Source organism: Mauremys mutica, chromosome 2, assembly GCF_020497125.1.
Source record: "Mauremys mutica isolate MM-2020 ecotype Southern chromosome 2, ASM2049712v1, whole genome shotgun sequence".
Lineage (NCBI taxonomy): Eukaryota > Metazoa > Chordata > Testudines > Geoemydidae > Mauremys > Mauremys mutica.
In genome coordinates, this window is record NC_059073.1 from 124,135,852 (window position 1) to 124,196,799 (window position 60,948).

The 60,948-nt window shown below is 41.3% G+C and overlaps 2 protein-coding genes across 2 annotated transcripts; both read left to right on the plus strand.

Annotated features, from left to right (window-relative positions):
* The first annotated feature begins 171 nt into the window (after positions 1-171).
* On the plus strand, positions 172-1,274 carry LOC123364098 (translocon-associated protein subunit gamma-like). The gene has a single exon (XM_045005903.1). It carries the CDS (start codon positions 221-223, stop codon positions 782-784), a length of 564 nt encoding a protein of 187 aa, XP_044861838.1. The 5' UTR covers positions 172-220; the 3' UTR covers positions 785-1,274.
* An 11,970-nt stretch (positions 1,275-13,244) lies between these two features.
* Positions 13,245-58,038, plus strand: KDSR (3-ketodihydrosphingosine reductase). Its single transcript, XM_045004969.1, has 10 exons — positions 13,245-13,448; positions 18,929-19,018; positions 23,188-23,244; positions 33,782-33,847; positions 34,008-34,103; positions 38,500-38,691; positions 39,559-39,642; positions 50,530-50,613; positions 54,050-54,151; positions 54,471-58,038. Exons 1-10 carry the CDS (start codon positions 13,338-13,340, stop codon positions 54,588-54,590), a joined length of 1,002 nt encoding a protein of 333 aa, XP_044860904.1. The 5' UTR covers positions 13,245-13,337; the 3' UTR covers positions 54,591-58,038.
* The last annotated feature ends 2,910 nt before the right edge of the window (positions 58,039-60,948 follow it).

A 60,948-nucleotide genomic window follows, 5' to 3' on the forward strand; every position in this document is an offset into this window, starting at 1 on the left:
ACACGTGCATCCAAAACAAAGTTATACTAAATGGGAGTGACCATTTCACAAGGTCCTGGATTCCTGCATTGAGTGAGGCAGGGATCCTTTGGAAAAATAGTATGTGGTCATGTAATTTAAAGACTGTCTTATTATGCATATGCACCAGGGGTCTGAACTAAAGTTGCACAGGCAGGCAGGACCAGCGGTAGGTCGCTCGCTCGCTCAGCTGGTCTCGGCGATGGCTCCGAAAGGCGGTAGTGAGGCCCGGCAGCAGTCGGAGGAGGACCTGCTCCTGCAGGACTTCAGCCGCAACCTCTCGGCCAAGTCCTCGGCGCTCTTCTTCGGCAACGCCTTCATCGTGTCCGCCATCCCCATCTGGCTGTACTGGCGGATATGGCACATGGATCTTGTTCAGTCTGCAGTCCTATACAGTGTAATGACCCTTGTCAGTACATATCTGGTAGCCTTTGCATACAAGAACGTCAAGTTTGTTCTCAAACACAAAGTAGCCCAAAAGAGAGAAGATGCTGTTTCCAAAGAAGTTACTCGCAAACTTTCTGAGGCAGACAATAGGAAGATGTCTCGCAAAGAGAAGGATGAGAGAATTCTGTGGAAGAAAAATGAAGTTGCAGATTACGAAGCAACAACATTTTCTATCTTCTCCAACAACACCCTCTTTCTCGTCTTGGTCATCATTGCTTCATTTTTTCTGTTGAAGAATTTCAACCCCACCGTAAACTACATTCTGTCTATAAGCGCTTCATCTGGACTGATCGCCCTGCTGTCTACAGGCTCCAAATAGACAAAACAGTGGTCATCTATTCATAGTTGTGGGTGGATCCAATTTCATTAAAGACTTAAGGGTGGGAGATATAAACAGTCTGAAAACTTGAGCTTTTTTACAACAATAAATGTAAAGCAAATTTTGAATTTAGCTTTGGTTACTTGATAAGATATTGTTGAAATGAAACTGAATGAATCAAACATAAGTGGCGGAAGGAAGGAAATGTACCATATCAAAAGCTGTAATAAGCTTAACTCCTTGGAAGTACTTTGTAATCATAATAAGGATGATTTGTCAAATGTTTCTGTTGGAGTTTCCGTAAACTGTATTAGGCTATCACTCCAAAGCACAGAAAATAACCATACTCTGAACTCTGACAGACTTGCAAATATGATGGGTTTTTTTTATATGTATAAAAGAGCTTAACCCATTAGTTACAAAAGTGACAATCCATCTCTTAGTACTTATCATTTGAAATGTTTTAATAAAAAGTTCAAGAACAAAAAAACAAAAAAAAATTCCTGAGTGCTCGACTTCACTGTTACGTTCCAGATTTTTACATACATCATTTTAGACTATCTAATACATTGGACTACCTATTTACTGTATTGTTATAAAAACTAAAAAAAAAAAAGTTGTAAAAATCAGAGAAGGTTCTTGGGAATCCTAACAAACAGAGCCACCCGGGAGAGGGGGGGGGCAGGTGGGGCAATTTGCCCTGGGCTCCGCAGGGCCACCTGTTGGGGGGTGGGGAGTAAGTGGGGCAATTTGTGCCGGGCCTCGCAGGGGAACCCACAAGAATACAGTATTGCAATTTTTTTTATGGAAGGGGTCCCCAAAATTGCTTTGCCCCAGACCCCATGAATCCTTTGGGCAGCCCTGCTAACAAATTCACCTGTCATTAGTCTAGCTGGCTCAAATGTCTCAGTACAGCAACCTTGGCTGGATTAGGTCTTCTTAAGACAGGGGTTGGCAACCCTTCGGAAGTGGTGTGCCAAGTCTTCATTTATTCACTCCAATTTAAGGTTTCTCGTGCCAGTAATACATTTTAATGTTTTTAGAAGGTCTCTTTCTATGAGTCTATAATATATAACAACTATTTTTGTATGTAAAGTAAACAAGGTTTTTTAAATGTTTAAGAAGCTTCATTTAAAATTAAATTAAAATGCAGAGCCTCCCGGGACCAGTGGCCAGGACCCGGGCAGTGTGAGTGCCACTGAAAATCAGCTCATATGCTGCCTTTGGCACGCATGCCAGAGGTTGCCTATTCCTGTCTTAAGATGTTTGTAGAAAGATGGTTCCAGTTTTCACATTTTTGAGGAACCCTCGCAAGGCAAATATTTATAGCTCTGATTTTATTTTCTATTAACTCATCTTTTGCATCAATTTGTCATTGAATCCTAACTTCTAATAAGGAAAGCCAATGAGGATGCAGGGCTCCTAAATTCTGAGGCACATGTCTATCATTTGTTTTGAGGAAGAAACTGCTTCATTAAATTTACAAGTTAGTGTCTTGGAAACAATCAAATGTGTTTATAGAACAATTCTAAACTTGCAGCAACTGGTTTAAATTCCAGAAAATTTGTTTCACAGCCTGAACCTAGTAACACAGCTTGGAAGGCTTTCATCTATACATAGAATCATGTTCAGTGTCACCAAGCTCTGAATAGATATTGATAGCAACCTTTTTTTCCTGGCACAATAGTCTCTTTTCTGTGTTGCACAACTATCCTTCATTCAGGGCATTATGGGAAAATCTGTGCAATTTTCTTATACTATTTTAACTTTTAGTAGTCATAGCTAAGGATTTGTGGGTATCTTTTCCATGTGTAGAAATGCACTTTAGGGTGTCTGTCTGCAGAGAACAAGAATGCAAAATATCCAGCCAACCTAACTGCACAAGTATGATTCAGGTCATTTCCTCCACAGCAGAACCATGTTACATTCTAAAAGTTGCTTTACAATTGGCCTACTCACGAGCAACCTCCAAAAATGGTACACCCACATCTTTTACCAAGCACGCTAATTATGTTGTCTGTGGAGTAGAATCAAGTATGGTGTCATTCATAATTACAACCTTATTACAAAGTTATTTTAAATATTTGTGTGAGGTGCCATATACACAAGAAAAACTTCTAATGCCACAGCTAAAAGTGATCTACATAGGAGAAAGGGGGCACAACACTTTTCTCCCTTTGTCTAAGGTCTAAGAAGTCCTTAAACATACTTAAATGAAATTTGTTTTGCCATATAAACATCAGGAACTTCAAGCTCCCTCATGCCTGTTTCATTTCCTGGAGGACTCATTGGAAGACTTCTGAAGTGACTTGAAAGCTTTTTCAGCCCTTCACTGCAGGTTGGGCTTGTTTGAATCATCAAGAAATTTTCTTCCAGCTACTTATAGGATGCTTTGGTTGAAAGCAGTATTGTTAATAATCAACATACTTTTTTCAAGTATAAATAAGAATTCTGTTTCTTCTTAATCAGGTTTCATTTCAGAAGAAGAATTCTGTTTCTTCTTAATCTTAGGTATCATTTCATGATACCTAAGATGTTATCCAACTCTCTAGTTCTCCGGGGAACAGACAAATAAACAGTGAGGCAGACAAATAAACAGTGACAAGTTTTTAAAGTGCTTGTACACAAATACTAGACGTCTAAATAATAAGATGAGTGAACTAGAGTGCCTCATGTTAAAGGAGGATATTGATATAATAGGCATCACAGAAACCTGGTGGAGTGAGGACAATCAATGGGACACAATCATTCCGGGGTACAAAATATATCGGAAGGACAAAACAAGTGGGGCGGAGTGGAGGGGGAGTGGCACTATATGTGAAAGAAAATGTAGAATCAAACGAATTAAAAATCTTAAAGTGAATCCACATGTTCCAGGGGGAGGAGGGATAGCTCAGTGGTTTGAGCACTGGCCTGCTAAACCCAGGGTTGTAAGTTCAATCCTTAAGGGGGCCACTTAGGGATCTGAGGTAAAATCAGTACTTGGTCCTGCTAGTGAAGGCAGGGGGCTAGACTCAATGACCTTTCAAGGTCCTCTCCAGTTCTTGGAGATAGGGTATCTCCATTAATGTATTTATTTATAGAATCTCTATGGATAGTAATTCATGCTCTAATAAGGATATAACATTAGGGATCTATTATCGACCACCTGACCAGGACAGTGATAGTGACAATGAAATGCTAAGGGAGATTAGAGAGGCTATCAAAATAAAGAAGTCAATAATAGTGCAGGATTTCAATTATCCCCATATTGACTGGGAACATGTCACCTCAGGACAAAATTCAGAGACAAAATTTCTCAATACTTTAAATGACTGCTTCTTGGAACAGCTGGTACAGGAACCCACAAGGGGAGAGGAAATTCTCAATTTAGTCCTGAGTGGCATGCAGGAGCTGGTCCAAGAGGTAACTATAACAGGACCCCTTGGAAATAGTGACCATAATATAATAACTTTTAACATTCCTGTGGTGGGAAGAACACCTCAACAGCCCAACACTGTGGCATTTAACTTCAGAAAGGGGAACTATGCAAAAATGAGGGGGTTAGTTAAACAGAAATTAAAAGGTACAGTGACTAGAGTGAAATCCCTGCAAGCTACATGGACACTTTTCAAAGACACCATAATAGAGGCCCAACTTCAATGTATACCCCAAATTAAAAAACACAGTAAAAGAACTAAAAAAGAGCCAATGTGGCTTAACAACCATTTAAAAGAAGCAATGGGAGATAAAAAGGCATCTTTTAAAAAGTGAAAGTCAAATCCTAGTGAGGTAAATAGAAAGGAGCATAAACACTGCCAAATTAAGTGTAAAAATGTAATAAGAAAAGCCAAAAAGGAGTTTGAAGAACAGCTAGCCAAAAACTCTAAAGGTAATAACAAAATGTTTTTTAAGTACATCAGAAACAGGAAGCCTGCTAAACAACCAGTGGGGCCCCTGAATTATCAAGATACAAAAGGAGCACCTAAAGACGATAAAGTCATTGCGGATAAACTAAATTAATTCTTTGCTTCAGTCTTCACGGCTGAGGATGTTAGGGAGATTCCCAAACCTGAGCCGGCTTTTGTAGGTGACAAATCTGAGGAATTGTCAGAGATTGAGGTGTCACTCAAGGAGGTTTTGGAATTAATTGATAAACTCAACATTAACAAGTCACCGGAACTGGATGGCATTCACCCAAGAGTTCTGAAAGAACTCAAATGTGAAATTACGGAACTAATAACTATGGTTTGTAACCTGTCCTTTAAATAGGCTTCTGTACCCAATGAGTGGAAGATAGCTAATGTAACGCCAATATTTTAAAAGGGCTCTAGAGGTGATCCCGGCAAATTACAGACCGGTAAGTCTATCATCAGTGCAGGGTAAATTAGTTGAAACAATCATAAAGAATAAAATTGTCAGACACATAGAAGAACATAAATTGTTGGGCAAAAGTCAACATGGTTTCTTCAAACAGAAATCATGTTTTACTAATCTATTAGAGTTTTTTGAAGGGGTCAACAAACATGTGGTCAAGGGGGAATCCAGTGGACATAGTGTACTTAGATTTCCAGAAAGCCTTTGACAAGGTCCCTCACCAAAGGCTCTTACGTAAATTAAGTTGTCATGGGATAAGAGGGAAGGTCCTTTCATGGCTTGAGAACTGGTTAAAAGACAGGGAACAAAGGGTAGGAATAAATGGTAAATTTTCAGAATGGAGAGGGGTAACTAGTGGTGTACCCCAAGGGTCAGTCCTAGGACCAATCCTATTCAACTTATTCATAAATGATCTGGAGAAAGGGGTAAAAAGTGAGGTGGCAAAGTTTGCAGATGATACTAAACTGCTCAAGATAGTTAAGACCAAAGCAGACTGTGAAGCACTTCAAAAAGATCTCACAAAACTAAGTGATTGGGCAACAAAATGGCAAATGAAATTTAATGTGGATAAATGTAAAGTAATGCAGATAGGGAAAAATAACCTCAACTATACATACAATATGATGGGGGGTAATTTAGCAACAACTAATCAGGAAAACGATCTTGGAGTCATCGTGGATAGTTCTCTGAAGATGTCCATGCAGGTGCAGCAGCAGTCAAAAAAGCAAACAGAATGTTAGGAATCATTAAAAAGGAGATAGAGAATAAGACGGAGAATATCTTATTGCCCTTATATAAATTCATGGTACAGCCACATCTTGAATACTGCGTACAGATGTGGTTTCCTCATCTCAAAAAAGATATACTGGCACTAGAAAAGGTTCAGAGAAGGGCAACTAAAATGATTAGGAGTTTGGAACGGGTCCCATATGAGGAGAGATTAAAGAGGCTAGGACTTTTCAGCTTGGAAAAGAGGAGACTAAGGGGGGATATGATAGAGGTATATAAAATCATGAATGATGTGTAGAAAGTGAATAAGGAAAAGTTATTTACTTGTTCCCATAATATAAGAACTAGGGGCCACCACATGAAATTTATGGGTAACACGTTTAAAACAAAGAAAAGAAAGTTCTTCACACAGCGCACAATCAACTTGTGGAACTCCTTGCCTGAGAAGGTTGTGAAGGCTAGGACTGTAACAGGATTTAAAAGAGAACTGGATAAATTCATGGAGGTTAAGTGCATTAATTGCTATTAGCCAGGATGGGTAAGGAATGGTGTCCCTAGCCTGTGTTTGTCAGAGGGTGGTGATGGATGGCAGGAGAGAGATCACTTGATCATTATCTGTTAGGTTCACTCCCTCTGGGGCATCCCCCACACCCTTTTATTGATGGAGCACAAATTAGGCATGGTTTAAAATACCATTGCACTTGGTCATTTGGGGGTGGCAATTTACAGATGATCATCTTGGGGATCAAAATTGAATTATCATCCTACCACATACAGAAAAAAATTCAAGCCAAACTTTGGCTAGCAGAGTTCTCCCACCTCTCCCACTGTATTGTAAAAGAATTTCAGGAGTGTGCATATACCAAAGCTTTCCTTACAGATTTTTCCCTCCTGAAAAAGTATGGCGGAGTCTTAGGGCTTATCTACTCTACAACTTACATCGATGTAAGTTAGGTCGTTCACAGGTGTGAAAAAGCCACCGCCTGTCCACACTGCGCTACATCAGTGGGAGATGCTCTCCTGCCAACATAGCTTCCTCCTCTTGTTGAGGTGGAGTAATTATGCCAACAGGAGAGTGCTCTCCTGTCAGCATAGTGCATCTTCACCAGATGCACTACAGCAGCACAGTAGTGTAGACTGGTCCTTAGATATAGTTTGGGCTGCACATAATTGCTCTCCTGGTGCCCTACAGCTATATATAGTATGTATTTACAAAGCCCTCACCCAGCAGCTTCCTGCTGCCTTTTACCCTGTGATCACTTGATACAATCCAGGTATGCCTCCTCCAGTAATCAGGGCTGGCTTAGCCCCAGGGTCTCCACCCTGTTACAAGTCTACATTCCACAGGTATAGCATTCCTTTTAAGGAACATTTTTCCTACATCTACATTGTGCTAACTTCTATGAACCTCTAAGCTGTTGTATCATATGTATAAAATGGAGTAAAATCCCAGAAATCTTATTACACTGTGAGGGGTTGAATCAATATATTGCTCAACTCCAGTACAAGGAACTTCCATCCTCTAGGCTATCCTGACCTACATTTGGATTTTGGAGGCACCACCATGGACAAATGTCACTGTAGGTCATGAGGATGTACCTGTGTTTTGAGGCGAGGATATGATTTTATTTTCTTCTGTTCTCCCCTATCTGTCCAAGTGGCTTAGGGCACCAGATCACAGATTAGCAAGATTGGTTTCTGTCTGCTCCACCTCCTTCTGATGCCTCAGCCTCTTTAAATGGTGTGTTAGTCAAGGCAGGAACCTTACTTTCACACGTGTTTATAACACCACGTGATCTCTAAAGCATAAACAATAATTCCTTCTGACTCATTTGTTTTTATCATATCTGCCTCCATAAACAATAATTTCTTTTGACTCATTTGTTTTTGTCATATCTGCCTGCAACAGTATGACGGTCAGACGACAAGTGATAATTACCAAAATCTAGGGCTGAATAGCTTCTGCTCTTGTCTCTCAACTGTTTACACCCCATTTATTTTGTTCTCACCATGTTCCAGTGTGCACCATAACCATAACAGTAATTGGTTAGAAAAGAGAGGGAGGGAGCTCAGGAAAGGGAAAAAAGGAGTAAGAGCTTCAAATTACTCAAGTGGAAGAGTGGAGCATCTCTTAATAGATTGTCATCAAGGCCCATTGTTTTGGAGGTTTATTTTGTTTATATCCCCAGGAATTTATTGGTGTTTATTACAAAAATTAAACAGGTGAAAATTGGTACCCACTATTAACTTCATAATAGTGAACATTAAGATGATCTTCCTGAGCCATATGTGTCCAAAGTCCTGATTAAAAAAACAACAGAATTGTGCTGAGATTGAAAAAGAAATGCTGGCAATTGGCTTTGTGCAGTTTAATGAATACGCTTGTGGACAGAAATAGATCATGGTAGAAAAAAATATCATAAACCACTGGAAGTCAAATTACAGAAACCATTGTGTAAAATTTCCCACTAGATTTAAGAAAACAAATATGAAATTGTAAAAGTATTTGTTAAATGTGAAATACAGGCCTGACACAGAGATTCTTATAGTAAATATAGTTTAAAGACCACCTGTGTGTGGTTTAAAAAAAAAGTGTGGGGGGGGGGCAAAGAAAGGAGACAGAGGAACAGGCTGAAATAAATATAATTCAATAACACCCATTTCTGAAACAATATGTGACAAGCTCAAATGAGATGCCCATAATGACCCAAACTCACAATACTTGAGAAAGTAATTCTAGATGGATGGCCAGCAAAAGAAGCCCAGGCACCTTCAACTTGAAGCATAAAGACATATTGGAACTATAGAGATTAAATTTCTCCATTGGATGGGATTCTGTACCAAGGATTTTCTGTCATTATGCTATACAGCATGAGGTTGGAAATGCTAAACCTAATCCCCTGTGCCTCTGTGGATATTGAAAAGTGTAAGAGGAGAATACAAGTTGTCCTATTTTGGCCAGGCTTTAATGTTGCTATTGAAGACAAGGCAACCAAGTATAAAATCTGCAATAAATACAGGAAACAGAATGCAAAAGAAACCCACAAACCAACTGGGATTCCAGATCACCTTAATCCAATTTTGGTTTATGTCTATCTGAGTTAGAGGGGTAAGATTACCTCTTATTTGTAGACTGCTATTGTTTTTATTATTATTGAGCTCTTACATCACAGTTTTCTCATGGGATTCCAGATGAGTTAATAACAGATAATAATGTTCCACCATTCATAAGTAACTCATTTTCATTTTGGGAATTCCTTTTGGCAAATTTGTTCAAAATATGCCAAGCCCTTCCTATGATCAGTTATATGAGTTGGCAGAAGAGCTGGTGCTAACAGCAAAGAACTAGATGTAGTAAATAAGGCAAGCCCTGGAGGATTCAAGGATGCACATTTAACATTGCTGGAATATTGCAACAAGTCTCACAAAGATTTACTAGGATCTCCAGTTCAGAGATGTATGGCGCAAAGAACAAAAACCTTGGTTTCAACATCAATCAGGTTTCTTAAATCAAATACAATTAGCCCTAAAGTAGTTTCAAAAGTAGCTATATGCCAGGAAACTTGGCATGTGATGTAACCACTGTCTATCATGCTGACCAGTATCTTCTCACTGTTAACTTATGCTCCCCTCCCCCTCCGCATTCACCCCATCACAAGTGGAACACGATGTTCGCTTTTGGAAAACAAACTGTTAGCATCCTGCCATGATAATACCAAAGTCATGTCATAGCCATCCCTGATTGTCAGTCAAGTGGGAGAGACAGAAAATGCCTAAATAAAACCCGGGGAAGAAGTTTCTAGTCTTCATGGTTGAGAAGAAAAGCTTCTAGATGTAAAGGATCATAGACAAGAAGGAAAATAAAAAGAACCCAACATTTATTATCATTTTCTTTTTTAATCTTGTGATTTTTAAGCCGATTTTATGCTTTTTTGATGCCTGCCATATGAGTTTTGGACCATTAGGATTGACAGTTCTGCCCTGACCTCTATCCCAGATGTGTCTAGCTATGTGTTTTATTAATGGCAGCATTAATCTGTGTTGGTTGTTTCTGGTTGATATGATATCTGCTTACCTCCTGCAGCAGCCCTGACTGACTGTTCTTCCCTAGGAGGTGAAGGAACAGAAAAGGCAGAGAATCAGACTGGCTGGGCAGGCTGGAAGTTATCTGAAGGCTGGAGCTTTCCCCATCATTACAAGACTGGTTCCAGCAGAAGCCAAAATCCCAGAGTGGGCCTGGGACCCATGTCATGTAGCCTTGACACATTTCAAGTTACTGGAGCCAGGAAACAAAGGTCAGTCTCATACCAGCTCTCCTGTGTGTCACATCCTAGACATTATATTACAACAGAGGGGATGTTTGGAGGGAGGAAGGAAGTTCTTAGTTGCAGATCCTCAAAGGTATTGAGGCATCTAACTCCTATTGAAATCAGTGGGATTAGGTGCCTCAATACCTTTGAGGATCTGGGCCTTACTCTTTTGGAAAAATAGAACAAGAAATTGCTCTGTAGCAGCTGCAGCTGCTGGCCACCTCTGAGACCCAGAAAAAATGGCCACTGTCAGTCTGTCTATCCCTGTCCCACCAATAAAAAAGTTATAGTCTGCACTAGCACCTAATTGCTAGACTGTTTTAGAGAATCATTTCCCAAAAACCAACCCACAATATATGCACATCTTTTAACCTGCAGCAAGGCAGTACAAAAACCGGCCAAGTGGCAACGGTAGCTGATGTTTTCTTGCCCACAGTGGGACTTAGCTAGATCCAGGCCACACCAAGGACTTTCACCACAATGGTGCCCACTGGATGGGGAAGCGGAGCTATTGCTCCAGTTATCTGGTCCCTGTTTATTCTAATTTGCTGGTCAGCACCACATTGAGGAGTGGACAGAGACACTAGCACTGTTTCTAGAGTCTGCAACCTGCCTGTCTGCACTTTTAGTGATCTTTTCCTTCACCTGGAAGCATCTGAAATTGGGCAGATCTTCTCACAGGTACTGGTTGTACTTTGGGAATATTTTCTTACCAAGAAAGAGGTAAAAAGGACACTTTTTGTAGCAGGCATTTTGAGTAGTATCTTTAGGTTGACCGTGTTAGATACTGTCCAAGGATAAGAGAATGGATTTCTGTCCTCCAGTAGATCATCAATTCCATCCGTGTGGTTTCCAGACTATTTCCTGTCCTGAATACAGATTGCAAAGGGGCCTCATGTCATCTTTGGTTAGACAAGCTCAGACACAGCTTTTGGCTGGTGTCTATGTCTCCCACATTCTCCCCAAGTCTTGTCATGTCTTCTATATTTATTACTACCAATCATTATTTTCTTTCCATTCCTACTGATAAAACACTTGCCATCATGTTGGTAGTTTCTCAACTAATATAATTCTTCCTCTCTTGCTTCCTCATATTTCTCTCCCTGCTCCATTCTATTCAAAACATTTAAACTGAAATGCTCTCTCTTCTTTTCTCGCTCCATGCCAACTCCTTCTCAAATCTCTAAAGCTCTGCGCAGATACAAAATTTGAATCCTCATCTGATCTGCAAAAATGGTCCGTGGATATCTGCATCTGTGGATTTACAGGGCTCTACAAATCTCATCACTGGCTTCCCACATTTACTGTATCAAATTCAGGCTCCTTGCCCTCATCTTCAAAACTGCGCATGATTTCTGCATACATCTCAGTTCCAGTTTCCTCCCACTCTATACCTCTAATCTCCTACTAGTATTATTTTCATACCCTTCTTTTTTTTCTGTCTTGGTTAGTCTCTTTGGGGCTAGGACCTTGTTTTTTTTTTACTTCATAAATAGCTGTGTGCAATTTTAAGATGCTGTAGAACAACTATTATTAATAATATAATCTGTGGGTGTTTCTCATTCAGGGGATAATTATTATATCCTAGGCTGAGACAACTCAGAGGCCTATATATTTATAGCATATACATTCTTTGTAAAAGCAAAAATTGTGTAAGGCAAGCAAAAAAAACTGTATAAAGTTGTTTTAACCTTGTGTAAATAATGTGTAAATAAACTGGCATCTCTCAAATGTAAAAAAAAATATATCATAATAACCTATGTATAAACAAAATGCAGCTGTTGCTTATTATTGTCTAATACAGAAGTATAAATGTCTGTGTAATGCTATAACCAAATGCTCTGCTGTCCATAATAAACCCCCAGTATCTGTCCCTCCAGCTTAATCACAAATTGCGTAACGGGCCTGACAATTTGGGCTTGTCAGGCCCGAAGGGGGGGCTGTAAAAGCTACTGGTAACCCCCTCTTAACAACTAGCAGGCAGCCACTAGAAAAAAGCAAAAGCCTCACGTACACAGTAACCTAAACTTTTAAACTGTTTTTTCTCCTCTGCCTTAAAGCAGAGGGAGCGGGCGCCAAACCGGTTTTCACTAACCAAATAGCAAAAGTACGGGGTCTGGCAACCACCAATCAAGTGTTAACACAGCAAGGGTCTTTGTCTAAATGTGTATAAAAAATCTGTAAAACTTGTATAAGGCAAAGCCCTCTGTACCAAGGTGCAGGGGCTCTCCTTTTTTCTGCAGCATAAAGCAACCTTTCCTTATCCCTGTCTGGCTGTCACTGGCTCTCGGCTAGGCTGACCCAATATTTCGGTAACAGTTAAAGCGGAGGAGTTGTTTAATTCCGATTGCCCAGACAGTTTTGTGTTTTTAATTGCTGGTCCTGCAAACAATTTGCTCACGCTCTGTAGCCAGACCTACTAGCTCTCTGAAGCCCCCCCCCCCCCAATGCGCTTTCTTAGCCACGCAACAGCCGCTCAAAAGCGAGCGGCAGCACCTGCCGAGATCCAGCGACAGCTACGGGTGCTCAGCGGCACCGCTGCAAATCAGGTCCCCAAATTTCCTGCCAGGGAGGGGCAAGGGGGGGGCAGCTAGGCGCTCTGCGCTCCCGCCCCGTGCAATGCGCGGGCGCGAGCCCGGCCTGACCCCCCCCCCTGCGCCCCGGCAGCGGCGTCCCGTTCACCGCGCGCGCGTTCCCGACGATTGACCCCCCAGGGCCGGGGCCGGGGCCGGGGCATCGGCAAGGCCCGGCCAGGAGCAAACTCCCCTCTCGCACCCAGGGGGCGCTCGCGCAAGCCCCCTCCCCCCTTGCCTCTAACGAACGGCCTCCCTGAACCTCGCACCCACGGGGCACCTATCCGCGCGCGCCTTACGCCACGCTGGCCAATCCCCGGGCAGGGTCTCGTCCCACCGCGCTCTGACCCGCCCGGCTAGCCAATCCCCTCGCAGCTCACCCATCCCGCGGGCCAATCACGGAGCGGAGCCGCTGTCCGCCCTTTCCCGCCCCTTCCCGCCCCCCGTGACAGGGCGGCACTCTAGGGCCGGGGCCGGGACCGGGGCGGCGCAGAGCGGCCGCCGCTGCGGAGCGAGCTGGCCCCTGGCGCTGTCGGCCGCGGCCCCCGGAGCAGCCCGCGCGGCCCCGCCCGCCCGCTCCGAGCCATGTTGCTGCTGCTGGCGGCCGCCTGCGTCGTGGCCTTCGTGCTGCTGCTCTACATGGTGTCGCCGCTCATCAGCCCCAAGCCCCTCAAGCTGCCCGGCGCCCACGTCGTGGTGAGTGTGGGGGCGCCTCTTCGCCCGCCCCTCCGGCCCCAACGCCCTGCGGGTGGGCGGCCCCGGGGCCAGGCTGGTGTCGGGGCGAAGGTGCCGCCTTGCCCTGGTTTCCCGGTTGGGGGAGGGGGGGCTGCGGGTGACTCGAGATGGGGACCCCGCGAGGACATGGCTGTGTGCACACTGTACACGGCGGGTGGGGTGCGTACAGGGGAGTGTGTGTGGACGCATTGGTACGTGAGGTGGGGATGTAGTGCGCCTGTGTCTGTGTGTAGACACATCTATACACAGAGTGGGGGTGCAGCGGGGGGTGTGTGTGTATACTATGCATGTCTGTATATACACCTATAGTATATGGATGGAGTGTATGGGGTGTGTGTAAATAGGTTGTGTGTATGTATATATCCAAATGCATATTGTATGGAAGCGGTGGGGTGTATATAGGTGTGCGTATAGATACATTGTGTGTGTATCCACACACTATGTGCATTTATATATGCATGTGTGGGGTGTGTGTGTGTATATATATGCACATAGTGTGTGGATTGTGTGTATAACGTACACACACACATGCGCATATAGCGTGAGGTATGTGTGTGTGTATGTATATGTATTGTTTGCTCTAAAAGCAGCGAGCTTCCTTGACCCCTGCTTGGGCCCCTCCCCTCACAAGAAGACCTAGCAAAAGAAGTTTGTGTCAGCCTCGGCCCCTGGACTAAGTGGGATTGGAGGATCCGTTTAAAAACCACTCCTGTGATACAACAAGATGGTGGCGATGGTGATAACTGATTGCCCTGTTCACCAACATTCAGACATAATGTAACTTAAGTGGTGAGGAAGGGACATCACATTTCTAAACCCAGGGGATTTATATTTTTGTCCTCACTGTAGTAGCTGAGCACCTACCTATAGGTAGTTCTTAACTGTGGAGCCACTATCAGTGCCCTACATGTTTAAGATGGTATTGTGTGCACTGGGGATGTCTAAGCAATGAGAAATATGCAATGGTTCCCTAGAGAGAGAGACAGAGCATATCTCAGCTGGCAAAAGACATGCATCTGAATCACTGGGAATTCACTACCTTCAGTATTCTATATTGTCAGATTGAATGTATTAGTCTTTAATGACACTTATAACCCTAGATTTACTGGATACTTCATATTTATTGTTTCCAGTAGCATCTGCAGTGTGGTACAGATTTTATAAACACAAAAGAATTGGTAGTCCAAGGCTTACTTTCTTCAAGGTAATTCAGAGCATGGTGGAAAATGGGGACAATATACAAATAAAGTGGTCAGGTGGCATGTCCTTTTTTCAAATTTAAAAATACTCCTCATCTCCATAAGAAACTTATTGGTTGCCTGTTGGTATCATGGTTTTTAGAAGGTGTGAGGCGGGCATAGTGAAAGTGTATGTGCAGATAAATAGGGAATGAGGAAAAAAGATGGGCCTTTAAGGCAGGGACAAAAAGCCACACGTAATTAAACTATAAGCTCCCCATATGCATTTAAAGCAACATTTGCCAGGGCATCCATGACTCCATAGATTTCTATGGAAGTTGTGGGTGCTCTGCATTTCTTGAGGTCAGTCCTCTAAATACAAGTGGACCACCAGCACTGGGGGTTAATTTGTGTTGCACCTGTAAGAGGCACAGAATAGAACTCACAGGCCTAGGAGCTACCTTTGCATCCGCCCAAACTGGGCTATTCTGCAAACTTCAGTGGCCACCAGCATAACCTAGACAGCTCTGGAGACCTGCCTAAGTTACAGTAGCATCCCCAATATGGTGGGCTACAGTGTTACCTGGAATCTTCTCAGCACTGTGGCCCAGACCCACCCTCTGTCTTGGAAAAGCCCGTGTGTGCTAGGGCTTACAATAAGGTCATCCAAAGGCAAACTTTGCAGCTATTTCCACAGTGCTAGTACCAGGGAAAATTCTCCACCAGGTACAATCAGGGGTTTTAGGGCCCTTTATGCATCTCTGTCACTCTCACATAGCGTAAAGGGGCTAGAACAAGGGTGAGGATCTTGCCCTATTACTGTACTTGTGGTGTTTGACCTGCATATAACATTGAACAGGCAACCAGGGTGCTCTTAGTGTTGTGAATTTTATAAAGCCACTTATCATTTTGTATTGCTATTTCTCATACATACAGCACCTACATCCTTAGGTCTATCTGTTGCTGTCAACGTATTTACCTTTTCTAAAAACTACTCTGATGGCTCAGAATTCTTAAATGGGAAAAATCAAGGCCTTTTTAGAAAGAAAAAGCCCCACAAACTTTAAGCAATCCCATTTTACAGTTTTCTTCAACATGAATTTAGTCACGCTCATTCTCAAAACATTACTGTTTGGGATGACTGACTGAAATTTACAGCAAACCTTTCTAAGGTAGCTCAATTTTTAGGCATTTTAACTTTGATAATAGCCATTTAAATTTCACAAGTTTAGATTTCAGTGTTTACCTACTATGTGGTACATTAGGTAAAAAACCTTAGGTGATTGTGCCAAGAGGAGGAGGTTCTGGGGATCCTGTTTATATTACCATTCCCCATTCAGAGAGGATTAGAATTTATGTACTCTGTTATTACAGGAATTATATGACAAAAAGAGTTCATAAGATGTAATTGCATAATTAAAAATTCATTATTGAAGGAGAACATTTGCTCTACTGTGGTTTTTATGGGTTCTAAAAACTGTTCATGTAATATTTTTTTTACACGGTGTTTCATCACATAAAGTATTATTTTCACAGATACATTTGTAGACCTACCTGTGTTCAGGAAAATTTTTAGTTTAATGTTTTCATATAGAAACCTTTGGCTGTTCTGAACTGAGCATAGCTTTTAAATGTATAAAGTTGTTTGGGAATGCTGGTAATCCTGTAGCACTTAAATGCAATTTAATTTCAGTCATGTAAACTGTGCATTAATAGATCCATACCAGAGTTTCCTGTTTTCATATTTCACAGAGAAGTAAGGACTACTGTTGCAAATTAGACATTTTCAGATGTCTTAAATAAATTACCACCATTTGATGATAAATACAATTATTGTTTAGAATATCTCTCAGTAGATAAAACTGTTTTATTCTGGAGCATATTCAGAGGCTCTCTTTTTCCTGGTGGCGCACACAAAATATCTCAGGTATTACCTTACAGGAAGGACCTTGTAGGACTTAATGAAACTTTGAATAATATTTAGCCTAGTGGTTCTTTCTTTTAGTTTTTTTCAAACCAAGTAACAGAGATTGCTTCACACCCCTTCCTTCTCCACTCCCTCCCCAAAATAAAGCCACCACAACACCAGTCTTGTCAAATATCATGTCTAGTACATTTAGTTGTATGACTTACATCTAGATAATTAGCACTTTTTTGGCCATGGCCATCTTTGTGTGCAAATTTAAGTGTTATAAAAGAGGCAGAGCTGGGAACAGAACCCAGGAATTCTTACTCTTAATTCCCTCCTGCTTCTGAGGATGGAACACAAGTTAAGGATAGCCTTTTTATAGAATCATGGAATTATATGTAGTGGTAGAGACAGGTGCGGAGGCAGCATGGTTTAGTGGAGAGAGCACTGGATTCGGGATCAGGAGACCTAGTAGTTCTGCTGCTTTTGCTGACTCAGCTCTGCCTCAGTTTTGGAAAATATGTTGCTATTGAATGCAAGAAATGAGAACTTTTTATTTGTGTTTACTAACTAAATTATGTCTTAAATTGTTTAAAATAGGGATGTAATCTCCCCATCTGTAATATGGAGAATACCATCTCTTTCTCTTTGAAGTGTTTTGAGATCTCTGGATGAAAAGAATGATATAAGAGCCAGTTTTAATAATACTTAATTTTAAGTCTTTTTGAAGAGGAGTGTGATGGGGAAATGGTTTCTGCTTTAATTGTTAAAACAATCCCAAAGACATTTACCATAGTCCCTTTAAAGCAAAACAAAAGAACCACGAAAAGTAACTGATTCTAGCTATTTCGAAATGTCAAGTTTTTGTTAATTATATTTCCCAGTTGCGGGATTGAAAAGTTAAATAATATAGACATGGGAAGAGCTGAATTTTACTCAGTTTTACAGCTTATCGGTTTTCTTGTTTTACAGTGGGAGGAAAATTTGGGCAAAACACTAATTTAAAAAAAATGTGCAAAATACCCAAATGATCCTGATGTTAATTTTCAATATATCTGACCAATAAGAACAGCCATACATATTTTACAATTTGCATTGAATAGACTGAATTTTAGAAATAGTAAACACAAAAGAGAAATACCCAATGGCTATACTCAAACAATTAGGCAGTTCAACTAAATTATAAAATTAACAGCAAAGAAGGTATTTTGAATCGTAGGCTATAAATTTGAACTTTGGCTTTTTGTCAAGATTACATCTTCACTGAGCGAAGTTGAACTATGTTCTTTGTTGCACAACTGATTTCTATTGCTACTTCATATATACAGCGTTGGATTTGATCCAATAGTTAGTTAATAGTAATAGATTAAAGGGCTGGCCAGCCAGCATTCATTCTGATTTAAAGTTTGCTATGAACTGTCCTGTCTCCTTAGCGAAACCTTTGTATCAGTTGTTTTACAGAGTTCAGTCTGTTACAACTGAGTTTGACCAATAAAATGCTTGTGCAGTAGATAAGAGACAAGCCAGAAATCAGGCCAGATGGAAGTGAGGTCTAGGGTCAGGGCCACCCAGAGAGGGGTGCAAATGGGGCAATTTGCCCCGCGAGCCGCTCCGGGTTTTCGGCGGTACTTCCACGGCGGGCCCTTCATCGCTCCGGGTCTTTGGCAGCGGGTCCTTCAATGCAGCGGAAGACTCAGAGCGAGTAAAGGACCCGCCGCTGAAGTGCTGCCGATGCCTCGGAGCACTGCCCAGTGAGTATAAGTGCTGCAAGCGGCGGGGAAAAAACAAACAAACAAACAAAGCTGCGATCAACAGCACTTAGACTGCTCTACCGCCGCTGCTTCATTCTTTGGCGGCAATTCGGCAACGGGTCCTTCCTTCCGAGAGGGACCCGCCGCTGAATTACCGCCGAAGACCCAGCCCTGCCCCAGGCCCCCTGAATCCTCTGAGCGGCCCTGTCTAGGGTAGGGACTAAAGGTATGTTCAGATTAATGGTTGAAGTAGGACATTGCATATTAGTATCAAATTGTATATACAACTAATACTGAACTAAAAAAGAAAATTTGGAAAAACTCCTTGATGTAAGATAGCTCTGTTTGTTTTAGTTTTTTGTTTTGTGTTCTTTTTGGTTGGTGTGGGTTTTTTTTTGTTTTTTGTTTTTTTTGCATACTCACTTTTCTACAATGTATCGTTGATAGGCTAATTGTCACCTTTGATATATTTCAGAGAATGATTAAGAACTCTGAGAATGCAATTATGATTTGTAGGGCTGGGGAGATTAAAATAATGGATTGTTAGTAAAGCTGCTGTTCAAAGTAATAATTAAATTACCTAAATGATGTATCTTTTTTTAGGTAACTGGAGGTTCCAGTGGAATTGGAAAATGTGTTGCTATTGAATGCTATAAGCAGGGTGCATTTATAACTCTGATTGCAAGAAATGAGGTAACTTTTTATGTGTATGTTTACTAACTAAATAATGTGTTTAAGTGTTTAAAATAGAGGTCTAGTTTAAAATAGGGATGTGTTATAAAATATAGTTTAGCAGTAATTGTTCATACTGTGTTGCTGATGAATATTTTAATTGAAGTAACTAAAATCCCATGAGTTTTTTTTTCTCTGTCCAAGCAATGTGAGTGAGTCACTGGCTTGTTACTAAAACAGATTCTGAATGTGTCTTAGAAACGTTATTGACTGAAAAATTTATATTTACATAGGCTGTTTCCTATAACTGTTGCTTTCAAGAACATGTAACTTTCCTCCCTGGTAGTTCTTCTTTCATCTGGAAAAGATTCTTCTGTCTCTGTTTCTTATGGAACACAGTCCAACATTTCTGTTATCCTAGGTTGTTCTCCTTAGTAAGGCCCTACCAAATTCATGGCCATGAAAAGTGGGTTACGGACTATGAAATATGATCCGTTATGTAATTTTACACTTCGGGTGACCAGATGTTCAGATTTTATAGGGATGGTCCTGATTTTTGGCTCTTTTTCTTATATAGGCTCCTATTACCCCCCCACCCTCTGTCCCGATTATTCACATTTGCTTTCTGGTCACCCTGTTTACACTATATTTTAAAAGTACCTTATGCTATTGGGTAAAAGTATACAAGAGTTGACGGCGTTTCTCAAAGCAGGGATCCTGACCTAAAAGGTGGTTGCAAGGCTATTGTAGGGGATCATGGTATTGCTGTCCTTACTTCTGTGCTGTTGCTGGTGGCACTGCTGATTTCAGAGCTGGGTACCCATCCAGCAGCCACTGCTCTCTAGCTACTCAGCTCTGAAGGCAGCTCAGAAGTAAGAGTGGCAAAACTGTGACTCCCTACAATAGCCTTGTTGTTCCCTTTTGGGTCGGGACCCCCACTGTGAGAAACACTGAGTCTTAGGGGCTTTACATGTTTATATTTTGCTGTTTTCAAATGCATACTGATGTTTTGTTACAACACCGTGAATTTTAAGATTTAAATATCTGAAACCGTGAAATTCAAGATATTTAAAATTCTATGGCTGTGAAATTTACAAAATGGACTGTGAATTTGGTAGGACCCTACTCATCAGTGATTGTATGGGTACAGCCTGGGAAATAGCATTTATTGTACTCACTCTAACAGTCTACAGCAGGAGTTGGCAACCTTTCAGAAGTGGTGTGCCGAATCTTCTTTTATTCACTCTAATTTAAGGTTTCACGTGCCAGTAATACATTTTAATGTTTTTAGAAGGTCTCTTCCTATAAGTCTATAATATACAACTAAACTATTGTTGTATGTAAAGTAAATAAGGTTTTTAAAATGTTTAAGAAGTTTCATTTAAAATTAAAGTAAAATGCAGAGCCCCCAGACCAGTGGCTAGGACCCGGACAGTGTGAGTGCCACTGAAAACCAGCTAGTGTGCCGCCTTCAGCACCCGTGCCATAGGTTGCCTACCCCTGGTTCTACAGACTCGGTTTGTATTAGTCTAAAAGATAGGACCTTCAGAGCATCATATAATATAGCAGTGAATCATACTACTATACTGTATCCTATAATGCAGTTTTGTCTGTCCTATGCTGTTGCCTTTTAAATTCTTGTCAACAAGTGGTGGATTTGACAAATGAATACTTAGAATTCAGAGAACACTTTCTGTCAGGCCTCTAATAATTTAAAATAAAAAAAAACAATTTAAGCCTGAATTAATTAAATCTTTCCCTTGAATTGATTTATCTCTTGCTATTTGAGCTCATTTTTTTTATCCAAAAAAAAAAGGTTTTAACCAAAAGTAAAACTTTTTCAGAAAACATCTAACTTTTTCAGTGGAAAAACTGAACTGAAAAACTTTCCAGGTTTCAGATTTTTGTCAGTAAATAAGGGCTGGGGAAATCAGGAAACATATAGCATACTTTGAAATTAAACATAAAAATAACTGGCATTTTTTCAGTTACCTCTAGTTATGATGTTTGGTAACTTACATAGCAGAAAATGTCTTTTGCATAATCTTGACCAGTCTGATAAATTTAAAATTACCTTCATACTGCCACACACACACCCCGCCCCAAAAAGTGAAATTTCAAAATTTCCCTTATCTGTTCCGAGTTTTGGAATAAATGGTTGGTTTGTTATGCGGTTATTCCATGTGTTCTTCAGTATGATTTAAACAATCATATAAACAAACAGTAACCTGTAAAGCAATAACATACAAATTCCTAATCCCTTCATGTAATTAAATTAGGGCTGTCAGGCAATTAAACAGATTAATCGCACAATTAAACAATAATAGAATACCATTTATTTAAATACTTTTGGATGTTTTATATATTTTCAAATGATTTCAATTGCAACACAATACAAAGTGTACAATGGTTACTTTATATTTATTTTTATTACAAATATTTGTACTGTAAAAAACAAGAAATAGGTGAATTGAAAAATACTAAGTACTGTAGTACAATCTTTGTCATGAAAGTTGAACTTGCAAATGTAGAATTATGTACAAGAACATAACCGAATTCAAAAATAAAACCATATAAAACTTTACAGCCTACAAGTCTACTTAGCCCTACATCTTGTTCAGCCAATCACTAAGACAAACAAGTTTGTTTACATTTATGGGAGATAATGTTGCCCTCTTCTTGTTCACAGTGTCACCTGAAAGCGAGAACAGGCACTTACATGGCATTGTTTTAGCTGGTGTTGCAAGATATTTACATGCCAGATGTGCTAAATATTCATAAGTCCCTTCATGCTTCAACCACCATTCCAGAGGACACGTGTCCATGTTGACGATGGGTTCTGCTCGATGATAATCCGAAGCAGTGTAGAATGAAGCATGTTGATTTTCATCATCTGAGTCATATGCCACCAACAGAAGGTTGATTTTCTTTTTTGGTGATTCCGGTTCTGTAGTTTCTGCATAAGAGTGTTGCTCTTTTAAGACTTCTGAAAGCATGCTCCACACCTCATCCCTCTCAGATTTGGGAAGGCACTTCAGATTATTAAACCTTGTGTCGAGTGCTGTAGCTCTCTTTAAAAATCTCACATTGGTATCTTCTTTGCGTTTTTGTCAGATCTTCAGCGAAAGTGGTCTTAAAATGAACAACATATGCTGAGTCATCATCCGAGACTACTATAACGTGAAATATATGGCAGAATGTGGGTAAAACAGAACTGGAGATGTACAGTTCTCCCCCAAAGAGTTCAGTCAAAAATTTAATTGACGCATTATTCTTTTAACGAGCGTCATCAGCATAGAAACATGTCCTCTGGAATGGTGGTCGAAGCACGAATGGACATACGAATGTTTAGCATATCTGGCACGTAAATACATTGCAATGCCAGCACAAAAGTGCCATACGAATGCCTGTTCTCACTTTCTGGTGACGTAAATAAGATGTGGGCAGTATTATCCCCCGTAAATGTAAACAAACTTGTTTGTCTTGGCGATTGGCTGAACAAGAAGTAGGGCTAAGTAGACTTGTATTGTTTTGTTTTTGAGTGCAGTTATGTAACAAAAAAACACATTTGTAAGTTGCACTTTTATGATAAAGCGATTGCACTAAAGTACTTGTATGAGGTGAATTGAAAAATATCTCTTTTGTTACAAATATTTGCACTGTAAAAATGATTAATAAAAATATAAAAGTGAGCAATGTACACTTTGTATTGTGTTGTTGAAATCAATATATTGGAAAACTACAGAAAAACATTCAAAAATATTTAATAAATTTCAGTTGGTTTAACAGTCTAACAGTGCGATTTAAAACTGCAATTAATCACGATTAATTTTTTTTAGTTAATCGCCTGAGTTAACTGTGATTAATTGACAGCCCTAAATTAAATAAATAACTGAAGTGTTCAGTCTCAGTCTTAACATTATCATTGTAGAGGTTTTTTTCTGATGTTAACCTCAGGAATAGGGGAAAGGAAAGTGTTTCAAAACTGCAGCTTATGTTTTTTTAAAGATTAATGAAAATAGCAATTTTGAGCCTTAGGCAAGATCTCATACATTTACCAAATGCAAGGCTGTTTTTACAAAATTAAAATACCAGTCGTTAGTGTGCTGAAATGTTTTTAGCTTCAGTGAAATACCAGAAAAGAATTCTCATGATTGCAGTGCCTTAATCGTGCTTTATATTCATTTTAGAGCAAGCTGCTGCAGACAAAGAAAGAAATTGAAAAATACTCTGTTAACGATAAACAGGTAAGATCATTGCCTCCAGTGTGTACTGAATACCAAGCGGCTGTGCTACATAACAGTAAAAAAGAAAGGGGGGGAGCTCCCCCTCCTAATCCCACTACGTGGTTTCACTAGTCTCGCTTATATTAAAAATAATGCTTGTGTCCTGAAATATTGAAGTTTGAAAATTATTATTTGATACATTTTAACTTGAAAGGCATTTTACCTGTCTAGATGCAAATACAAGGTTCAGATTTCTCTACTGCTGTTGATATTGCTAACATCATATTTTGCCTGGCCCGTTCCAAATTGTGCGATCAATATCGGCAGAGTTTAGAATCGCTGGTCATAAAGCAGGATCTGATGTATCCATTTGTGGTGTGCAGTTTTTCTCTCTGCTGTTTCTGTCGTCATGTAAGTCTGATTCTTCTTTATCATTTCTCTCCTTTTCATGTAAACCAGATTTTTCTTTGTCATTACTCTCCTTTTCATGTGAGCCACATTCTTCTTCTTTTTCACTCTCCTTTACACCACCAGGAAAACTGGATGATTCTCCATCAGTTGCCTCACATTTTCATTCCTTATCTTCAGGTAAATCTGCTAATTCCTTAATAATGGGACTTCATCATTTTCTCTTCATGCCTCAATTTCTTCTGCATTGAGACAATCACTACTGCCTAAAACCCCATCTATGTTGTTCTGTTTCAGATATTTTCCCATCAAATTTGTCTCTTGCTGCACACTAGATTGTAATTGAGCTTCTTCTTTGAGTGATTGCTCATATGCATTCCAGTTAGGTGTGTGCGCGCCGCGTGCACATTCGTCGGAAGATTTTTACCCTAGCAACACTCAGTGGGTCGGCTGGGCGCCCCCTGGAGTGGCGCTGCTATGGCGCAGGATATATACCCCTGCCGACCCATCCGCCCCTCAGTTCCTTCTTACCGCCCGTGTCAGTCGTTGGAACAGTGGAGCGCGGCTTAGCTGACCTCCACTTCCCTAGCTACTCGTAGTTTCTCTCGTTAATTCTTGTATAGATAGTTCACTTTATTAGTTTGTAGTATAGTTTGTGTATATAGTCACAGGGGTTTGGGGCTTATTCCCTTCCCCGCACCCAGTGCCGGGTACTATGCCCGGTTCACAGGATTTCAAACTATGCTCGGCCGGCCATAAGCCGATGCCGACAAGAGATCCTCTCCTAAGTGCCTCGAGGAGTCTCACCTGACAGATAAGTGCCGCATTTGTAAGGCCTTTAAGCCGAGAACAATAGGGGAGCGAGACTTTCATCTCAAGTAGCTCCTGAGGGAGGCAGCTCTTACGCCTCTGCTCTCAGCACCGAGCGCTGGTAAGTCTTCAAGAAGCGCTCCCTCGGCACCGGATCGCCGGTACCACCAAGGCCTCCCGGCACAGGCCATCGCCGGCACCGACGTCCACTCGGCACGGATACCTCTCCTGGAGGATGCAGAGGCACAGGACTCCTGCTGCATCCGAGCCGTCTGCTCCGCAGCCCAAGCGCTATACTAAGTCGGACCGCCCGGCACGGATATCTGCCGTGGAACCGACAGTATCGGCACCATCGCCTCCGGCCACGCAGGAGCCGTCGAGTCCGGTGCCGGAAAGCTCCCCGGTACGAGCCGTGGTCGAGCTCACTATTAAGCTGCGTCAGAGCCCTGCTCCGCAGCCTGAGCGCTATACTAAGTCGGACCGCCCGGCTCCGATACCTGCCGTGGCACCGACAATACCGGCACCATCAACCCCGGCCACGCAAGAGCTGTCGAGTCCGGTGCCTGAAAGCTCCCCGGCGCGAGCTGTGGTCGAGCTCACTATTCCCTCCATGCCGGAGACAGTTTCCACGGCGAGGGAGCTGATTGCAATGACAGCGTCTGCGCTGCCTCAACCCCCGGCACCGCCGGTGCGGGTTACATAGTCGATCGGCAAGCCTGCCTTGATCAGACCACCCTCCGTCGGCACCGCAGTGCGGCACCGTTCATGATCGCGGTCCCGCAGACGTTCTCGGTCCCGTCCCCGATCGAGGTCCCGACGCCACTCACAGTCTCGGCACCGTTCTCTATTTCGGTACCAGTAGGACTCGCAGCACTGGTCAGCGTCCTGTTCGCCGGCCCGGTGCACTCAGCACCGATCCAGCTCCAGGCACCGGGACTCCCGTAGCCACTCCCGTACATCGAGCCTCGCGATCTCGGTCGACCGCCCGGCACCGCTCCGGTGGCAGGTCCTGTTCTCGGTACCGGTATGTCTCCCGGTACCGATCCCCGGTGCCGCGTCGAGCGACGTCAGTTAGAGAGGGAGACTCTACCAAGGGCTTTTCAGCTCCTCCAGGGCCATCCAGTCACGTATCAGTGTCGTCCCGTGCGGACACTTCATATGCGCAATACTCTGTTTTCCGATGTGCCCTCCAGAGTCTTCCAGGAGACCTATCAGTGGTCATTCTAGTCACCTTGGGCGTACTACCACGCCAGAGGCGTACCGGTGATCCCATCTCGCTCCGTTCCGTCGGAGCTCTGGGTGCCAGAGGCGACAATTAGCCGTCCCCTTCGACCGGTGCAGAGCAAGCCCCAGTTCAGCCACCGGGCTCCCAGATCCCACCGGATCAGGAGGTCGTCCAGGAGCGCGAGCCCACACAGGACCCGCTTGTCCCTGGCTTTTCTTCTTCCTCCTCCCCAGATGAGGCGGGAGCAGGAACATACTCCTCGGGCCCTCCTCTGATCGAAACGCAAGTACATGGTATCCTCCAGGGGGTACGAGTACCTATATGTACATCCCCCCCCCCCGCTCCCTTGTCGTCCAGTCCCTCAATGGGACGGAACGCCATGGCCAGCAGGCACCACCCCTAAATCCAAGGAGGCTAGGCGAATGGTCTTACTGGGCCGTAAGACGTACTCAGCGGGGGCCCTGCAACTTCGTGTAGCAAACTAGCAAGCCCTGCCTAGCCGCTACTATGGGTGGCGGTGAGCAAATTTACAGAGTCGGTTCTTCAGAACTCCCGTCAAGAGTTCGATGCCCTCCTGGAGCAAAGGAAGAAGCTGGCGAGAGCTTCCCTCCAGGCCTCGTTGGATGCAGCTGACTCCGCTGCCACAACTCTGGCCTCGGGTGTTGCCACGAGGCGCATTTCATGGCTCCAGTTATCGAGCCTTCCCTCGCAGCTGCTGCACACTATACAGGACTTGCCCTTCAATGGCAAAGGCCTGTTGGGTGGGGGGGGGGGGGGGGCGCCCCCCCCGAAACTGGCCCTAAGCTGCAAAGCCTAAAGGGCAGCAGGGTCACTCTGCGCTCTCTCTCGGCATGGACACGCCGGTGCTTCAGCGCCGACCTCTCCGTCCCCAGCCTCACCGCTCTTACCCTGCGCCTAGACAAAGACAGGACTTTGCCAGCGCGCGTGGCTTACGCGGTCGTAGGCGTCAATCAGGACCCCAAAGGAGCCGAAATTAGGGTCCTTCTAACCACCAATGGGGCAAAAGCCTATCCATCCTCGTCACTCTTAGGGACCCCTCTCACGAGCGATTCCTCTTGCAAGAGGTGCGAATGCTCCTCTTCATCGGAGCTATACAGGAGGTACCTAAGGGCGAAAGGGGCAAAGGGTTCTACTCCCACTAATTCCTAATCCCCTAGGTGAAGGGAGGTCTCAGACCTATCCTAGACCTGCGGGAACTCAACAAGTTCACGATACAGCTAAGTTCCGCATGGTACCCATGGGGACCATCATCCCATCCTTGGATCCCGGAGACTGGTATGCCGCCCTCGATATGAAGGGCGCGTATTTTCACGTCGCCATTTCTCCTCCACACAGAAGGTACCCCCGGTTTGGGGCCTACCGTCGTCATTTCCAGTATACGGCCCTCCCGGTTGGCCTCTATACAGCCCAAGTGTATTCAAAGTGCATGGCTGTAGTCGCCGCCTCTCTTCGCCACCGTCGGATACACGTTCTCCGTATCTAGACGATTGGCTCATTCGAGGGACCACCGGGCCCAAGTTACCAGTCATGTGGGCATCGACACGGACCTATTCCTGTGTCTCGGCCTGATGATCAATAGAAAAATCCACTCTAATTCCCACACAGGAAAAAGAATTCATTGGGGCCATCCTGGACTCCAGTCTCGCCAGAGCCTGCTTACCTCAGCCTCGGTTTCAGGCGATGGTAACAATTGTACAAGGTCTACGGACCTTCCCGACAACTTTGGTTCGCACTTGCCTAGGTTTCCTGAGTCACATGGCTGTCTGCACATTTGTAACCAAACATGCCAGGCTTCGCCTCCATCCACTTCAATCGTGGCTCACCTTGGTGTACCACCCGGGCAGAGATAGCATACTCATGGTCGTCTAGTTCCCCCCGAGCATCCTAGGCTCCCTCGACCGGGAGTCAGCGCCCTCCCTGGTGTATCCAGGGATGCTGTTCCATTCACCCCTCGGGGTCCCTCATGACAGACACCCCATCTCTCGGCTGGGTGCTCACCTGGGTCAGTTTCGCACTCACGGCCTTCGGTCCGCTCAGGAGCTGGCCTTACACATCAATGTCCGAGAGCTGAGAGCAGTCTGCCTTGTATACCAGGCGTTTCAGCTGGCGGATCGCCTCAGCAGATCCTTCCTGTCTCATAAGTGGTCGTTTCCTCCGCACATTATCCATTCTGTTTTCCGGAAGTGGGACTTTCCCCGCATAGCCCTCTTCGCTCTCGCGAGAACGAAAAGAGTGAGAAGTTCTCCTCATTCCAAGGCCTCTCCCCAGGCTCGGTCTTGGAGGTTTTTTCTGATGCCGTGGATGAGCCATCTGCTGTATGCTTTTCCACTGTTCCCGCTGGTTCACAGGGTCCTGCTAAAACTCCGCAGGGACAGAGCGCACCTGATCATGATCGCTCCAGCGTAACCCAGGCAGCACTGGTACACCACGTTGCTACACCTGTCGGTAGCCAACCCTATTTCCCTGCCTCTTTGCCCAGACCCCATGACGCGGGATCACGGCAAGCTTCACCACCCGGACTTGTAAGCCCTGCACCTCACAGCATGGCTGCTGCGTGGCTAAACCGATCCGAGTTACGTTGTTCTGCCTCGGTTCTACAGGATTCTCCTGGGTGGTAGGAAATCTTCCACTCGGTTAACGTATCTGGCCAGGTGGAAGCGTTTCTCCTGCTGCTTCGAAACACACAATGTTTCTCCCGCCGAGGTCCCGATCCATTCCATCTTGGACTACCTCTGGTCTCTCAAACAGCAGTGCCTGGCGCGATCATCATTAAGGGTACACTTGGCAGCCATCTCTACCTTCCACCCAGCGGAGAGTGGCCGCTCCGTATTCTTACACCTTGTGGTTTCTAGGTTCCTCAAGGGCTTGGAGCGTTTATACGCCCCCCAGTTGGGCCCCGCCAAAACCTGGGTCTTCAACCTGGTTCTAACCAGTTTTATGACTGCCCTATTCGAGCCACTGACAACATGCTCGTTGATATACCTGTCCTGGAAGACAGTTTTCCTTGTAGCCTTTCCATCGGCCAGATGAGTCTCCGAGCTTCAGGCTCTCACAATGGACCCACGGTATACTGTGTTCCTCAAGGACAAGGGCAGTTGTTACCATGTCTGACCTTCCTCCCTAAGGTGTTGTCGGCCTCTCATATCAACCAGGATATCTTCCTTCCGGTCTTCTTTCCGAAGCCACACTCATCGCAAGGAGAGCAACAATTGCCCTCCCTAGACGTCCGTAGGGCGTCCGCAATCTATATCGAGCCGACAAAGCCCTTTCGTAACACCCCCAAACCTTCGTCGTACGGGCATACCGGATGAAGGGCATACCTGTCTCCTCCTAGAGAATTTCATCTTCAATGACGTTGTGCATCCGCACCTCCTGTGTTTTGGCCCATGTTCCATGGAGCCACCTTACTGCACATTCCACCAGGGCTCAGGCTTCTCTGCTACCTTCCTGGCTCACATACCCTTTCAGGGGATGTGTCGTGCAACTACCTGGTCCTCGGTCCACACCTTTGCCTCATTGGTCCAAGAGTCCAGAGCTGATGCAGCCTTTGGCTCAGCAGTTTTGCATTCTGCAACATCTAACTCCGACCCCACCGCCTACGTAAGGCTTGGGAATCACCTAACTGGAATGCATATGAGCAATCACTCGAAGAAGAAAAGACGGTTACTCACCTTTGTAACTGTTGTTCTTCGAGATGTGTTGCTCATATCCATTCCAGACCCGCCCTCCTTCCCCACTGTCGGAGTAGCCGGCAAGAAGGAACTGAGGGGCGGATGGGTTGGCAGGGGTATATATCCTGCGCCATAGCGGCGCCACTCCAGGGGGCGCCCAGCCGACCCACCGAGTGTTGCTAGGGTAAAAATCTTCCGACGAACGTGCACACGGCGCGCACACACCTAACTGGAATGGGTATGAGCAACACATCTCGAAGAACAACAGTTACAACGGTGAGTAACCATCTTTTTTTGCTTCCTATACTGCGCTCCTGAAGGCTTCTTTGGGGGCAACTTTTATTTTCTATGGGGGAAAACAGACAGTATTAGGGAGAGCAAAAGTCTGTTCCTCAGTCTTAGAAAGTCATCAAACATGACGTGTTAAGCATGGCAAAAGAAGTAACAGTATTTCTTTTATATTGTTATGTAGATAGGGGTTCGATAGATATCTCTGGCATCTGATTAAATGTATCCTTTATTGGTCACTACTTACATTCTTCAAGTCTTAAAATACAAGTAGACTTTCACAATTACACAACAAAACAAGGTTCACAATATTGCAGCCGGGCTCTCACTTCACTTCAGTTCGTTCTTGTATCTCACTGACTGACTGGCGACCCCCTGCCCCTTATATACCTACAAGGGCATGGGTGACAGCATTCTTGGAGGTTTGTAGTTTTCAATTCCATGAGATTCTACAAAGGTCCCAAACATTCTAGGAGGTTAGTGGAAAAATGACTCCACATATGGAATACCTGAAATGTTTTACTTCAAACATTCTGTTTTTTCATGTCTCAAATAGCATCAAGCTCGGCACTCCAGCCAGTCGCCTGGGTCGCCTGCCCCTAAATCTGGCCCTGATCATAATGCGTATGTGCAAGAGGGCTGAATTAAGGTTGTACAGATTGACTGGTCCTGCAGTTGCATTCAGCTATTTACAAGTCGTTGTCTTTTTACAATTGCTTTTTTTCTTAAATTCGTATAAAAAAAGCATAAAATTGAATTAGCAGCTTTAAGAAAGCAAGATGGTGTAGAGCACAATAGTCCAAAGCCTTTCTTACTAATTTTTGGGTGGGCCTGCAAATAAATATTCAACCTCTTTTTATCCTCCCTAATATTATAACCAGTTTTTGTCCACCATGATCACACCACAAGGCCGGGTTTAGCAATACAACTTTTTGGGATGCATTTCAAACATAGTTAACTCACTTCATATAAAAAGTGTACTTGTGTATGTATCTTTATGTCCTCCTAAGAGCCTCTTGCAGCAGAAGTGGAGACTTGTTTGTGTGGGGGTAATTGCTAAAATTAATAATTAAAAATTAAAGTGTAATAATTGCTAAAATTTCAAAAAAAATCTTTCAGGAGACACTTGTCCACATATGTGTGGGGGCTTCTTACGGGGTATGGCACATTTTGTATGCAAACTAGTCAATTTTAGCACATATTTGGTGTTTTACAAACATAAACTGGCTCATCACCCAAGTCTTTGAGATAGTTAAGTATTATCCCCATTTTACAGATACAGAAACTAAGGTACAAAGTACAATTGTAAGTGTTCTGTAACCACGTAATCCATTCATCTGACTCATTTGTAAGAAACAGTGCCTTTTTTCCACAATGCACCTGTTTGTCACTCTTGTTTTTGTGTGCACACCTATCATCCCACCTAACTCTGTAGCAATGCTTTCTGGAGCTATCTGGGCATGTATTGTGTACTGCCTCACTAGGAAATAGAATGCACAGACGGGAAGTGTATAGTACCAACAGCAACTTGTGGTGCAGTGTGTCTCAGATGTCCTGCTGCACAGAATGCTGGGAGGAAAGACAATCCAACCTTACACACAGGAATGATTAGCAGGTTCTGTTTGCACAGAAAAATTAAACATTGCAATCTGGCCACAGGAAGACAAGCATATGCAATCTATACTGCTGGCCAACTGGACGCATGGTTAGCTTCCACAATTATGGTATGTTAACTTTGTGTGTCTGCATACATCATAACTAGAGCCAGCCATGATGTTAACTTGTTGAAAACCGTTTTAAAAACTCCTGGAGAGAGTTTGAGAAAGACCATTGGGTGACAATGAAAGCCACAGAGGGGGCCAGCATCAGAACTAGAATGCGGAAGTCCCTACTCGCAGTCCCATCCTTAAAATGTGAGAGGCAGAATGGTCTCAAGTTGTTGAACTAGAATGTCACTGGCAGTTCAGCAAAGGAGCTAGCGTTGCTGTAAGAAGCAGGCTGAGATTAAATTTCTGGTGGCTCTAGTGCTACAATTGGGAGCCTAAACAGCACTGCTGCCCTTCAACCAAGAGTTGCTCCCAAAATTGAAGACCTTCAACAACCCAGTGCCTACAAGGTGGAATGGGGTACCATGAAATACCGATTTTCCTGAGTTACTGGTTGACTAACTTTCAACCATAGCAATTGGTTTCTATCAATTTTATGTATTTACTGCTCTTTGCAAAAAAAAATCCTGACCCATGATTCTTATTTACATTTCTCAGTCTCCCAGATTAGGGTTGTGGACTTCATGGACCCCAAAGAAAAGTGCTAGCAAGGGTTATACAAATATAAAATTACATTATCAACTGCTGTTTCACACACCTTTCTATGGAGAACTGAGAAATTTATGTTGTTTTTTATGAAAAATGGGTTTGATGTTGTTTCTCCTCTGACCTTGTAATGTTACCTGCTAAACTGGGCAGGGGTAAACTTATGTCCTGGAACAGGACAACTAATGCATTTGCTGGGGGTAGTGAGGAATAGAGTCACCAAAAATGTGAATAAACAATCAGGAACTTACAAATATTGTGGGGGGAGGGGTGGTGAATTGCTACCCAAGTAAATAAATCTTCAGAGGTATCACTCCCTGGTGGAAGTTGTGTATATACTAGTTTTGACCAGGTTCAAGAGGTCCAGCAAACAAAGAACTAAGAACTTATGTAAAGTGACCAACTTGATGTAGGCTACATTTACGCTACAAGCTAGTGATTTCCCTGGTTGTTTATATGTACTTGCACTAGCTCTGATTGAGCTAATATGAGTAGAAATAAGTGTAGTCGTGGTAGCACAGGTAGCAGCAGTAGAGGCATGGCCGAGCCTGGTTCAAGGCTGGTTTGTACTCGGCCACTATCTGTGCTATCACAACCACGCTGCTATGTATCATCAAGCTGGTATGCATGTGTGCATGAGGAGGAAAATCACACTTCTAGCTTGTAGTTTATACATAGCTATAGAAGAAGGGTCACAGACACTGAAATGACACTGACCCAGAGGGACAGATGCTCCAGAAAGGGTTTTGAAGGGCTTTGAAATCTACCAGGGTCTCCATATGTAAGATGGTGATGCCTGGTAAGACAGGCATGCATATAAGCTGTTTGTCGTCTTTCAAGATATGTTTTCTCTGTAACACTTTCCTTCTAAATAAATACTTTGCTTTATGAAGGTTGGTTGGTTATTGGTTAAACCTGTTGTTGCCCCTACAGAAAACAGGATGACAGGTGCTGAAGTAAACTCAGACTTGCAAAGGTGATCAAAGTGAGCTGCAGGAGGAAATTGCACCTAAATCCCTAATCTGCAGGGAGAGAAACAGGTTCCCTTCCCAAGAAAGGCGATAGCTAGAGGCCTGAGAGAAGTGCCCTCAAGGAGGCCACATGAGACATTGTCACATCATAAATATTTGCCACAACTGTGTATGATTAACGAATTACTCATTGAAATGCTTTCCATGGAATCTGTTCCTGGCAACTGCCCCAATTAAGACATGTATGTCACCATACAGTTTAAAACAAAAAACAAAAAACTTGTTCTACAAGCTTAATATCCTGTTGATAAAACAACCTGTGGAAAAGAAAAGCATAGTTTCTAGCATTCAGAGATTGCATCATTAGCATGGAATTAAGTAAAACAATGCTGTTTTACTCTTTTGCTTTATATTGCATTTTTAAAATAGGTGTTAATCCTGAATTTCCAAAGAGCTCCACAGAACAAGCCAAGCACTTTTGTGACTTGCAAAAACTACTTGTTAAGTTTGCCTGCAGTTTTTAATATCAGTGAGCCATATTGATATCTGACCATCAATATTGACAAATGCTACAATTGAATTACAGGGTTTTAAACTATTAAACTTGATTGCTCTCTCTTAACTGGTTAACTTATAAGTGAATTTTCTCAGCCTAAATGATTAGACCTATAGTGTTGTTTGTAAGTAAAATTGAAATGTTAATACCCTGCACTTCAGTAACTTCTTATTGACTTCTCCAAAGCCATATTTTGATTTGCAGAAAAACATTTGACTCTTATGGCATTTTAAAGAGATAGGACTCTATTCTGTTTGTTCCATCATTGAACCTTTCATTCCTTTTTCCTTCATTAGGTTGTGCTTTGTATATCTGTTGATGTGTCTAAAGACTATGGACATGTGGAGAACGTCCTTAAACAAGTAAGAAAATAATTAATTTTCTATTTTTTGGAATTTTTTCCTTGTATGCTACATATTTATAGTAAATATATTTTCTTTTCATGATTTTGAACATTTAAGTTTCTGCAATGTACGAAAAATATTTTCACTGTTACCAGTATGCATACTAACTTTTGTATAGGCTCAAGAGAAGTTGGGTCCAGTTGACATGCTTATAAACTGTGCTGGAACATCAATTACAGGAAAATTTGAGGATCTTGAAGTGAGCTGTTTTGAAGTGAGTAGGCATTTTTTTCCCCCTCTTTAACAGATAATTGGGTATAATTTCGAAAGATTAGCTAATCCAACATTTATATCAAGTAAACTGTCTATTCTGAGGTCCTGGAAGCTGAAAATAAAATATATGTACTGAAGTCACAATTTGAAACTTTGAATGCTGTGACAGTTTTTTCTTTTTTATATATAGATATAGAGGAGACGGGTGGACACTTAGTGTGTGGTATTTTAAGTATCTTCCTCCCCAAAAAAATGAAAACATGCTTTAAAAAAAAAAAAAAAAAGGACAATCCCAGTGAACTCCATAAAGAGTCTGAAAATTGAAGATCATTAGCTCTAAACAAGAAACCGCTATGTTTTGTGAATGAAATAATTACAAGCAAATTCTTCACTTGACAAAAGAAATTTAAGGGATTTGAGAAACTTAGGACCGATTTATAAAGGCAGTTTATCAGTACACCTCTACCCCAATATAACGTGGTCCTCGTGAGATTTTTTTGTCTCCCCGCGTTATAGGTGAGACTGCGTTATATCAATCTTGCTTCCCCCCCTTCCTTGTTCCCTGACTACTCCGACCCCTATCCAGCCCTTCCTGTCCCCTGACGGGCACTCACCGGCGGCAGCAGCAGGAAGCGGAGCAGCCCGGCCCAGTCCACTCCACCTTGCCAGCTCCCAGCCATGGCACTCCTCTTCCTGCCATCGGTGAGTGCAGAGAGGTTGGGGAAAGGATGTCCCCCTGCACTCACCTGTGGTGGGAAGCGGAGCGCTGTGGCTGGGAGCTGGCGGAGGGGAACGGACTGGGGCCGGGCTGCTCCGCTTCTGCCACTGCTGGTGAGTGGGGGGGGGGGGATCCCTTCCCCCAAGCCCCCTTCCCCGAGCAACACGGCTGGGGCAGGGGCGAGGGAAGCAGAGCGGGCTGCTCCTGGCCCCCTACTAATCCCCCGGGCCACTCTGGGACTGCGGGGCCCCCAAAAGTGCCCTCCCACAGCTCCTGCCCCCCAGACCCTGGGGAGGGGGGGGGGGAGCCCCTGACCTTCCCCGAGACCCTCTGTCCCTTATCAAACCTCTCAGCCCTGGCCTGGCCCGACACCCTTAACACGCTGCTCAGAGAAGCATGTCAGAGCTTTAACGTGTTGTATGCGAACCCACATTCTATCAGGTCGCGTTGTATCTGGGTAGAGGTGTATATCAGTCATTGTTTGGGTATATAGTATCACTTAGTACCAAGAGGATACTATTAACTATTCTGTTCAGCTTGACAGTTTTGGGCTTGTCTGCATGGTGCATTACTCTGCACTAGAGAGGTGTAAATTATAGTGCTCACTAATGTGTTATGCACTAACTGTCCCATGTGGATCTGGCTGGTGCACAGTAGGGTACTTTTAGTGGAAACTAATGCATTGTGTAGACAAGCTCTATGTTTAGGTTTTATTCAGAATTGATACAAAAGTGATAAGCCTCCTCTGTGTTGCTGATAATTCAAGCCTTCATCTGTTAGCAGTCTTGCAGAATATCATATTTTAGACTTTCATACCCTTGAAGAGTCTTAAGCTATGTCTCTTCACTGCTGAGTTAACCTGAGTTGTTTACACTTGCATTAACTCCTTTAGAGTTAGACTATCACAGGTGAAAACAGCCACAAAATACTCCTCAAGCAGCACACAGGATCTTGCCTACCCTATAAGGCTTTGGCTAGTATTGCTATGATGGCAGATCCCCACATTGGAAGCTGGCAGAACTCCTTCTGCCGTCTTAGCTACACCACCTCCCTGAATGACATTAGCTATGCAGACAGAACTAGTCGTCTTCATAGTTGCCAGCATGGCTATGTCTGCTGAGGAGGGTGATCTCCTCTCAATTCCCCCCGCCCCATTGATATTGGCTGTGTTGGCAAAATTTTGTGTGGACGAGGCCAGAGTGATTGTGTGAGCAGCTGACAAGTCATGCTAGCTCAAGCAATAGCATATACCCCTTTGTGGGCCACCCAACTTCAGTTAAAAGCACATCCATTCTCAGGGGTTTGTGTATGTGGATGGACTCTGAGCATGGCACACAAGTTCTAACTTGAGTTAACTTTTTGTAGTGAAGACAAGCCATGAGCCAAGAAAATGACTGATCATCCTCACCCACAGTCAGCATTTCTCTGAGACTTAAAAAAAAATCTTTTTTTGGTGTAAAAGACTTCTGTGTTCATATGATTCATCACAAAGCATTCATTACTTTCCAGTTGAGATTACTGGTCTACAGATGAAAAACACCCTAAGGAGAGCATATGCTCTGATTACATTCTAAGAATGTATTTCATAAGGCTGTTTTGCCACATTAAGGACTTGAACAAGAGCCCACTGAATTCAGGGTGAGTCTTTCCCTTAACTTCAGTGGGCCTTGTGTTATGTTGTAAATACCCAAATTGACTCATGCAGCTTAAGTTAAAATTTGCAAAAGTATGTCTTGTAACTAAACTTCAGTCTGTTACTACCAGTTACCCAGGAAGAAATCTAGCTCATTAATCAAAGTAGTTGAAACCACGCTGCAATATCAGACACAACTTTTCATAGTGCCATGCAGGAAGCAGATCAGCAATTTTGAGTATAATTCAAGTACATTAATTTGCTATTTCAGCTTAGTTAAGGCAAATACTTGAAATCATGTAGCACAATAGCCACCACAGATAGTGGTTGTATTAAATTTATTATTGATGTCTTTCTCCTGTTTCTGCAGGGGACGGTTTCAGTTTATTTAGGAGCTGCTTTTTTATTTTTTGCAGGGCATTAGACTTGGGTTTATTTACTTAAGTTACTTAACTTTGGGTGTACATGTATGAGGACAAATTCTGTACTCTGTGGATAGCCTCAGGCATTGTCACTTGTGTGTTTCTGCTGTACTAAGTGGATGGAGAATTTTTTGGTCATGGAAAAGCTGTTCAAGTGTTGACCCTGGTCCTCTTGTGTGTTGGGAATTGTGGCTCTCTAGCATCTCTGAGTCACCATTATTGGGAGATGACATGCAAGAATGGCAGGAGCCTGGCCTGTGGATTCACTCTAAGCAAACACAGGCCAAAATGGGACTACAGCTATGATAGCAGCCCTTAAACTGCTGTAGCAGCTCTGGAGCTTGGTGGCTGTGGGAGGATTTCATTCTTAATCCCTGTGGAGGTCCTCCATGCAAAGCTTGCTTACTTGAACTTTGTTTAAGGGTCAGGATTTGGTCCTTACTTTGAATATTAGCCCTCTAGCAGGTCAGAATATTGAATTATCCTACAGCAGGGGTCGGCAACCTTTCAGAAGTGGTGTGCCAAGTCTTCATTTATTCACTCTAATTTAAGGTTTCGCATGCCGGTAATACATTTTAACGTTTTTAGAAGGTCTCTTTCTCCAAGTCTATAATATATATAACTAAACTATTGTATGTAAAGTAAATAAGGCTTTTAAAATGTTTAAGAAGCTTCATTTAAAATTAAATTAAAATGCAGAGTCCCCCCCGGACTGGTGGCCAGGACCAGGGCAGTGTGAGTGCCACTGAAAATCAGCTTGCGTGCCGACTTCGGCACCCGTGCCATAGGTTGCCTTCCCCTGTCCTACAGTTTAGTCTAATTGTGATCTGGTCACAAATTATCTGATCTTGTGAGAAATCTTTTCGTACTTGTGACTCTCAGAAAAGGTTGGCTAGTTTTTTTGTTTTGTTAACTGAAGTCAAGTTAACCCCTGTCTTTATGGTTTTGTTCCTCCATATATAGTCTATATTTGTCCTGTACTCTAAAGTGAAGCACTACAAAGATATTTAGGCATGAGTTGTAAAACAATATTTAACATATTAATTCAGTATCTTCCAGTCTCCTGTCAGTTAATTGCAATACCACTGTGTTGGAGGCACAAATCAACATGCTTCTCTCTCCCTTTGCTACTCTGCCAGTCATTGGACAATCTCCAAAATCTGTTGCTTATTTACACCAAACTATCTTCCTGCTACCTATCTTTAAAACAATGGCACTTCACAGTATTCTTTCATATGATTGAATATTTAAATGAATTGTTTCCTTGACAGGTGCAAAACGCCTTATCTAACTTCAGATCAGATTCCAGTAGTTGAAAGTTGCTAAGCATACTTTATTTTGAAGACCAGCATCTTGTCTGGGTGCATTATTAAATGCACTAAATGTCATTAGGCTATGTATATAAATATTAAAAAAAAATGTGTGTGGTCAAGATTCTCACTTCAAGCATGTATAATATTCTAAACTCGGGATATAACTACCCTTCCTATAATTAGTTCTGTTAGTTAGTATAAGTCTCTTATGATTGCTGTGCTATGACTGATGTAAATATGGATTGTTGAAATGTTCAACGCTAAGAATTTTGTATCTGTACAATTCAAATATGATCATAATATTTGCACAGAGGTTAATGGCAGTCAACTACTTTGGTAGTGTTTACGCAAGCCATGCCGTAATTGCTACCATGAAGGAACGAAGAATGGGAAGGATTGTGTTTGTATCATCTCAGGCTGGACAGGTGGGACTATTTGGTTACACAGCTTATTCTCCAACCAAGTTTGCTCTTCGAGGATTGGCTGAAGCTCTGCAAATGGAGGTATGATTATCCATTTCTCAGCTACTTGTAGCATAATTGGTAGATATTAAAAATGTTTTATCTCTTGCATCCTTATATATGTTTGACATACCATAGTACTAAAATGCCTCTGCACAACAAGCCCAATTAAGAACAAGATAGCAGCCTTTATGATTATTTAAATGACACTGACCCTTAAAATGGTTCTAACAGATTATGAACAGTCTTTTTTAAAAGTGAAGTTCTGATCTGAAAGTGACCAGTTAAAAACCATTGAGTAGCCATGTTTGTCAATTTCTGTATTAAATATATTTTGTTTACAAGTAAAAAAATTTCTAACTGCTAGGCCTACTGTTCTTCCAGTCAAGTTGTGTTCTTTCCATCTTGTGCATCATTGCCAATGACAAATAGTTAAATGCCACATTAAGCCCTCAGTGACAGCTGTGAAACCCCATTACTGTTTATAAAGTTGCACAGATATAACTGAATGAAGCTCAGTAAAGAATTCTGATGCATGAGAAAGGCATAGAATCAGTTTATTCTTAGTTATGTAGGCTCCTTCAGTTACAATAGAAGGAAAAAAACAATGAAAACCATTTTAAACTGAATTAGGATGCTATAATTCACACACACATACACACACACACACACACACACACTACCTGTTATGTAAAAATGCATCTTTTTTTCTCATTTGGTTCTAAGAGCAGAGCAGTACTTAAATAGTCTCACCATCATGATCATCTAGGTTGTAAGACTACACATGATTGCAGAATTTTAGCCTGTTTGAAACAACATCTCAACACAATAGAATGTCAGTAGAAATATATGAAACTTAACAAATATGTCCCTCATATTAAGAGATGCAATTGTTTTTCCAAAAAACAGGTAAAGCCTTATAACATCTATGTAACAGTTGCCTATCCTCCAGATACTGATACACCTGGCTTTGCAGAAGAAATCAAAACAAAGGTAACTTAATTCATAAAGAATTTTGCACACAAGTCCAGGATTTATCACTTCTGAAATTAAAATGCATTGTCCACTGTGTTCATTAACATCATGCTTTATATGTTTTAAAAAATATATACTCTAAATGTCATTAGATAATGCTACTGAACTTTAACTGTCAAATGTTTATCAACAGGAACATTCAAAATCAATTACCTTGTAAGAAAACATTTTATTCAGATCAGTGTATTCTTTACGAAGAAATTTATGTAAAAATCTACATAAATTTTCTTTACAAAGTCTTGCTGAAAATGTCATAAAGGGACCAGTGTTAACAATTGTAAACCAGTCTACCTTGCTTCAACACTGGTTTAACAGAAACAAAAGTCTGTCTTAACCGCTTAATGTTTAAAGTTTAAAAGTTATTTTATTAAGATGGGCCAAATTTTGCTGTCAGTTACACTCATGAACCTATGAACTAAGTTGTTTTCAGGGGTGTAACTCAGGGAGGATTTGGCCGTAATTAAGGATACGACTTTGTCACCAAAGTCACGTGACTTTAATGGAACTCCATGATTACTTCAGCGTCAAACCCCTGACCCTCCCCCACATACACACACCCAGACAGGTCACTGGCTTCCATGAATTTTTGTTTTATTGCCCGCAGCCTTTGCGTGACTTTGACTTTGAAAAATACCTATTACAAAATCTTAACCATAATGTAATATATTAAAGTACGATGGAAAGTATTTGTTTTTCTCTTGGTATTAGACACCTAAATGCAATTCTACCATATCTCTTTCCACCAGTGTGTCTGCCAACAAGAGGCTTTTATTTAAATAAATATTTTAAAAAATCCCTAAATATTCTAATACAGGATGAGTTCCTTCTGTTCTGGAAGGTCTAGTGAAGAGATCACCAAACAAAAGCGTAACTTTTTAAAGAGCTACGTAGCTAGGATACATGTTGAAGTTTAAACTGAACACTGAGAAGATGAGGCTCCTTTTATTACCACATAGAGTCATAGACTTTAAGGTCAGAAGGGACCAATGTGATCGTCTAGTCTGACCTCCTGCACAACTCAGGCTGCAGAAACTCATCCACCCACTCCCGCAACAAACCCCTAACCTATGTCTCAGCCACTGAAGTCCTCAAATCATGGTTTAAAGACTTCAAGGTGCAGAGAATCCTCCAGCAAGTGGCCCATGCCCCTCGCTGCAGAGGAAGGCAAAAAACCACCAGGGCCTCTGCCAATTCCTTCCCCACTCCAAATATGGCGATCAGCTAAACGTTGAGCATGTGGGCAAGACTCACCAGCCAGACACCCAGGCAAGAATTCTCTGTAGTAACCCCATCTAACATCCAATCACAAGCCATTGGGCATATTTACTGCTAATAGTCAAAGATCAATTAATTGCCAAAATTAGGCTATCCCATCCTACCATCCCCTCCATAAACTTACCAAGCTTAGTCTTGAAGCCAGATATGTCTTTTGCCCCCACTGCTCCCCTTGGAAGGCTGTTCCAGAACTTCACTCCTCTGATGGTTAGAAACCTTCGTCTAATTTCAAGTCTAAACTTCCTGATGGCCAGTTTATATCCATTTGTTCTTGTGTCCAGATTGGTACTGAGCTTAAGTAATTCCTATCCCTCCCTGGTATTTATCCCTCTGATGTATTTCTAGAGAGCTATCATATCTCCCCTCAGCCTTCTTTTGGTTAGGCTAAACAAGCTGAGCTCTTTGAGTCTCCTCTCGTAAGACAGGTTTTCCGTTCCTTGGATCATCCTAGTAGCCCCTCTCTGTACCTGTTCCAGTTTGAATTCATCCTTCTTAAACGTGGGAGACCAGAACTGCATACAGTATTCCAGATGAAGTCTCACCAGTGCTTTGTACAACGGTACTAACATCTCCTTATCTCTACTGGAAATACCTCGCCTGATGCATCCCAAGACCACATTAGCTTTTTTCACGGCCATGTTACATTGGCGGCTCATAGTCATCCTGTGATCAACCAATATTCCGAGGTCCTTCTCCTCCTCTGTTACTTCTAACAGATGAGTCCTCAGCTTATAACAAAAATTCTTGTTATTAATCCCTAAATGCATAACCTTGCACTTTTCACTATTAAATTTCATCCTATTACTATTACTCCAGTTTACAGGGTCATCCAGATATTCCTGTATGTTATCCCAGTCCTTCTCTGTATTGGCAATACTTCCCAGTTTTGTGTCATCTGCAAACTCTGTTAGCAAACACCCACTTTTTGTGCCAAGGTCAGTAATAAAAAGATTAAATAAGATTGGTCCCCAAATCAATCCCTGAGACACTCTACTAGTAACCTCCCTCGTAATCGAGTTGTGTGGTTCCCTCTTCTGGTGGCTTGAGCTGAAGGGCTGAGCTTAGGGCTGGAGGCTGTAGCTCCTGAATAATGAATTCAGAGAGAAGCGTCTAATGGTTTTTATTAAAAAAAAAAAATCAATCTCTGCTCTAACTTATACGTTCTTCTTCCAGTTAGCATCTTTTAAAGAAATACTAAATAAAGATGTTCCCTAACTTTGTGGTTTTTAAATCAAGGCCAAATGCTTAATGTAATCCTTGCTTATATACTGTTTTAGGTCTAGAAGACATGATGAGTGCCTGTTTTTTCTCCATTGTACATTGACTGTTCTTTGGTCGTAAGGCTGTCCAGAGTAATTGTAGGGTGTCTGAAAGTTAGAGGGAATAGTTAGATTTTTTTTTCCTCTCACATTTAATAAACAACCAGCAATTTATATTGCAGTAGTGCCCAACGGCCTTAGCTAGGTTTAGGGCCCCGTTGTGCTAGGTGCTGTGCAAATACCAAAAAAAGACAGTCCTTTCCTGGGCATTCTGAGCTTTTTTGGGAAAGATGATATTTTAAAAACTTAGCTGTTACAAATAACACTGCAGATAAATGATAGAGCTCTTTGCATTTCTTTTCACTGTGCTATCCTGCATATTTTGTTTCAACACCTAATGTTTCTGTCACTTAGCTAATTTTTGTAGCCCATTTCACTTCTCCTATAATGTTCAGTGTTTTGGTTGCAAATACTACAAGAAAATAACTTTATTTTATTTGTTTATTTTAATAAAAAAATCCCCCTATGGTTTATAATGGAATAGAAAAAGACACTGAAGTTTTTCTGGTGCATTTAGTATTGTAAATTATTGCATTTTTGGCATCTAAGATCTAAATTTTCAGTTACATCTTAAATATGCAACTTTGCATTATTCCGTATCTCATGCAGTTGGGATAGGTTTGCGTTAGGACTATCAATTAATCGAAGTTAACTCAAGCAATTAACACGCAAAAATAGTTATGATTGCAGTTTTTATCACACTGTAAAACAATAATAGAATACCAATTTAAATTTTAATAAATATTTTTGGAAGTTTTTCTACATTTTCAGATGTATTGATTTCAATTGCAATATAGAATACAAAATGTACAGTGCTCACTTTATATTATTTTTTATTTATTGCACTGTAAAAAACAAAACAAGTAGTATTTCAGTCCACCTCATACAAATACTGCAGTGCAGTCTTTTTCATGAAAGTGCAACTTACAAATATAGAAATTTTTTTTTACTTAACTGCACTAAAAAACAAAACAATCTAAAACTTTAGAGACTAGTACACACAGTCCTACTTCTTGTTTAGCCAGTTGTTAAGACAAACAAATTTGTTTACATTTACGGGAGATAATGCTACTCGCTTCTTATTTACAATTTCACCTGAAAGCGAGAACAGGCAGGTTCTGCTTGATAACAATCCAAAGCAGTGTGGGCCATTGCCCCTTCATTTTCATCATCTCTGTCAGATGCCACTAACAGAAGGTTGATTTTTTTTTCTATTTTGGTGGTTTGGGTTATGTAGTTTCCGCATTAGTATTGCTCTTTTAAGACTTCTGACAGCATGTTTCACACCTCATCCCTCTCAGATTTTGGAAGGCACTTCAGATTTTAAACCTGGGGTCAAGCACCAGTCTTATTGGTACCTTCTTTTGTTACCAGATTTACCTGTTATTTTGGGGTATGCTCATTTATTAGGGTTATTCTTTTGGAGTGGGGGATGTTCTGTAATTCTGTCAATGTACTGCTTGTGTCACTTGTGTTCTCATGCAGAGCTCTACTTCTCCCTGCTGCAAGTTCCCTCCCAATGGAGCTATTCTGCAGGACCTAGATTCCCCAGGGTTGGATTCTTCTAGCCCCAGAATCAGACGAACACACCCTAACAGAGCATGTCTGAGAGGACCGGGTTAATCAGTACTCTCAAGCTGGCCCTTCATATGTTCCTGGACTCAGTAGGCTGGGTCAAGCAGCATTTCCAGGGTGTCACCCTCATAGGCCCTTGGATTCAGCAGGCTGGGTTGAGCAGCACCTCCGAGCTGCCATCCTCATATGTCCCAGGTTCAACACGTCCCTATTCCCACTTTCACGTTTCAGTTGTTCCGGTAGTAACCCACTTGATGGGCAAACCCCATAGGATTTTTGGGTGCTGCAGGGATCTTTTTAGCTTAAGTACGAGGAGTGTTCCTGCAGAGCGAATGAGGAAGCCAAAAAAACACCCCCCCGGGGGTGAGGGGGGGATAGAGAAGCAACCAGCTTAACCATGAAAGTTCTTTATTGCCAGGTAATATCCATAGTACATTCACATACTTGAGCAGCACCATCAGCCAGGATGGTGGAACAAACCAGGACAAAATCAGTAAAGCGAGAAACACCTTCCAGAGCTTAAATACAGTCTGGAAATCATCATAAAAAACCCCCCACCAAAACCAAACTCAAGATGTATCAGAGCTGTGTACTTTCAACGCTACTTTATAGTGCAGAATGCTGAGGAATGAGATAGTATGACATGTCCAAACTGTCTTCATTCCATACAAACTGCCTCAGAAAAATCCTCCGTATCTTTTGGCCCAGAACAAACCAAGATCTATTGATACAGTGCAGCTAAGAGGATCTGAACACCATCATTGCCAGGAGGTATCGGAGATGGATCAGTCATGTGCTTCGGATGGAAACTGATTCCATTACCAGAGTAGCAATAAGATGGACATCTGAAGGCAAGCGAAAATAAGGCCACCCGAAAACAACACGGCGAAGAGCTGTGGAAGCTGAAAAACCAGAGGGACAGCTGAGGAACCATTGAAAGACTTGCCAGAAACAGACAGAAGTGGAGGAGCTTAGTCATTGCCCTAAACGCGAGAAGCATAATAGGAACATGATGATGAGAAATAACCATAGGGGAGTCAAACAAACAAAACAGTTAATATTAAATCTAACTTAAATTTGATTATAGAAGTCAGGTTTAGAAAACTATAACTGATCACACAAGTCAGGGTCAGAAAGCTATACAGAGAGAGAGAGCAAGAGAGACAGACAGGTTCTCACCACTCCGTGGCACTTGAATCGATCGGGGGTCCCAGGTGGTGGTGGTAACTGGGGGGTCCGGAGTGCTGGAGACAGGCAGAGCCCCCAGCACGATCAGTCAGGAGAAGATGAAGTCCCAATGGAACTGATGTAGATTTTGAGCATGGGTAGGGGGGTTTTGTAGGGAAACAACAATGGTTCAAGGGAGAACACTAGATTTGTTTGTGTAAACTGATGACTCCAGGGAGTATACCAAAGTTGTTTTGTTCAGGCTAGACAATTGGAACTGATCATTCCTGGTTATGGGCGGTGTTCCTTGGAGGGAGCTCACAATGCAATGCTTCACTATTTTGGATACCAATAAAGGATTTATTACTACAATTGGTCTGATAACCACTGAGCTGGGTGTGTGCAGGCAGGGGTTCATTAACATCTGGAGCAGTGATTCCCCCATCATGCAGTGCATCCCTGCTTTTCTGGTCTCAGAGTTCCGTGCAGTTCCTGCCTTGGAATCTCTGTTCTCCATTCTCTATGGTAATAGAGATGCCTCACTGTCCCATCTTTGATGCAAATGAAGCTAAGGGAGTTTCCTTAATCCTGTCACCCTTATCCTAGGGGTTTAGGTATGTCTCCCACTGCCTTTTCATTGCTTTTTGTAAGACTTTCTTCTGATCGGTTTTGGTTCGGGGGGGGGGGCAAGGTCTTTCGTGAGTCAGACTGGCTGGGTACTGCGCCCTGGTTTCCCAAGAACACAGAGCTGCTAGGTAACCCTTTGCACTTTGTTAAATCTGCAGTGAAAGTCTTAAATTGAACATATGCTGGGTCATCATCCGAGACTGCCATAACATGAAATATATGGCAGAATGCAGGTAAAAGTCACGGAGCAGGAGACATACAATTCTCCCCCTAGGAGTTCAGTCAGAAAATTAACTCATTATTTTTTCAATGAGTGTCATCTGCCTGGAAGCATGTCCTCTGGAATGGTGGTCGAAGCATGAAGGCATACGAATGTTTAGCATATCTGACAGATAAATACCTTGCAACACCAGCTACAACAGTGCCATATGAATGCCTGTTCTCACTTTCAGGTGACATTGTAAATAAGAAGCAGGCAGTATTATCTCCCCTAAATGTAAATAAACTTGTTTGTCTTAGCGATTGGCTGAACAAGAAGTAGGACTGACTAGATTTGTAGGCGGTAAAGTTTTACTTTGTTTTGTTTTGTTTTGAGTGCACTTATGTTAAAAAAAAGTCTATATTTGTAAGTTGCACTTTCACGATAGAGATTTCACTACAGTACTTGTATGAGGTGAATTAAAAATACTATCTTTTGTTTCTCTTTTATCAGTGCAAATATTTGTAATTAAAAATAGTGAGCACTGTACACTTTGTATTCTGTGTTGTAATTGAAATCAATATATTTGAAAATATAGAAAAACATCCAAAATATTTATAAGTAATCTTGTGATTAATTTTGATTATTTTTTTAATCATTTGACAGCCCTAGTTTGCATACTTTGCTATATATTTGGAAATAGAGAATCTTCCTTCCTATTGGATTTTATTTTCTGTGCTGTTTTAAATTAACACTGAGATTTTTCACAATTTGTAGTTGAAGAGCAGCTATTACTAGAAGATACTTTATGTATCTAAAAATATCTCTTGGGCCTTGATATTCATGTTAAACAAAGGTAACCAAACAAAGATTGAGAATCTTAAATGCTGACATCATACATCTTTTTTTAAAGAATCATATAGTCACTACCCACTGCTGCTTTTACTGAATTTGCAAAATTGTGATGCTATTGACACTCTCATCCTGTTTCCTAATGTTCAGAACTTTACATTCACCTTCTGTTTGGAATTTGACTACAGCTGAATCTTTAATGTTTGAGCAAAGTCCTTTCTGCTATTCTTGAGTTAGAATCTGTGCAGGAGCAGACTTCTGGCTGGGTTCAGCAAAAATGGTAAAAGTTTGAAATTTGGTGTGGAAGTAGTTAAGTACTTCATGGGACTGGGAGAAATTTGGGTTTGGTTTACAAAGTTATGATGAGAATTTGACAATTGTGTAGAATATGTACAGTAGTCTTTTCAGGGTGGATTGATTTTAATCAAAGCAGTTTAAATCACATTTTAATAATTTAAATCATTGATATTAATATTTTAGTTATTTTCCTAATGAGCAGTTCATTCTCCCTGGTTGGTATAGTCATTAAAACATATTGATTTGCGACCAAATATAGATTATGCTAAATATGGCACGCTTTGCTAATGAAGAGGGTACAATATATTTATGCAAACTTAGATAAGTAATTACCAGTTTGTAGTTTAACATACATTTATTTAGATTCTTAATTTTTACATTTTTATGTTTAAAAATGGGAATAACTATATTAGCGGGGGTTTTTGTGTGGGTTTTTTGTTTTGTTTTTTTAACTAAGGATTGGTGTCCAACTGCATTTGGATGGAATTGGAATTTAATTAAATGTACAAAACCAGCATTTTTAATTTTTTTTTTTAAATAAAACTACATTAAATGTGCTGGATACTTACAGCTTGTGTTTCAAATGTCTTTTGCATTTACAACTGATTTATTAAACAAAGGAAATATTAACTGTAGTTAGTGAATTAACAGATTTTTCTGATCACAATGGGCCAGATATTCAGAAGTGCCAAACTCATTGAATACCTACCTCCCAGTGAGATTGAGACACACAAGGTGGGTGAGGTGTAATGTCTTTTATTGGATCACCTGCAGTTGATGGAAGGGACAAGCTTTCAAGCTTCACAGAGCTCTTCCTGAGACCTGAGATCCTTTCCACAAGCAGTTGGTCACTAAAAGACATCACCTCTCCCACCTTGCCTCTCTATACTGGGGGACCAACACATCTACAGCAACACAGCAAATTGAAATTAATAGCAGTTAAGTGCCTAGCCTGCTTATGAACTTTGGAAATCACACTAGGCACATATATGCATCTTTAGATGACTAAATACCTTTGAAAATCTGGCCCCTATGTCCTTCACAGCTTTAGAATTAATAGATCTCATCCTCTCCCACCTCATTTTGTTTTGGTTGGTTGTTTTTGATAGACTGGAAGAGGAAAACAAGTGTTCTTGCTTTTTCTATTCCCACTCAATTTCTCAACTTTCAATAAACTAGTCCAAATGAAGAAAATATTCTCTGCACCTGCTAGCTAAATTGAAACCAAAAGTAACCAAAACCTTTTCTGCACAACAGAATCTGTGAAAGTACTTATATCTGGAAAAAAATGTAAAATAGCAGTTTCATTGTAAAGGCTGAAAGTAATATTGATTTTTTTTTTTAATGTGGTACATGACATTGTGACATTTCCAAAGCTTGAGATGACCTCAAAAGTAAAGATGCTTTTCCTAGTGATTTTTTTAATAGAATTAAAAAGCCACACCCTTTAAATCATTAAAGTTTGAGGAAGGCTGATTGATTCAACTTTTTTGTTTCTATATTTAAACGACCTTAATAGATTACAATAAATTTAGGACTTAATATAGGAAGTCATAATTTGAAATTAAATTTTGAACAGGTTTATTTTAAAAAAAAGCCTTGTATTTAAATTAAAAAAAAAAAAAAGATTTTATCCAGTCCGAATCTTTGCTAATCTCTATAGCTGTGCATGTAGGTAAATGCATTTTATGTGCACATGCTAGCTAATTAAATGTATAGTTAACTTCTTACAGGCACTTGAGCACTACAGGCCTGGAGTCCTTATGTTTAATAAACAACTTTATCTGGAATAGGCTGTTGTGATGCAACTAAAGATTCTCTTATAATGGAAATGCACAATGGAGTTTGTGTATATGATCTTAACAAGGTATTTCCATGCTCTTGAAGTTTTGACTGTGCAACCTCAGTGTTACACTAAAGTGGTTTCTGTATTGGAGTTTTCAGTCTTGGCTGCTTAAACTTCAGCGGCAATTCTCATAGCAGTATGATTGAGATATAAAATCCCCCATCTGCCTGAGAGCTAGCATGCCAGACTCTTGTTTGTTTTTGTTCTTTTAACAGACCTGTTAGATTAGAAGAGATCTAAATGATAGGTGCCAAGTTATATGTGCCTTGAGGCATTAATGTAGCACATCAGCTGCTTCACTTGAGAGGTGCAAGAACATCACATGTAAATTTTGTAAATCCCCAAGAAAGGGAAGAGATGCAAAAGTGGATTTTTGAAGGATACTGTGTACAGAAAACTATAATTTTAATAATTTCTTGGTTTGTGGATCTAAAAGTATTTTCTTGTTAATGGAAAGCAGTTTAAACTTCCAGTATAATCTACAGACGATAGAACTTGAATTATATCTAGTATATAAACTAAATGTAGTTTGATAATTCTAATAACTTCAATTAAGAATAAAACACTTGAGCAATTACTATTTTTAATATTCTGCAATCGTAAAATATTACAAATAACTAAAAGCAACAAAGTGTTGGCAACTTTTTCATGAAGTTGTCCTTTAGTTTATGAAATATTGCCTTACCTTATAAAAGGAGGAGTTATATTTGACAGTCCATGAGGTGTCTCTTGTTAACAGTTTTGGTACAGCGAACCTAAACTGATGCCAGTTCACTTAAAGCAGTGGTCACCAACCTGTTGATCGTGATCAACTGGTCAATCCTTGGATCCCTGCCTGCCCTGGCCCCGTGCCGCTCCAAGAAGTGGCCCGCACAGGGGGGCAGGTGGTCTCCATGTGCTGCTCCTTCCTGCAGGCACCTCCCCTGCAGCTTCCATTGGCCAGGAATGGGGAACTGCAGCCAATGGAAACTGCAGGGGAGGTGTCTGCAGGGAGAGGCAGTGTGCAGAGCCATGTGCCCCGCCCCTCCCTCTCCCTTCCCCCCCCCCCGGGGCCACAGGGATGTGCTGGACACTTACAGGAGCGGCGCAGGACTGGGGCAGGCAGGGAGCCTGCCTTCGCCCCACTCTGCCATTGACCAGGAGCTGCCCGAGGTAAGCACCTCCAGGCGGGAGGCCATGCCCCAGCCCTGAGCCCCCTCACAGAGTCAGCACCTTGTACCCTCTCCTGCACCCCAACATTCTGCCCCAGCCTGGAGCCCCCTCCTGCACCCAAACTCGCTCCTAGAGCCTGCACCCCTCACCGCCTCCTGCACTCCAACCCCCTGCCCCAGGCTCAGCCCAGAGTCTCCTCCCACACTGCGAACCCCTGGGCCCCAGCCCAGAGCCACACCTCCTCTTGCACTCCAACCCCCTGCCTCAGACCAGTGAAAGTGAGTGAGGGTGGGGGGAGAGCGAGTGATGGAGGGAGGAGGAAGGAAGTGGGTGGGGCCTCGGGGAAAGGGCAGGGTAGATCCTGAGTTGCACTTAAATTCAAAAAGTGATCTTGTGTATAAAAAGGTTGGAGACTACTGACTTAAAGCCTAAGACAGGTAAATTACATGACACAAGAAATAATGGTAACTGAGTTTTTTGTCTTCTCTGTCAATATAATCAAATTTATAATAATACTTCTGTATCTTCTTTTAAAGCCTTTAGAGACTAAACTAATTTCAGAAGCCTCATCTGTTTGCCAAGCAGAACAGGTTGCCAGAGTTATTGTTAAAGATGCCATAGTAAGTAATTTTTAAAATAAGGTCTTTGAGGGGAGGCATGGGATGGGAAATGGTTGCATGAAGTACTTGTTTAAAGATGTAAATAAGAATTGTTAAATATAAAAACATTTCTTCTACATGGAATGTTACTTATATTTGTTGTAGAGGAATATTATTCTTTAGCATTTCTTTATTTCCCTTTCGTCACCCTGCCTCCAAACATCTTTAATTTAATCTCTTGGAACAAACATGTCTTTGGAGCTTCTACTTTTAAGAACAAAACAAAATGCAGCAATGTCATGTCAGAATAGACTCAAAATGTTTTAAAACATTAAAGATGTTTTCCATGCATCAAATGGTTAGTAAAAGGTTACCTGCCTAGTGCCTATGAAAGATCCAAGAAAGCCTTCATTTCTCTGGTCGAGATCAGTTGACACTGAATTAACTATACAAAAATTCATAGTATTCTAGTATGTGTGAGTATATGATTTGTGAATAATCATAGTGCAGAAAATCCCACTGGTTGTAGCAATGGAGACAACAGCCTTTCCAGCACCTCTTTATTCTCAGAGATCTTGTCCTATAGAATCTTCATTCTTAAAGCACAAAGAGAAATGACATTAAGGGGAGTGCCTTAAAGCATGTAATGAAAACAGTGTCATCATGTTTGCTTGCAGCCACATACTGTCAAATTTTGTTTCAGTTCTTAATTTATTCATATAACTGCAACCCAATAGTATAATTTATAGCCCTAGACAGGGAGAGGCTATCCCTTTCTTACTTTAAAAACTTGATCTAAACTTTCACCAAGTGTGTGTGTGGGTTTTTTTGAGTCTTCATCCACATGCTGTATAGTTGTTCTTAGCTATTTCCAGATAACATAAAAAAGTAAACCCTGTGGCCAAGAGAATGCAGTACAGAACACTGTTTCAGAATGTCCAAAAAAAAATTTAAAATAAAAGGGAGGGGAGAATTTTGAAATTTGTTAACCTTCTTGTTTGTTTTTAAATTTTCTCTCTTTCCCAGCAAGGAGCGTAAAACCGATTTAACGCCACACCCGTCCACACTGAGAGGCCCTTTATATCGGTATAAAGGGCACTTTAAACTGGTTTCTGTACTCCTCCCTAACGAGAAGAGTAGCGCTAATATCGGTATTACCATATCGGATTAGGGTTAGTGTGGCCGCAGATCGACGGTATTGGCCTCCGGGCGGTATCCCACAGTGCACCACTGACCGCTCTGGACAGCAATCTGAACTCAGATGCAGTGGCCAGGTAGACAGGAAAAGCCCCGCGAACTTTTGAATATTTCCTGTTTGCCCAGCGTGGAGCTCCGATCAGCACGTGTGGTGATGCAGTTAAAAATCAAAATAAAGAGCTCCCGCATGGACCATGCGGATGTGATCGCTGTAAGGGCAGGCAAATCTGTTCTATCAGCGCTCCGTTACAGAAGACGAAATTCAAAATCATTTTTAAAAAATCTCCAGACAGATGCCATAGCAGGGACTCAGCGCACTGCTGCGTGACAAGCGTAACGGAAAGCCAAAGAATCAAATGGACGCTCATGGACTGGAGGACTCAAGCTATCGCACAGTTCCTGCAGTCTCTGAAAAGTATTTGCATTCTTGGCTGAGCTCCAAATGCTTCTAGGGTCAAAAACAGTGTCCGCGGTGGGTCAGGGCATAGCTAGGCAATTTACGCACCCCCCCACCCACCCGTAGAAGTGAAAGGGAAAACAATCCTCTCTTGACTCTTTTACATGTCACCCTATCTTTACTGAATGCTGCAGATAGACGCGATGCTGCAGCACTCAACACCAACATCCTTGCTCCCCCCACGCCATGGATGGCTGATGGTACAATATGACTGGTATCCGTCCTCATCATCAACCTATTGGCACATGGGGCAGTGCAAAAGGACTGGTAACCATGCCGACTAGCATCGGTAAGGTCAATCAAGGGCGCCTGGTCCTAATTTTTCGTGGTAGATGGTACAGTATGGCTGATAACCATCGTCATCATAGCAACAGGGGGCTGAGCTCCATCAGCCCCCACCCTTCATGTGTAAAGAAAAGATTCAATTGCCCCTGGACTAGCAGAGGGATGCTGGGCTCCTCTCCTCCACACTCCTTACTGTCCTGTCTGGACTATCATAGCAGCTGGAGACTGCCTTCCACTCATTTCTCACTAACAAGTCACTGTGTCTTATTCCTGCATTCTTTATTACTTCATCACACAAGTGGGGGGACAATGCTACGGTAGCCCAGGAAGGCTGGGGGAAGAACGGAATCAACAGGTGGGGTTGTTGCAGGAGCACCCCCTGTGAATAGCATACAGCTCATAATTTCTGCAGGATCTGACACAGAGCAGCTGTGCTCTCTGGTTCTATGATACAGTGGTTCTCTAGTACACTTGCCCATATTCTAGGCAGGACTGATTCTATTTTTAGATACCAAAAAGGAGGGATTGACTCAGGGAGTCATTCCCAATTTTGGCTTTTGCGCCCCTGGCTGATCTCAGCCAGGGGCACTTATGACAGCAGCAAATGGTGCAGTGCAAAAGGACTGGTAGCCACGATCATCTTATTACCAATTTATGGTATGGTAGATGGTGCAATATGGCTGGTAACCATCTCCGCTATCATGCAAAAGCAAAAGCATGCTGCTGTGTAGCGCTGCTGAATCGCCTCTGTGAGCGGCATCTAGTACACATACGGTGACAGTCACAAAAGGCTAAACAGGCTCCATGATTGCCATGCCATGGCATCTGCCAGGGCAATCCAGGGGAAAAAGGCACGAAATCCTTGTCTGCCGTTGCTTTCCCAGCGGAAGGAGTGACTGACAACATTTACCCAGAACCACCCGCGACAATGATTTTTGCCCCATCAGGCACTGGGATCTCAACCCGGAAATTCCAAGGGGCGGGGGAGGCTGCAGGAACTATGGGATAGCTACGGAATAGCTACCCACAGTGCAATGCTCCAGAAATCGACGCTAGCCTCGGACTGTGGACGCACACCACCAATTTAATGTGTTTAGTGTGGCCGCGCACACTCGATTTTATACAATCTGTTTTGCTAAACCGGTTTATGTAAATTCGGAATAATCCCGTAGTGTAGACGTACCCTAGTACTGTCCTTGAAGCCTGTTTATAAGTGGGGAAAACATCTTAAATAATCAGTGTTCCTTTATCATCTTTCTGTGCTCTGTGGGCAGAAACCTGCATTCTGTTGGTAATTGAGCAATATTTCTAACACTTTTTTTTTTTAAATTTTAATTCTTACATTTCTTTTGGTATCACTTACTTCACAGTACTTGTCCCCATTGAATTAAGGGAATGGAAGGACAGCAAGAGCCTTAAACTAACCAATCTGTTTTGTAATATTACTTTCAAACAATTAAAAGAGAATTTTGAAATTTGTTAACCTTCTTGTTTGTTTTTAAATTTTCTCTTTCCCAGCAAGGAAACTTTAACAGTTTTATGGGCTCAGATGGTTACATGTTATCAGTACTGACCAGTGGAATGTCACCTGTCACTGCTATTACTGAAGGTCTTCAGCAGGTAAGATCTGGAGAGGCTATAATTTTTAACCATATTTATTCACAAAGATTTAGTCATACTTTACATTTTCAAGTACTTTACAAACCTTGATACTTCACCTCCGTGAGGGGAGAGAATATTGTACAGATTTGGAATATTTGGCACAGATAAGTTAACTAATTTGTCCAAGGCAAGTCTCTAATAAACTTTTATTCATTCACAGCCTCACGCAGGTAAGCAATATAAATTGTTTGCTTATTAAGTAAAAATAGTCATGTGATATAGACTATAATAAAAAAAACATGTTGAAATAGCTGAAGTTCTTTCTCTCTGCTTGCAGGTTGTTTGCATGGGCCTTTTTCGCATCATTGGTTTGTTTTACCTAGGAAGCTTTGACAGCATAGTTCGTCGCTGCATGATACAAAGAGAAAAATCTGAAAGTACAGATAAAACTAAATAATCTTTACTCACTGAATCAGAAGAATGTTACTTTTGGACAGCTTGCTGCTAAATGGGACTTAGTTTCTCACATAAAGACTTTCATTTAAATGCTTTGAAATGGAAGTTAAAGAGAACAAAAGTACAACCCCAGGAAATACCAAAACTATGCAAAAGTATGAATGAAGACTAGTTTTTTCAATGGTTTGAGTTGAAGAAACATTTGTGAATCTAGAGACTCTAAGTGTGAAGAGTAAAATTTCAAAGTGGGTTATTTGCTGGTAATTCTGGACAAATACTTAGGTTTTCTTTCTTTGATGGTGTGTTCAGAGATAAGGGTAAGTACCATCACACATTGAACCTAAGAAGTTTGAACTCTCCTTGAAGAGAGTTTAGGCTCCTAATAGATTTCCACAACCATATTTTAACTTTGAATGGTCGGATTACTTTCCCCATTGTCAGTAAATCAGTAAACAGACTTATCCATGGCTTTCATCTTGCACTACTACGGCTGTGGGATCTTTAGGTGGGGGAGCCATACCTATATGATCCAAAGCGTCTCAGTGTGGGAGTAGTTGAGGTATGCTTTAGTAGCTACATACTCTTCTAAAGGGAGATGAAGAACCCATTCTCCACTGAGAAATACTGGGAAATATTTTTTTAGCCTTCTGAAATACCTTCTAAACAAATCAAACCATTAGAACAACAAGTAGTTAAAATTGCTGAAAGCCACAATCTAATTTTAAATTGATGTATAATCTTCTAATGTATTCCCTTTTATCTGTCAGTTGAGCTGAGGAGAGAAAGGTAGCTTAATGTTGCCATTATGCACATTTTTAAAAACTGCAAATGATGAGCCAAACAAGTAGTTGATAGAATCGGTTGTAATTAAAATGTTAATTTAAAATGCTAGGCTCTTCCAGTAGCAGGAATGTAGCTTTTGGAGGGGACGTGGGGGTCAAAATGGCATTCCAGATTAATTTATCCCTGGATGTGAGTATACTTGTTAGGATGACAAGGTCTGGTTTAAAAATACACTCCACTCTTGGTTTTTATTAGATGCACATATGAATCAAGACTGCTTCACATCTGTGCCAGACTACACTGAACCCAATTATTTTCTAACACTGAAAATGCTTAGTTCGTAACAATGATAGCACATAAAGAGATTGTGATATATTGTTCAGTTGGACTACTACAGTAAGTGCCTCTGAGTCTTCTTTTGCAAAAGCTGCATCTTTCATATTTGTTAGCACTCCTACATTGTTAGATGTCAGGGTTTTTTTTAGTCTCAATCCATATTTTAAAGTTTAAACCTTAACTGGTAAAATTTGTCATGCTCACTTCCTCCACAGGAATAAAGTTTAATCAAATATTGGGTGAAATTGATACTGTTTCTTAGTCTTCTATGTCCCTCATCTAAGGAATGGTTTAATGAGACACTATATGCTAAAATATTTTTTCTTATCTTGCATTTTTAACTGGAATAACTTCAAAAACATAACTCCTCATTGATACTATTGTCCCCCCCACCCCCCTGAGTGCAATTAGTCAATTTAACTTATTGGGTTTCTTGCATTAGCACGGTGCTGCAATGTTTGCTCTGTAAACCCTATAGGGGAGTATTCAAACTGACAGTCTAAACAGTTTCTCATTAAGTTTGGGGGCCAACCTACCAGAGTGCCTCTTTAAATATGTAAAATTTGCATGCCTCTAATTATCAGACGAATGCATAGATTTGAGCATAGTAGGCATCCTTACAATTCTAAACAGCTGAGTTTCACAGCAGAAGAAGCTATTTTGCATATACATTAGTTGCTCTGTGCTGTTTGTTATGGATTGTGTATTATGGAGCATTTACAATAACATCCAGAGTCATTGTTTGCTTTGTTTATTGAAAGTCATCACAGCCCATTCTCTCAGGACCTGATGTATCTTACTAGTGTGTCTATTATACCAAGCCTTAATATAAATCAAGAATAAGATTAAATAAAAGTGTTCAAACCAGATACCAAGTCAATGAGTTAGTATTTCTGACAAAATGCTAAAAATAACATCAAGTTTCTGACTTGTATCAAAAGCCTGAAGGCCAAGATTTCAAAAGCAACTAGGGATTCTGGGTGCCTCAATTTCTGGGTGAACTTTTAAGTCTTAAGGACTGTTTTTTCAGAAAGTGCTGAGTACCCAAACTGAAAATTGGGCCCTGTTTAAAGTATCATAAGTTGGGTAGCCAGTCACTAACCAGTTTTGAAAATGCTGGTTGAAGACTCCAAATTAAGTCTGGTGCTTGCTCTTAAAGTTTATACTTAAATTAATTCAGTAGTCTTATCTAACATCCCATGGCCCAAATCCTGCAGAGAGATGTGCATTTGCTTAACTTTGCACATTGTAAGTAGTCCCATTGACTATGGCCTAGTCTACACTTAAAATTTAGGTCGACAAACAGGTGTGTGAAAAATCCACATCCCTGAGTGTTTGTAGTTATGCCAACCTAACCCCTAAATGTAGATAAATCTAAGAATGCTTCCGTCTATCTAGCTGTCATTGCTTGGGGAGGTGGAGTTCCTACAGTACTGAAAGAAACCCTTCTGTCACCATAGACTGCATCTACATTACAGGGTTACAACCATAGCTAAGTAAGGCTTTGCAGATTAAACCCTATATCTATTTTAGTAGTGTGAACCAGGTAAGTAAAGAATTTGATCTTTAAATGTCATAGTTTTGTTAGTGCAAGCTAGTGTATTTAGTTAACTAATTGACACTTTCATATATATTAGGATTCTGCGGTTGTTCATTACTTTTGTCAAAAGAGCCTAATCTGGAAATAATCAGAGCTAAGGGATTCTAATAAGTTTTTAGCATAAAGCTGTAAACATCAGGAGAGAGCTAAAAACAAGAATACTTTGTAATCTTGTGGAAAAGATGACTGACAGCCTACAGATTGTCGTCAGCTAAACTTAATCAAGATACTCGCATCTAATTTTTTTCAGTAGAGCCACAGATCTCTGAAGTATTTAAAACAAAACACTCTTTACCACCTTTTTGTCAAATTAACAATATGTAATCGATGCTATAACCAGACTCAAATGTTATGCCTTTTTTTGAATTCTTCTAAACATTCAATTTAAGTTTTGATAGTTGAGCCAAAATGTTTCTCTTACATTTCATTTAGTTTCTAGTTACTGCTTTAATGTTAGACTTATTATACAGTATACTTTCTAACTAAAATTCTGGTTTATGTGCAATTTAAGTAGGTTTAATATTTACTAAGAAGGAAATAGTAAATTACATGTTAGTTTGCTGTGAAACACTCTAGGCACTTTTAAATGGTAAAAATGTATATGGCTGTTTTTAAAATCTATCCCATCTCCAGTTTATTGCTTTAAAAGCTTTTGTGCCAGAACTGTAAACTAATTTTCATGTTTTGTATTTCTCAAAATAAATGGAGGAACAAAAATGCTTATTCTGAAGTTCTAAATTTAAGTCTCTTCATATTAAAAGACCTGAGCCTATGGTTTACAAGTTTTTGTTGTTTAAGTTGTTAGTGTTGCACTCAAACATTGAAAATCAATTGTCATCTTTTCAGTGGGTTTGTAAAACTTGTATTGTAACTAAACTTATAGTAACACAAGAGGTGTTATTCTAGGACAGGGGTCCGCAACCTTTCAGAAGTGGTGTGCCGAGTCTTCATTTATTCACTCTGATTTAAGGTTTCACATGCCGGTAATACATCTTAACGTTTTTAGAAGGTCTCTTTCTATAAGTCTATAATATATAACTAAACTATTGTATGTAAAGTAAATAAGGCTTTTAAAATGTTTAAGAAGCTTCATTTAAAATTAAATTAAAATGCAGACACCCCTGGACTGGTGGCCAGGACCTGGGCAGTGTGAGTGCCACTGAAAATCAGCTTGTGTGCCGCCTTCGGCACGCGTGCCATAGGTTGCCTACCCCTGTTCTAGGAGCAAATTTTGAAGGAAAACTTTTAAAAGTAAAATTTGCATTGTAGCAGTGAACATTCTAAGTGCAAGAAAGCCTTCCATGTTATCAGCCTTATTATAAACTAATACTTCCTCATTCACCAAAGTTGTAAAGCATTCAGTAGCCCTGATCTGACAGGGAGATCAGTTAGCAGGGGCATGTGAGTGCCCATTCACTTAATTGAAACTTGGCACAGATGCAGAGGATAACGCTAGCAGAGACTGTGTGGGATCAGCATTGTGGTTTGCTGAATATTTTATGCAATTTTCTAATACTGGTGAATCCTGATAGGGAAGGTTTGCTTTCTTCCTGATTAGAAAGCTTCAGAATTGAGGTTTGTTTGTTGTTTTTTTTCTTAATATATATCAAAGCAAATTGTAGAATGTGATATCCATGGGCTAGGATTGCCTCAGCTGATCTCTAAGAGAAAAATCGCCTTCTTTCTCTACAAAAAGTAAGACTTCTCTTACCTACTCCTGAAATAAATTCAAAATTTGAGAAGTTGCTTTCCAAAAAAACTGACTCTTGTGAACGCAGAGCTTCTCACCTGCAAGTGGAGAAGACAACGTGGCTCCCAAAGCAAGCCTGGATTGGGAAAAGAACATCCTAACAAAAGATAAATTGCTTGGCAGAGTTTTAAAGCCATGAGGACTGATTTTTTTTTATAGCAAATATTTGGGAATTAATAAGTTAGACTTGGAAGGTAGAGTTTCCATCATGGAGACAGGAGCAGGAAAACACTGCAGTTGGAACTGACCATCAAAGTAGCAGGCTAAAGCAAAATTGGATTTAAAAAAAGAGCAATGGGAATTAAAGGTGGTTCTTTGGTAATTCCATTGAGTTTGACTGGCAGAGAGCAGATGAGATTGTAAGTGACATTGTTCTATCCTCTCCCAAAGTTAGCAATGGCAAGAGACTTCATAGTGAGGCTGTACTGCTATCATCAGAAAGAGGCCATCATGAGAAAAGCTGGAGAACTGACCTAAAGGCTTTATTTCTAGGAAACAATATAAACTTATAAAGATCTGTCTGCCTACACTCTAGGTACTTTGAGGTAGTTTAAATAAAAAGGGTCTTGAAAGGATCCATGATCCTTTACTGCTGGGAATTTCATTCTAGCCTTTCAGATACTATCTTATATTTAGGGATAAAAATCCTGAAATAGATATCAAGCTCTAGCAACAAAGAAACATTCTAGAAGTTTCTGGACATAGGTTTCACCAGCTGCCAGTGCTTCGTTGTTGCTTCTTGTAATCCTAACAAATAAGGATAAAAAGCTCCACGATGCCAAAATACTGAAGAATTGGGTAGAATGAATGGAGACCACATCTTCGTATTTTGTTGGTAGGGAAATTCACTTGTTTTTAAACCTTTAAAGTTCTAATTGTGAAGCTTCATCTGTGTTGTGATGTAAAAATCATAATGGGTACTGATTAAAACAAAGTTAATATATAATTCTGGAATTTCTATGTAAATAAAAACAAAGGTGTAGAGGTGATGATAATATGGGCTTATAATACTGGTGTTAAGGTTAATATTGAAATATGCTAATTCCCAAAATAAATCAGGATTATATCAAATGGAAAAGACTTAATAGCATAAGTGAGAGTAAGACCTGAATGAATTTAAGAGATCTGCTCTTGATAACTTGTCCGAAACAGAGATGTATCCTGATGTTACAAGAAATCTGGGAGAACTGGTTAAACGAGGCATATTGTTCTTCATGGTCCTCTAAACGAAAGGGAGTGTCTAATAGCTACCCATCCCCTTTGTTTTAGAGAGAACTGAAAAATAAAATACTTTTTTTACTTAAAAGAACATGGGTAAGAGTAGAAGTGAGATTATACTGAGCTCATTGTATGCCAAAATCTAGGGCAAAATATATATTTTTATGCAACTTTCTGAGATTTGTTGAACCCTACACTACATTATCTGATGGGGAAGTTAAGATAATGGTGCTAGTAAAAGCCATTTAATTTACAATTGGCTCAATATAGGGAGACTACAATTACATCAATTATATATTGGAATAGATTAAATTGTGTTCAGTTATCAGCAATATAGTATTCATATGTAGGCAGTATTACACTCACTCTGCCCCCATGCAAGACTGCAGCCAAAACTTTCAACCTTGCTTGTTTGAAGTTACATTCTTAACTCCATATCTAGGGATTTTTAATCTATGGCCTGACTTGAAGCCCTGCACATCCATGAATTCCTCTGTAGTCATAGGCAATGCTGCTACTCATCACATTTGAAAATATTTAAGAGCCTAACTTTAGGCAGCCAGGTTTGAAATTGTTAGTTTGTTTGGGCCCATTAAATGAACTGGAGCATTAATTTCTTGATGCAAGAACCCTAAGTGGTGGTGAATATTGAAAAAGAAATAGATCAATATT

What these genes read in the sequence shown, in the direction of transcription:
- LOC123364098 (XM_045005903.1), top strand. Translation starts at nt 221, where the DNA reads ATGGCTCCGAAAGGCGGTAGTGAGGCCCGGCAGCAGTCGGAGGAGGAC.
- KDSR (XM_045004969.1), top strand. Translation starts at nt 13,338, where the DNA reads ATGTTGCTGCTGCTGGCGGCCGCCTGCGTCGTGGCCTTCGTGCTGCTG. An exon ending in CTCTGATTGCAAGAAATGAG is followed by an intron (nt 19,019 to 23,187) that starts GTAACTTTTTAT and finishes TATTCATTTTAG; the next exon opens with AGCAAGCTGCTGCAGACAAA. An exon ending in CAGAAGAAATCAAAACAAAG is followed by an intron (nt 39,643 to 50,529) that starts GTAACTTAATTC and finishes CTTCTTTTAAAG; the next exon opens with CCTTTAGAGACTAAACTAAT.